The 68,455-nt window shown below is 39.7% G+C and overlaps 2 long non-coding RNA genes across 2 annotated transcripts; both read right to left on the bottom strand.

The window, feature by feature from the left end:
* Window positions 1-8,355: 8,355 nt before the first annotated feature.
* On the bottom strand, window positions 8,356-24,933 carry LOC124274016. Its single transcript, XR_006897812.1, has 3 exons — window positions 24,919-24,933; window positions 17,065-17,070; window positions 8,356-8,735 (listed from the first exon to the last, which is right to left on the bottom strand). It is a non-coding gene; the product is annotated as an uncharacterized LOC124274016 (long non-coding RNA).
* Window positions 24,934-25,067: 134 nt separating this feature from the next.
* Window positions 25,068-39,898, bottom strand: LOC124274014. Its single transcript, XR_006897811.1, has 3 exons — window positions 39,886-39,898; window positions 33,301-33,311; window positions 25,068-25,168 (listed from the first exon to the last, which is right to left on the bottom strand). It is a non-coding gene; the product is annotated as an uncharacterized LOC124274014 (long non-coding RNA).
* Between the last annotated feature and the right edge of the window lie 28,557 nt (window positions 39,899-68,455).

Genomic DNA, 68,455 nt, shown 5'->3' with positions numbered 1-68,455 from the left:
ATACTATCTAACTCTTGGGTTTGCAGTAGTTTCATACATCTCTGTATCCTGAACGGCATCACTTCGAGCTCTCGAACCACTTATCAGTAACACCTGCTGATACTCTTTGGTATAACTGGAGTTATGGCTCACTCACTCACTCACTCATACAACTTACTGCTGATGAGGTGTGGTATTACTGGATTAATACCACAGTACAGAGGCCACTCACTCACTCACTCACTTACTGCTGATACTTTTTGGTATAACTGGAGTTATGGCTCACTCACTCACTCACTCATACAACTTACTGCTGATAAGCTGTGGTATTACTGAATTATTGTCACTCACTCACTCACTCACTTACTGCTGATAAGTTATGGTATAACTGGAGTACAGCTCACTCTAACTCACTCACACAAGTTGCATGTTTTGGAATAAGTGATTCGCAGTCTAAGTAAACTTAGGCTCAGTATTATTCGTTACACTGCTATACTGAACTTAGACTGTAGTGATTCGGATCTTTTGAACTATATTTGTGTTTAAACCGGAGAATACATACATGGTTTACGGTAATAACAATACGCCCCATTTCCAGTTAACCGATTTTAAATAATCCTTTAAAAAGAAGGACGGAAACGAAGATTCTGTTCGTGTGGGGAGTAATACTTGCTGCAACAAATGGTGGAGCAAGTGTAAGATATGCGGGCATTGCGTGACAACGCCATTCTCCTTTGAAAAGAATTAAAATTGCTCTGAGTCATTAATAATGCAGTTCTAAGGCTTAACGGTACAGTGGATATTGTGAGCATCGAGAAAAAGAGCTATTTAAGCACAAGGGTTTATATAAATATAAAACAAAACGCTCAAACAATAAAGAGATGCCTATTTGATTAAATGAGTGAGTGAGTTTAGTTTTACGCTGCACTCAGCAATATTTCAGTTATATGGCGGAGGTCTGTAAATAATCGTGTTTGGACTAGACAATCCATTTATCAACAGCATGAGCATCGATCTACGCAACTGGGATACGATGACAATTGTCAACCAAGTCAGCCACTCAATCCCGTTTGTCGCTTGTTACGACAAGCATGGATTGCTGAAGATCAATTCTATCCCTGATCTTCACAGGTCACTTTATATAACCAAACCCCACCCCGCAAAACATGCGCGTGTACTTCGGATTGTGTGTGTTCTTGTAATAGTCGAAGCTAGTGCAGGTTCTACAGTGCCAACTCACTTAGATACCGTGACATATTACACTGACACCGAGCCGACCGGTCCTTGTTTAACTCCCGTAATGCAGGATAACAATTAGTACCATCCTTTAGCGCCAAAATTTGTACGCCGCTTCCGGGGATCAAAGCATCGACATCTCATAATACACGCGCCTAGTGTAATAGTAATTAATGTACTGCGACTGTTATAAATAGCACTGTGAAGCCTATTTCTGGTGTCCCCCGCTGGAATATTGCTAAAAGCGGCGTAAAAAAACCTCACTCACTATAAATGGCACCGAGTGAGTGAATAGGTTCAACGGCGCTTTGAGCAGTTGTCCAGTCATACTCACAGTGTGTCAGTATGATGTGAGGCGTGATGCAGATCACTACCATACCAGATGATTACCATTTCTGGAACGGGCTTGACAGCATGAGACGGGATTCGAACTAAGGGACGTAACTCTACATTGTGAACCGCGACGCCTGAGGCAATCGGGCCAGCCGTGCGTCTGTCAGATACATGTGCTGAAAAACAGTAGGTTGTCAAGACTGGACGCTATATGTGTGTACGTAAGCATGTTGTCATCATTCTACTCGCTTGTTTACAGCCGCATCCCAGTGGTGCGTTATTATTGATTTTTGAGCCAGACAGACAAATCCGGTATGAAGGTGTGCTATTGTAGCTTCCACTATGCCGGGTTCAAGTGGAGCTTTTATACGATTTTCCATAGGACTATTGCCCTAGTATTAGCAGAAGAATATGTCAATTACTCGTCGATTGCATTATTTATTTTGCCCAATGTACACGTTTTGAGTTTTTTTTACAACAGCTGTTCACTCATGAATCACGTGTGTTTGCTATTCTGTGTTTTGGCCGTAATGTATGGATGTACTTGTGCGTGAGTGAGTGAGGTTAGTTTTACGCCGCTTTTAGCAACATTCCAGAAACATCAAGGTACTCCAGGAATAGGCTTCACACAATGTACCCATGTGGGGAATCGAACACAGGTAACGACGAGTGGGTGGGTGAGTATTGTTTTAGTATTTTTCGACTTTTTAACCTAACCACCATTTTAATCCCTTATTACAACATGCGGTGCACTTCAAAGAAACTTTACTGAAATCACCCGAAATCTTCCTGGGAAGACACCGATTAAAACTCAAGTCAGCTGTACACTTTACCAGGTCATTCCATATATATCATTATACAAATATGCACATGATAATGTGATACTTGAAACAGCAGTGTTTTGGCTCAAGGTCGGTACAGAGCAGACTCTGTGGAATGGAGCAAGGGAACATGCTGTATGTAGGCCTCGTCATGTCGCAACTCTGTGAACAGTAGAGAAAAATGTTAAGCATAATATATGAACAACTTGAAAGACAATGAAAGAACTGGATTTAGAATTATAAAAATGATAGTTTTAACAAATTCAGTTACTTAAGATTCAATTGTCTTTGAATGTATTTTAGGAAAAATGTGCGCAATGATGAAGTACTCACTAATCTTTTCTTCTTGATAGATTGTTGGCACAGGTCTGTAGTTATTTTTCACTAGTTCCTTCAGGATAACAATGAACTTAAGCAATCTTCTCGTTGTTGGGCCGATGGCTGTGGCGATCTCTGTACGTCTCCTCCATATACTAAACACTTGCCCACCGCGACCACTGATCCATATGCCATCTTGCAATATATGACAGATGACACTGGTTCCATATGTATAGGTTGTGCATTGTGAAGAGTGAGTGAGTGAGTATGGTTTTACGTGGCTTTTAGTAATATTCCAGCAATATCTCGACGGGACACACCACAAATGGGCAGCACACATTGTACCCATGTGGAGAATCGAACCCGGGTCTTCAGCGTGACGAGCGGACGCTTTAACCATTAGGCTACCCCACCGCCCCCATGGTGAAGAGAGTTCACCTCTCAGTTCATCTAAGAAATTGATAATCTAAAGGGGTTATGCCCCTCCTTGGACGTTTTCAAGGACAGGGGCAGAACATTATCATTGTTAGCATAATTATTTTTGTTTAATAGTTTGTTTACGATTATTGTCTCGAAATTTCTGTTTTAAAATGAACTTGAATTACAGTAATTGAAATTAGGAGAAAGCGATCAAAAGTAGCGATAAGTAACTGAAGACTTCGACGTTTTGAAATAAACATGAAATAACGAGAAACTATTTTAAAAAGAAAATGTAATCAGAGTAATGAGACAAAATCGATAAATAACTGAAATAACGAGAAATATTTATTTACAACAATAAACTTATGCTAACAATAATTCGTTTCCGTCCTTGAAAACTGATCGGGAAGAGCCATGTATTTCTACCCCGCTATATTCGAAACACAGCGGTAGCCTAAAACAATGATGTATTGCAAAAGATCACCCACAGTGAACCGTGATTGGACCAGGCTGTGTGAAGCTTAAATATATAATTTCATATTCAATATATTTTTAATTTTTAAACAGCATTCATGTGTAATAGTAATAAACAAAGATAAACAATAGTATGTGTGTACAAGTTCCCATTCATAATGCCTTTATTCATAAACTAAGTTGAGGTGAGGTGAGGTGAAATTGGATTTAACGTCGTACTTGAGAATATTTCGCTAATATGACGACGTGCATGCGTGTGTATGTGTATGTGCGTGTCAAGATCAGTATTTTACTTCACTGGAAAAGTTGCTTATGAACATAAAACGGATCGCCCAAACGCAACCGGGTGGTTAGGTATATATTCGAGGGTCACGGAGTGCATGAGGGGGGTGGCCGTGTCCACTACCCAGAGTGAAAGCAGGGGGTGGCCGTGTCCACTCCCCAGGGTGAGGTAGCCGTGTCTACTCTAAAAACAAAACAAACAAAAGCAAACAAAAACAAACAAAAAAACAACAACACAAAAACGTATATATACTCACGCACACGTATATATACACCCATGCGTCCCAAAGAGGGACAACCATGCGACCCAATGAGGGTCAACACAAGGAGGGACAACAAGTCCAGCCTCAGGCATCCCAAGGAGGGATAACCAGGTCCAGCCCCATGCGTTCCAAAGAGGGAAATCCACGCCCAACCCATGAGTCCCAAGGAGGGACACTCCGGCCAAACCCAAGCGTCCCAAGGAGGGACACCCATGCACAACCCACGCGTCCCAAGGAGGGACACTCCGATCCAGCCCCATGCGTCCCAAGGTGGGACACCCTTATCCGGTCCAAGCGTCCCAAGGAGGGACACCCAGACGCAGCCCATGCGTCCCAAGGAGAGACGCTCCAACCCAACCCCATGCGTCCCAAGGAGGGACACCCCTATCCGGCCCAAGCGTCCCAAGGAGGGACACCACAGCCTCCCCCACGAGTCCCAAGGAGGGACAACCCATGCATCCCCAGGCCGAAATGCCAACAGGCGAAGGCGACCTCCAAAGCACCTAACCGAAGAAGAAGAAGAAGTGCAAGAGACAATACACGTGGTGTCGAGTGTAGACATGACGGGTGGAAGGAGTGAGCTGGAACACGTGAGTTATGCTTTAATATGTTCATAGGTAGAATTACTCATGTTTAAAGCAATGTTTAAATATATATGTGATCAAGCTTATGGATAATAGAATAATAAATGCCACACTAAGAATGTTTAAATAGGTTGTATAGTTTAAGTTGCCATGGATATAATTAATCATGTTTAAAGTCTTGATGTTGTGTATTCCGCACATTCATGTAATTTTGCCAAACGCAATCTGTGAAAAGTATTTGGTAGTTTGCGAACGCAGCCTGCGAAATGTATTTCGTAATTTTGTAACTGTGATACACAGTTCATGGTGTGGGTGTATAAACGTTAACTTTAAGATACACTTGCTACTTGTTCTCAGATGCACTTGTGAAATGTGGGTATGACCTTTCGAGGGTTTACAGTCGGAGGGACTGACGGTACAGGAGGGTGAACAGTCGTATGGACTGACGGTGGAGTGGAATGTACTGATACCACGAGGTTGAACAACCAGATGGACTAACATGACCGTGGTGGTCAGTTAGATGAACTGATTGAGCACATGTTCTAACCTGTGAATGAACTTTAATTAATTATAGTATATGAAATAGGTATTTAAAGGTCACATGCAACCAAAAAATCAAAAAATAATTAAAAAACAATTATCACTTATTCATGACATATATACATTGCTGGTTATGAAAAAAACATATAAACAAAACTATAAGCGTACAATCGCAAATCAAAAGTGCAATATTGTGTACTTCGGTTTACTTCCGAAGAAACGAAGCAGCCGGGATACCGAACCCAGTCAGAGCGGGTGGGTGTGCACTCAAGTGTAACGGCTGGTTCATTTGCAGATGCCCTCACGGGTCATCCGTGTGTGTGTATATATAGAGATGTTGGGTTTTGTAAATACATGCTCATTTTTTGTGCAAAACATTTTGCAATCAACAGACATCATAACATGTCATGTGTTCAAGTATCACACCTACCTGTCTGTGTAATTACATAATGTGACAGAGACCGAACTCGGGCCATAAATCAATGCATTTTGTTTATGGTGTATAGCCTGATTGGTGTTAAGTTCAAATTGCATGTGGTAAGTGATAGCAGCTGTGCTTTGAATATTGTCATTAGCAGACAGGCAGACAGACACACAGGTGTCAATAAAACAAGACATTGAGTTTTGTCTGTGACAACGACATATCTATATCACAGTTAGAAATTCTGTCAACGCTAAATAATGACATTGCTTTTAAGTATCGAACTGAGAAAGTGACTCGGTAAGAAGAACGTGTGGTGAAATAGACAAATGAAATTATATAAACAGTTAATTTACTGTCATAACATATAAAAAGCTCGCGCCTGTGAGATATCAACAAAACATTATGAAAATAGCTCACACCAAAGCCTTCACCGAGTATTCACCGGACAACCCATTTCCAAGCTGCGCGAACCTATTTCACTGCGCACATGCTATGAGCGCAGCCCAGCTGTTGAAACCCGTTTTCCCCAGAAAAGTCTGGGGAAATTTAGTGAAACGTTTGAACTCCGATTTCGCGCGTTTTTTTTCATCGCGTTATTTTTCATCTTTATAAGTTGAATTTGCATTTTTGACGATTTGTTTCGGTAAGTCCATACCGAAAGGTATCAGAATCTGCAAAGTTGTGTTTTACGTTGCATGTGACCTTCAAGTATTTAGAAAACCCATGAATCAATTAGTTATTAAGTAGATTAGTGTGTGTGGTGTGTGTATGTGCGTGTGCAGTGCGATTGAGAATTCATTTACTTAGTGGGATGTAAATAAAATTTGGTTCTTGTAATCCTTGTTCTGTTCTGGATTGTGACAGTGCGGCTGCTTGTACTAGCCCAGACTGAAGCTGGTTTTATAGTGTTAGCCCACTGAGATACCATGCCGTAGTGAATTCGAAGCATGAATACCCCACTCAGACACATTATACTGACTCCGAGCCGACCAGTCCTTGTTGTACCCATTAATGCCGAACGCCAGGCAGGGACCACCAAGTACCATATTTTAACGTCTTTTGGTATGACGCGGTCGGTGATCGAACCCGCGACCTTCCGCTCTCCGGGCGGACGCTCTAACCACTACACCACGGAGGCGGTCTAAACTAAGTTTAGGCCGAAATATAAATAGATTGCACACGAAGCTGTTTTCATGAACCAGCGACTGTTATACAATTTGCCTGCCAGAAAAAAATCTCGTGAACAAATATTGAAAATTCTTAACTTCGCTGCAGCAAAATAAATTACGTCATTGGGTACTGTGACATGTTCTTAGAGTTTGTGGTGATATATTGTTTCTGTTTGCTGTTTCTCCGTCGCAATAACGTTTCCCCGTGACTACACAACCCATTCCTTGTTCTTACAATTTCGCTCTCGTAAGTGAAGCGACCCTAAAATCAACAGCCCGAGCCCGACATCACTACACGATCCCTCTCTCAAAACACATGAAAACCTTTCTCAATATATACACTATTAACTTTTTAATTACTAACGGGAACGTGACTTCACACCCTTTACAAGCACTATTTCAATAAGGTAACACACTAACAATGTAGTTCGATTTGAAAACGCTCAACGACCAAGTTATAACCCGTGTTAATGGTTGCATGATATGAGCATATGTTAAACGTCATTCTTCGGTTGTCTCGAATTGTCCATGCCTGTTGAACGAGTGAGATACAGTACTTTGGTTAGCAGCCTCCCAAATGCGTATATTAAAGCATAGATTAATAGTCAAACATTGTTGAGTCGAAGGTGAAAGGATTGATTGATTGATTGGTGTTTAATGCCGCACTCACCAATATTCCAGCTATATGGCGGCGGCCTGTAAATAATCAAGTCTGGACCAAACAACCCAGTGATCAACAGCATTAGCATCGATCCACGCAACTGGGATACCATGGCTTGTGTCAACCAAGTCAGCGAGTCTGACCACCCGATCCCGTTAGTCGCCTCTTACGACAAGCATGGGTTACTGAAGACCAATTCTAATCCGGATCTTCCCGAGTCTTAGGTGAAAGAAAGAGACGTACATACTTCGAATTCTCCGTGGGTGACAACAAATGATGATTGAGTAAGGTAAAAACAGAGGAAAGCATTCACTTCGAGACAATCGTACGTTCGACACAGCAAACACCACACGTAGGAAGATTGTTTCCCAAATTTACTACAATTTATCCTAGTAAATGAACGTAGGAACATTGTTTCTCAAATTTACTACAATTTACCCTAGTAAATGAACGTAGGAACATTGTTTCCCAAATTTGCTACAATTTATCCTAGTAAATGAACGTAGGAACATTGTTTCCCAAATTTACTACAATTTACCCTAGTGAATGAACGTAGGAACATTGTTTCCCAAATTTACTACAATTTACTCTAGTAAATGAACGTTTCATCGGGAGGCCATTTGAACGTTTGAAATCTACGTATCATCTGACTCTCAGACTTGCACTCTGTGTATTTGAATATACTTATGGAAACAAATAAGGGAACACCATTTCATGGCAGTGTTCCTTTATTTATTCTCAGAGCTTCCTCACACCCTAGTAAATGAACGTTTCATCGGGAGGCCATGTGAACATTTGAAATCTACGTATCATCTAGGTCTCGGACTTGCACTCTGTGCATTTAAATATACGGAGGGAAACAAATAGGGGAACACCACTTCATGGCAGTGTTCCTTTATTTATTCTCAGATTTTCCTCACACAGCGCTCTTCAAAGCTGGTGATGAATACTGAAAAATATTAAAGGAACACTTTAATTTTCCTGTGTTCCTTTATTTGTCCTTTCAGTTATTTTAGCCAGCTACGTCCGGATTACAAAGGATTGTTCTCATAGCAAATTGATTGTCGGGTCTGTTATGTGAGTCCGTAATCCGTAATTGAGAGAGTCCGGATTATAAAGCAAGCTTTAGTGATAAATTAAGAAAAAATTTGCCGGGACTCAGAGAGTAGTCCGGATTAAGGAGAAAACCGGTTTACAAAGAGTCCGAATTTGACAGATTTCACTGTATATGCTTCATAGGTGTTAATCTGGCCATTGTTTTCGTGTGTTTTCTAACACGTGTAACAAACGTGAAGGCTGTGGATGTTGGACATGGATATCAATACCCTTGAAATCACGTATGACCAGTGTTAGGTCTGTCATATATTTTGTTAGAACAACTTATGTGACTTCCCATCCTCGCTACAAACCAATCAGACTTTACCAATCGCAATATAACTGAAGGAATTAACATCAAACGATACCGACTACTGATTAATAGAGATAAAGGCTACTTTATCCCCACTGCATACGATGAGCTCATCAATCAACCCTAGCCTCTTGTATAAACATTACTGGCTTCTACTGGCTTCTATATGTATCCCCGTTGTCCTCTGCTACCCTTTATTCACTATCATCACATTGTTAATCTTGTATACATTCTATGATCTGTGTATCATTGGCTTCCACTGGCCTCTATGTTTATCCCTGTAATCCTCTGTTATCCCTTTATTTGTTATCATCACATTATTATTCCGCCTTGCCTTGTTAATTAGTCTTGTTGTATATATATCACCTGTTCTCTCCCTGTACCATTCTCACTTGAAAACGATACAAGAACCTGTATCGAAACGTCGTTCTCTAGAATAAAAGAAGTTGTCATCCATATATACTTGTTCTATCTGACTTTCAACTTCTAAAAATGCCACTCAAAGAAGTCATATATTTCGTACACGCGTAAATGGTTGGTAATGGGAAAATGGAGTGTTACTTACATCTTAATTTAAATGGTTCCATAATATAATTGTAACATTGTCCATAATGTATTGAGATCATTAGAAGCACAATCGAAGTGATACCCATGACTGGGGACCACCATGATCGATTACGCTATCGCCACGAAATCGATCAACTTCCTACACGCAGCACTGAGCGCCACGTTAGCACTCTTGCGAGAGTAAATAAAAAGTGATTCGTTGTTTCACACAATCCTATTCCATTGTCTCTGGTTCCAGCGCAGGTCCCCTTGTGCCCATCGTACACATTTATTTACCTATATCACAATCGCCGGGCAGGAAAATGGGCAGCGCGCACGCGATTTCGTTATCCTCGTTGTGCTCCTAAAATCGTTGGTGTACAGAATGAACAATAAAAGGGAGAGGACACAACCTTGTGGGGCGCCAGTGCTGATAGGAGTGACCTCGGAATGCACGTTTTTGACTTTAACACATTGGGTTCTAGGGAAAGGTATCTCGAGATCCACCTGATGATAGAAGTGTTCACGGAGAGGTCGAGGAATTTCTGAACGAATAGATTCTGCTGTATTGTGTTGAATGCAGAGGAGAAGCCGACGAATAAGATGCGAGAGTAGGAGCGTGGTTTCTCAAGGTGTTCGTAGACTCTGTGTATGAGACTGATTGTGGCGTCCTCTACTCCACGCCGTGCCTGGTAGGCAAACTAGACACGCAGGTATATAGACAGGGTTGAATACAGACCTTACACTAATTCATTGCGCACGAACGCAACATTTGGTGAACTGTCGCCAAAAAACAGCACCTTGAAATAAACTTGGGAGAAATCGCAAGGAGAAAAAGCTGTGAGCATGTTGCACGTGTAAGTACGGGTACTAAAGCTTCATACCGCTGGGTATGAACGTCTGACAGTCCTGTTGCGAAATCACTCTAAGCTGTTCCGTATATGCGACCCTCAAGATGGCAAGACTGAATGAAGACGGTAGAAACAGAGCCATTGGACGTCTGGAAGCTGGAGAAAGTCAGTCATCAGTAGCCAGTAGTGAGGCAGAGTACCATCTCCCGTCTGTGGCAGCGCTACAGGCTCCACAACTCTACAAGAGATCGACCGAGAACTGGTAGACCAAGGGTCACAACTCCGACGCAGGACCGCTTCGTCCGGGTGTTGCATCTGCTCAACCGGACAATCAGTGCAGCATACACAGACACAGTTCCTGGTCTTCGTAGAGTATCAGCGCAACCCATCAGAAATCGCCTACGACAGCATGGGATACGACCAATGCGACCATATACAGCGCTTGCGCTGCGGCATCATCATCGTCGTGCACGTCTGTAATGGAGCAGAAACGTTCTACCATGGACCCCTGTACTGGAGGAGGATCTGGTTTAGTTATGAGTCGCGGTTCTTGCTTTATCGCCATGATGGTAGGATGCTGGTCTACAGACGGAGAAATGAACGCTACACTCGACACTGTATTCGTGAAGTCGATAGATACGACGGTGACGGTGTCATGATGTGGGCATGCATATCATTGAATGGTAGGACAGATCTGGTGCACGTGCAGAGAACTTTAACTGCTGTACGCTACCGTGATGAAATCCTCCAACGTCACCTTATTCCCGCCATTTACGCCAGGAGGAGATTTTCCAGCAAGACAACGCCAGAGCGCATACTGCACGTGTTACCGTGGATTATCTTGTCAACAACAATGTTAATGTGCTGCCATGGTCATCCAAATTGCCGGATCTCTACCCCATTGAACATTGCTAGATCTGGGATCTGGGATCTGCTAGACGCCGAAAGCCTCAACCACAGACGCTACAACAGCTGAGCCATGCATTGCAGGATGATTGGAGAAGGATTCCATAACTCCAGATTCGACGACTCATTCAGTCCATGCCCAGACGGTGCAGAGCAGTGATCGATGCTCGTGGTGGTCACACCAGGTACTGCTTTTGTCATAGTGCCGTCACAGACACAGAGCATTAAATGACTGTGTGTAGTGGTGGAAACATGTGCCTACAGTCCGTTTGAGTCAGAAACGGACCGATGAATTGCAAATGTTATCATTGTACAAATTTGCCACATAAATATTAATAGTACACATGTTTATCATTTACTAATACCCAACAGCTTTCTCATATTTGAAAATTTTCCGGATTCCACAAAAAAAGTTGTTTAAGAAACTATCATCATTTTGCCAAGTTTCAGTCGTGATTTTGTAAAGGGATTCCTTAACCAAAACCTCTATGTCACGTAATCTAAAAGTTGTGTTTGATCTGGCAACATCTCCTTTGACAATAACCCATATCATTTCAATGGGGTTAAGGTCACAGTGATAGGGTGGAAGTCGCAGAATATCGTGACCCTTACTTTTTATGAAACTGTCAACTTTGTAGAAAGGTTCACCTTTGTGGGTTTTTATGATATCATATAGCTGAGGCTTCGTTGCCTTTGAAGGCCGTGCGATCTGAAATTTGTCGAGCCATGATATCATATCACCTTTTCGACTGTTCGATGTCGGGGCTTTACTGTCGGGGTCCTGCACGCTGTAGTATGGGGCATTGTCCATTACGACAAAAGACTTCTCTGGTAGTGCTGGTACCAACTTGTTTTTAACCAAATCGAGGAAAACCGCACCATTCATCTCGGAATGGTAGTCTCTGTTATCTGTGGACTTTGCCCTGAATACCAAGTCGCAGCCTGGGAGAAAGCCTTTGCTGGAGCAACCAGCATGGAGAATGATTAGTCTTTCTTCTTTCCCTAGAGGCAGCTTTCTACGTGACCCCTTATCACCCCCATCGGGTACCCACTGACTGCTGGCAGTGTGCGAGGCATTGACACAGGTCTCGTCCAAGTACACTGGCTCAAACCCTTCCTCGCGCTTCTTCTTTATAACCCTGAGAAAATTATTTCTCAAGCGAACGATATCAGGGAGTTCACAGAGTACTGACCTATTCTCCCACGAAATTTTCTTATAACGAGTGTAAGAGTCGCCAGAGTGTGTACTTTGATACTCTGAGGTTGTGTTCTTGCTTCAAATGCCTTTTTAAAATTTTCAGCGACATGTATTTGTTTTCAGAATAGAGCTTGTTGATAGACTGCCTTACAAGGTTCTTTTGAAGGTTGTCCAAATGTTTTAATTTGTGTGATTTTGACACGACCCCTACCTGCTTCGCATCACCCTCACAATGTTTGTGTTCCAGAACATTTGTCAGTACCCTTGCTGCCCGCTTACGGAATTTATTAATGACATAAAATGGTTTGCCCCTTTCGGCTTCAGCACGGAAAAAATCGTACACTTTAATCATCGACTGTTTCACGTCAGCATTCAACTTCATTTTTCATCAGGCATGTGTATCCCGTGCACGACGAGATAGTGGCTGTTCCGTTTCTGCAGTTTCACCCCGCCGCGACAGATAACAACTTTTGCGTTTTCAATGATGATAGTTTCTTAAACAACTTTTTTGGAGGAGGAGAAAATTTTCAAATATAAGAAAGCTGTTGGGTATTAGTAAATGATAAACATGTGTACTATTTATATTTCTGTGGCAATTTTGTACAATGATAAAATTTGCAATTCATCGGTCCGTTTCTGACTCAAACGGACTGTAACCCTGTGTAAAATTTTGTTGTTGTACATTCTTTATTTATTGTGTAATCCGATTTTATAAAACACGTAACTGTTAAGTGATATTTTGGTTATGCGTTTCTTTTTTTGGCCAGTGTATATTATTGTTATGCATAAGAGTGAGTAAGTTAAGTTTTATGCCACTTTTAGCAATATTCCAGCAATATCACGGCGGGGACACCAGAAATGGGCTTTACACATTGTACCCATTCGGGGAATCGAACCCAAGTCTTCAGCGTGACGAGGGAACGCCTTAACCACTGGACTACCCTATCGCCCCGTTTTGCATAAGAATAGTAATTAGATGCAAATTGTTATTTAGACGCCTGGGTCAACAACTGTGCTTAACTAACGGCTTATATAATTATATAATATTCAGAGACACTTGCTTAATAAAGGGATTCTGCACTACAGTTGGCTTTGGTGTAACGGAACATTAAATGATTCAGGGACTTTAAAGGAGTGTAACAGAAGTGCATGAATCATATTCTCAATGGCCAGAATGGAAGATTTTTTTATTTTATTTTATCTTATTTATTTATTTATTTAATTCTTGGGGTCTTCGCAAGGTCTTCATTTTTGTCTTTGCTCTGGAGCATGCTGAAGCCATTCGTTCATTGTCCAGTAAAGTCTTATAGTGTAGCAGCTTCTCGCTTTCCCATGAAATTCCAACAGAGTGGACAAGAATACAGTCCTCTTCGTCAGACACCACAGGCGATGTCAATTCTGGGGTTAGGACTGCAGCCACCTTCTGTTTTCTTTTCTCAGTCCAGTTGATAGTACTAGATTCATCGGGCGCTGTTGGAGTTTCTGCAGGAAAAATACAATTTATGCATTCTGAAAGTTATGTCCAACATTTATTCTTAAGAGCAGCACTTGGTCTAATTAGATAATTTTAATACAGTTATGTTGTGGTGTGATAATATGTAGCGCATCATGTCAGTTAAATGACTAAGGTTGTTTCAAACTCTGGTGTCAGGAAGTGTATAAACCGGTACAAATGGTATTATATAGTCCAGTTTCAGGAACTTACAGATCGGATTGTTTTGTCTCTTTTAGCATCTCCAGTGTGATTTTCGTTCTTTCCTGTAATTTGCCATGTCGGTGGTCCCTCTTGCTCTTCCAGGTTCCCCTAAAGGCATCTATTAAGACAAGCAACTGCGTTCATTTTGATTTTTCCAATAATATATTATTACAATCCGACAACCCTTATTTTGATTATTATCATATTCACCATATATTAAACCAAGTAATAAGTAATTGTGTTATATGCATTACTGTGAGGGTATCAGAAGTTTTCTATTAACATGGTCAACATGATTAAGTAGAAATTATGCACTACACAAAGATTTGGTATGCTATGTCAATTCTACTAGATATTACTAATTGACAGAATGAAATAATTAAGATGCTAGATTAACCCAACTGTGAACAAAAAACGAGTTGATGACAATTTTAATTTTGGTTTGCATTTATGTGTAAAATGGCGGAGGCAATGACATTCGTAATCTTATAAAACCCAACATATATATTATTATCATGTCGAGCAATAATAAAAGTTGGAGAAAGTTATTTTAGCTGAAATAAGTCCGTTTTAATGGATTTTCAAGGGACTCCACGAACTTTTCCATGATTCTTCTCGCATCAGTTTAAAACATAAAGAGACACACATTTGGATTATGAACATATGTCGATTGATAATATTTTCCACCTAATTATCATGAACTACTTATTTCATCAATATTTGTTTCTTTGCTGCATATTACTATTTCAGACGCAACAAACAGGTATATTTTAATGGGGAACACGGAAAGCGTACTTGTCTTATGGTTATATCTTATGGTATCAACAATAATGTTGTTTTTTACAGATTTCACACCAAAATGCAATGTCCACATTAATAACCGTGAGGGAAATCGAAATGCGAGCGAACCGTTACTGTTAAATAACGTTGCTACCGAAAACGTTTAATTCGATGCAAACTGACTGCTATGATAATTTCATCTGAAACCAACCTGACAAGGGCGGGGTACTGCTAATTTCTCTGCCCTGGGTTTCCGTTGGGATCGCTCAAGTTTCCGGATCCTCAGTTCCAAAGCTTCGATTGTGAAGTATGTTGCCATGTCTCAAGAAGAATTGTATAGAGACTGCCATTTCTACTACCTTACTCTCATAGACCTTACTTCAAAACAACAATTACGAAGTTTTTCCAATCTCACGTACAAGCACGTTTGAACAAAGATGGCGGCATTTCAAACAAAGATTTATGGGTGCTCAATTATGTTTTTTAAATTCTATTGTAAACATGCCAATAGTCTGCTTACCCTTCACAGTTTTAGAAAAAACACTGATAACTGCAATATGTGTTTATGTAAATTGTTTGTTTTTACAATGACCATCACATCCCGCGGGCCTTATTCATTCCGAATCAAGCGCTTCCGGTTACGTGGTCTGGCTGCCAGGGGGGCAGCACCTGCTCCATCGACCCGGACGGACACAGGGACTGGGCAGCTGTCTACCTTGGGAGAATTTCTTCAACCTAATCAATGAAACAATAAGAACGGTGGATGTAGTTCTAGTCTGATTGTAATAAAGAATTGCAGCAGTGTAAGCTTTTTCAGATTTTCTGATGCGTCGATGGTATGATGACCGATCCAATTTGATCCTATTTCTGTGTTTTTTACCTCGATATTTAATCATGTCGTGAAACAACGTGATGTCTGATGACCTGTTGTATTAAAACGCATTTGATGTATTGGAATCCGTAAAGTAAACCATCCCCACTTTGCCATTGCAAGATTTACTTGCAATAAATAGGTATTTAGGTATACACACTTTTTAACTTTAGTACACAGCAAATGCTGTATTTCTTATGCAACAATGAAGTTCCGTTCATATCCTCAAAACAGCGTCGACCCCTAAGTGTTTTAGGCAATTAAAATTGAATGCAATACAGCGATCACTACTCCATTTCTGTAACCCTTGTTTGGTGATATAGACCTACACCTGTTTATTTGTCATCATTCAATTCATGGTCAAATTAATGAATTTATAACAGGTATAATTAGTGGTAACATCACTCAGATTACCCGACATAGATTCCCATTGAGCATTTCTCATGTCTACACTAAATATTCAACATTATAAATTAAGGTCTTATGTACCACATGTTATGTAATAAATGCATGGAGGTGCAGCAAAAGGAATTATCAACTGAGTTATAAAACTAAACACAGATGAAAGGATTAAACGATAGCACGCTAATGGATTTATTACGTTTATCTTGCCCAACGGATATGTCAAAAGGTAGGGTTTATGTTTGTAGAGTTACTAACCTATACTGAATACACCCACATTCTGTCGTGTAAACACAACGACCTTCCTTCAAGGATTAATCGACAATACGTTGATCGCTCATGGGTTTTTTTAAAAAGAATTCTGGACATTATGTAAATATTTGTCAAGTGTGTTATCTGAGGTGAACATACACCAATGTGAAAAAAACTGAAACAAAATCACGTGACACGAAACAGTTTTTTGTCAGCTGCAGATGAATGGCATATCGTTCCTTATGTGGATATTGATGGATACATTCCTCGAACAAGATAAGGGAGCAGGCCAAAAGGGCCAAAATTGGAAATGTCAAAAGGGCCAAAGGAAAGTCAAAAGGGCCAAAGGAAAGTCAAAAGGGCCATAGATTTAAGTCAAAAGGGCCAAACTTTTAGAAAAAAGTAAGATTACAAGAAATTCACTACATGTTGTTGCAGTAGTTCTAATCCTAAACATCCTAAACGTATCAGAGTGCCTCAGTGTTGTTTATTTTAAAAATCTCAGAGTGGTTAATTGTTTAGGCCTACCTTTAGAATACAGCACCACAAACTTTAAAAATACGTCATAATACCCTTTTACGTAATGTAATGTGATTTTGTTCGAAAGCACGTTCTCGATACAATGCCCTATGACGCCTGCATGGCAACACGGTTGTCTGGCTCAGCGAGTGCGTTTAAGCTCCGCTCACTGGTGTTTCATTTCTACGAGCTATGTCATTGCATAAGCCCAACGATGTTGAGAGTTTCCAGTAGTTGTATACCGGCGGATGCGCAATATTTTGCAAGCACCAGTTTGAAATATTTTTCTTTTTTCACTAATACGCTCATATTTATTTGTATTGCGGGCTGCTGAGGTGTTATGTTTTGTGTATTTTGTATTTTGTAATTTTTTAAATTTACATATATATTTTTGTCATTCAGTAATTTGCACCATTACATAGAAAAGTGTTTTATTAGTATTTTTTCGAAGCGGTAATAATGCATTACACTAGACACGTCAGTCGTGTTTGTGCCGGTTCGGTCAATGCATTCTATTTATTAGGATTAATTCAAGGGATTGGGGTTAGGGTTAGGGCTAGGCTTAGGGTTAGGGTCCTAATGCAATATAGTAGGTACATGTCCGGTGGTTCGGTCAATGCATTCTATTTATTAGGATTATTTCAAGGGGTTAGGGTTAGGGTTAGGGCTGAGGGAGGGTTTAGGGGTTAGGGTTAGGGACCTAATCCAATATAGCAGGTACATGTCCGGTGTAATACGTGAGTACCATTTGTTGTTTTTCTTTTTTGCATTTTAATACTTTTTTTCCACACAAAAACGGGAAACCAAAAACGTCGAAAGTACATTATGAAATGGGTTAATGTAGAAATTTTGGGCTAATGGCAATTGGCCTGGAATTTGCACTCAAGCCTATTTCACACGCAACATAAATTTTGTTCAGTAATGATTCGAAGGCTAACTCACCCTCGTGCCGTCACTGCACATGCTCATGTCTCCCTCGTTCCTTAGTGCGATCCACATTATCCTTACAGTGTTCCCTACATCACTTTTCTGTCACAAAATCACCGATTTATATAAAAGCGCGTCATTCATGCATGCACCGTGAAATCTACGTCTGACGCCTGACGTCAACAACCCTTTTCAGTTTGAGGCATATCGGCTCATTCCACGCCACACGTTAATTTGTAGATTACGGAATGGGACGAGGGACATCGGTGTGCGAAAATGGCATCGGACACCATTCGGCAATTGTCCGTGAAGAATCCGTTCAAATCACGCGATGACTCGATAAAAGTCTCACCCTGTAGCATTCGCGGTAATTGTCCGTGACCTACGGCAGAGATCGTCCTCACGAGACTCTTTCCGTTTCATTTCCTGTTTTGACGTCAGTCAGGAATGACAGCAAAAATAAAATTTTGCGGAAACCTAATGGATGCAACAATGTAGGACGTAGCTCAGTATCGGTGCTAGCATGTCGAAACTAACAAAATGTTTCCGTCAGGAAGGTCGCGAGTTTCCATTTAGCGTCCGAAACATTCATCACAAACTTGGTTGCGTTGTTCTAAATGACTGGGTAATGTAGGACCTACGAAACTGACAAGATGGGTTTCAGCTTAGATGAAATGGAAGTTGTGGTGCTGTTCCATTCTAAATTTATTGTTACACTTTGCTGGTTTTAGTGTACATTTGTGATATACTAGTTATTTTACTGTCTTTCGCAGACAGGTAAGTGTATAAGTTAGTTTTTTATATAATGCACACATTTACAAATTTAAATTTACGAGGTAAGTTTCAGCGACTGGAAACTACCGGAAATCAACAAAGTTAGTTCCAGAGATGGAAATTTACAGTAAAGTATCATTGGTAGTTTCCATTGCATAAAGCAGCTGGAAACCATCATTGATGGGAACGTGAATGAAACAAACGTAGAGGAAATTACTCCATATATACCAGTATATACAGTATATATTCAGAAACCTGCATTAACCTACGCTAAACTGTCTATGTATTCCATGTATATAAGTTCCAGTTTAGCGATCTCAGTGTTTCTGTACACCAGAATTCAAATAAAGATACTGTCACATGAAAGATTAATTTCAGGAGCAGTTAAACCTAATTATGGAAACATAAGATTCTACTTTGTCTCCTTTACGTTTTGTTAGGTACACTCACGGATGCCGTAAACTTATAAATTATTGAAGAACACCGGGTAAGGCTCCATAAGGTTTCGGTTACCCATTGGCTTTCCGTTTGTAATTTTTCTCAAAGTGATACATACTAATACAACTAACTGGGAATGTTATGCACATTACACATAACTGTACTGAAAAGGACAATAGTTTCGTAAATGTTCAATAAAGAACATAATACAGGCCACAACAAATTATACAGTAGACTTATAGACATAAAATATATTTAAGTTTAACTTCATCTGCCAGTGGTGAAAAATGTCAATGAACGTTTGTTTTGCCTTTTAATTATAGCATTATCATTATTGATCCATTATCATATTTTAAGCACTTTGGAACCTCATACATTTATAAAATGGCTTTCTAGATATGTCATAGAGTACCTAAAATGTAAGGGAATCATATTTCACACACATTTGCCCTAAGTGTGACTTAGTACATGTTGTTTGTGGAATGATTTTGTTGAATGCTACAAGAAAAATGAAAACAAAATACAGATATCAAACTTTAAAACAACTAACGGTATAAAAAAACTAATGGGCTATATTACCTTGTTCGAGAAAAGTATCCATCAGTATCCACATAATGGAACGATATGCCATTCATCGGCAGCTGCCCAAAAAATTGTTCTATGTCACGTGACCGGGTTTCATTAGACACCAAAGATTATACACCTGACAAGTTTTTACATAATGTCCACAATTCTTTAAAAAAATCAAATAGTGTCGGTTAATCCTCGAAGGAAGGTCGCTGTGTTTACACGACAGAATGTGGGTATATTCGGTGATGTCTTACTTGGAAGTAGACCTTTGTTATTACAGTGAAAATCCTTTGATATTGGAGGGCTGACGGTGCATGTTGTTTTAAGGGATTAACTTTCTGAACTACCTAGCGAAATAGGTGACACGAACTCACCCCTTGTTCACTTACATAATGAAAATCAATGAAATTGAACTCACTTAGCTTGTTTTGACAATCATTGATTGTCATTAATTGATATGAGTAAGCACCAACTCATCAATTTTGGTACATAATATGCTGGCCATACTTTCAAATTCATCACTTTTATTAAGGCAAAACAGCAGTTACATGTGTAAAGTAAAAGTTCATTCCGACTTCACGAGGTGGAAGATATCTATGTATGGATGGTACACTTTAGAGAAATGCTACACATTGGTTGTCCTGGGTATGTTGTAGAGTCTCAGCTGTTTCCACTGTCGATGATATAGTCACCAAACATCCTGACATACGTAACCACGAACGTGTCAACAAGATATAAAGGTGTGACAATATATCCGCTGTGACAATAAATACAACATATAACATAAATATATTTTATGCCACTGATGATTTGTCTGCAGGCGGAATAAGTGTACTTGCGTTCGCAGACGCAGTTTCATACTTAATGACACTGAAGTGTAGACCGTATGTGAACTATGTACATGTATTATGAATTTTTTTTATCATTATGATGATTAAAATAATTTGTGCTAAGATGTCCCTTTAATGAATTTTATTGTTGACATATGATGAATAAGTAAAATATTCTTTAAAATCTGGTATTTTCTACGAATATCACTTCGTTGTACAATTTATTTTGTTTTCAACTTGGGAATTTAGTGTTACCTGCATGCCTGTCATCCATTGTCCTCCAAATGCGTTCAACCTGACAATCCCCGTGTGCCTTATGGTTGTTAGAAACATCACAAATGTCTACTTCGCGGTAATAAACCTCTTCAGTATACGTTAGTAACTCTACAAACATAAACCCTACCTTTTGACGGGCCCTTTTGACAAAGACGTCGTGCAAGATAAAGGTAATAAATCCAGCGTTTTATCGGTTAATCCTTTCATCTGTGTTTGGTTTTTTAACTCAGCTGATAATTCCTTTTGCTGCACCTCCATACATATATTACATAACATGTGGTACATAAGACCTTAATTTATAATGTTGAATATTTAGTGTAGACATGAGAAATGCTAAATGGGAATCTCTGTCGGGTAATCTGATTGATGTTACCACTAATTATACCTGTTATAAATTCACTAAATGACCATCAAGTGAATGATGACAAAAGAACGGGTGTAGGTTTATATCACCAAACACGGTTACAGCAAGGGAGTAGTAATCGTTGTATTGCATGCAATTTTAATTGCCTACACAATCTTAGGAAACTAAGCTGTGTGGTTTTAAAATAATAAGTCATCAAACATCACATTGTTTCTTGATATGATTAAATATCGAGGTAAAAAACACAGAAATAGGATCAAATTGTATCGGTCATATACGATCAACGCATCGGAAAATCTGAAGAAAGCTTACACTGCTGGAGTACTTTAATACAGGAAATACATCCACCATTCTTATCGTTTCATTGTTTAGGTTGAAGAAATTCTGCCAAGGTTGACAGCCGCCCAGTCCCTGGGTCCGTCCCGGTCGAGGTAGCAGGTGCTGCCCACCTGGCAGTCAGACCACGTACTAAAATTGTTGTCCCGAAACCGGAAGCGCTTGATTTGGAATGAATGAGGCAATGCGAGATGTGACGGACATTGTAAAAACAAAACAAATTACATAAACACATATTGCAGTTATCAGTGTTTTTCTAAACTTGTGAAGGGTGAGCAGACTATTGGCATGTTTACCATAGAATTCAAAAAAAATATAATTGAGTACCCATAAGTCGTTGTTTGAAATGCCGCCATCTTTGTTCAAACGTACACGCGCGAGATTGGAAAAAACTTCGTTGTTGTTTCGAAGTAAGTCTATGAGAGTAAGGTAGTGGAAATGGCAGTCTGTATAGTTGCTTTAGTTTTCTTGACACATGGCAACATACTTCACAATCGAAGCTTTGGAAACAAGGATCCGGGAACTTGAGCGATCTCAACGGAAACCCAGGACAGAGAAATTAGCAGTACCCCGCCCTTGTCAGGTTGGTTTCAGATGAAATGCATTATGTTCTTCTTATCAAAGCAGTCAGTTTGCATCGAATTAAACGTTTTCGGTAAGAACCTTTATCTTACAGTAACGATGCGCTCGCATTTCGATTTCACTCACGGTTATTCATGTGGACATTGCATTTTGGTGTGAAATCTGTTAGTGTTAAAAAACAACATTATTGTTGATACCAGCTGAACATTCCGTTAAAATATAACCATAAGACAAGTATATATACGGATGAATGGCAAGGTTGGGGAGCAAGCTCTGGGTATTTATAGACTTATACCAGAGCTACACCGAGAAGCTGCCCTCCTGCAGATCCAGACACGCCTAATCTTGGAGAGGAGACTCAGGTCTTACCTAAGGAAAGCTGCAACAGCACGTCAGGAAGAGATCTTTGCCGTCTGGAGAATGTACAAACGAACAGACCTGACACTCAGCCAGCTGCTCTCCAGGTGTGCCATGATCCACGGACCAGTCATCCAATGAAAACGTGATGCAGAACGTGATGAACTGTTATTGATGCGATAAACTGATCGTGTTAAATAAAAAACAAACAAAACTAGTAGTGTTTTGGTGTTTTTTTAATAATGTGGTTCCGTTTTCGCCAGAGAAAATTGGTTCCGTTTTCGACAGAGTGATTCCGTTTTCGCCAATTGGTTTTTTGGTACCGTTTTGACGCGGTTCCGTTTTAGCCTGCACCCGTTTATATAAGCCACTTGGCTTGTTCGCCTTTTCAGGTTATTGGCGGAATAAAAATATATTGAAAAAAATTGTTATATGCAGCAAGGCAACAGATATAGATGAAACAAGTAGTTCATGATATTTCGGTGGAAAATATTACCAATCGACAGATGTTCATAATCCAAATGTGTGCATTTTTTTGTTTTAGGCTATTGTGAGAAGAACATGGAAAAGTTCGTGGAGTCCCTTGAAAATCCATTAAAAGTTACTTATTTATAAGGTAAAATAACTTACCCCAAGTTTTATTATTGCTCGGCATCATAATCAATATATATGATGGGTTTTATAACATTAGAGACCTCATTAATGCAAACTAAAATTAAAATTGCCATCAACTCGTTTCTTGTTCACAATTGGGTAAATCTAGCATTAATAGAATTGACATAGCATACCATTATGTAGTGCATAATTGCTGTATAATCATGTCGATCATGTTAATAGAAAACTTCTCACACCCTCGCAGTAATGCATATACCACTATTACTTGGTTTGATACGTGGTGAATATGATAATAATCAAAATAATGAATGTTTGTCGGATTGTAATAATCTATTATTGGACGAATGAAACTCATTTGCTTTTCTTAATAGAAACCTTTTGGATAATCTGGAGGATCAAGATGGACGATCGACGTCGGCAGATTCGAGGAAAGGAAGAAAAACACAGGGAAGATGCTAAAAGAAACAAAAGAATCCGATCTGTAAGCTCCTGAAACTGGATTATATAATATCATTTGTACCGGTTTATAGACTTCCTGACACCAGTTTTAAACATCCTAAGTCGCTTAACTGACATGATGTGCTTCATATTATCACATCGCTATATACCTGTAATAGAATAACTTTCCTTCTCTCATGTCATTACCCATCACCGTAATGTGCCATGTGTATTGCTGCAGATGTGAGTTTTACATCCACTGCATTTATTCTCATTTAAAGAGGGAATCCACAGTTTTACCCTTATTTACACATTGCATCCCATAAATGCTTATTACAATGTACACAAAGAGTCGAAGCCATTATTTTCTATATCATTCCCCCACGGATAATGGGGAACTTTCTCATTTTTCTAACTTTATCAATAATTGTTTTGCTTTCATCCTTCAACAGTTTGTTGAAATTACCTGAATCTCAAGATGCCTACTATTAAGTTCATGCGACAAACATATTCTCAAAGGTATCCAATGTAACAAAAAGTAAGATTATAGTTTTCTCTATTCATGTAAACATACCATTGCATGTTCATAAATGCATCCAGGTGATAATGATGAATTAACCCCAATTTTCTGTTTCAGTTTTACTTGTGAAAATATTTGATGAGTGTTGACATAGACTTGTATCGTCAGAGAATTGGGGTGTTTCATGGTAAAATCTATAGTTCTTCAAAGGGCAAGATTGATCTTAATACATATTACGTTGTATTATTTTTCTTTACCCTGGGTCTCAGGGGTATACAGTTGTTTCTTATGTTGTTGATTTGCTGTGGGGATGTCCATCCAAACCCTGGACCCATTATACCAAACAATAGATCTAATTTAAATATAGTCCATATACATGTGCGTAGCTTAAGGGATAAAATTGACATCATTAATTTTGAACTTAAAGATTATGATATCATCTGCATAACAGAAACATGGCTACATCCTGATATCTTAGATACTGATATTATGATAACTGGATTTCATAAACCTTTCAGACAAGATAGCTGGTGTCCCCCAAGGATCTGTGCTTGTTATTTCTTGTGTATATAAATGATCTTGTTGAAAATATAGATTGCCATATAAGACTCTTTGCTGATGACACTTCACTTAATGTTATAATAGAAGATCCTACCGATGATGCTATATAATAATAAAGATTTAGAAAGGATTTCTCAATGGGCAGTGCGGTGGCAAGTTAAATTCAATCCTTCTAAGACTGAAAGTATACAGTTTAGTAAAAGACGTTCCATAGTGATTAGTCCGAGATTATGTATGCAAAATATTCCTATAAACGAAGTTTCCGAGCACAAACATCTAGGCCTCTGGTTTCAAAAAGACGCAAATTGGACTGCACAGATAAATTCTCTATTTGATAAAGTTTCACCAATGATAAATTGTTTAAGGAGTTACAAATATCGATTATCAATAAAAACACTATATGTTATGTATAAATCCTTTATTCTGCCATTATTTGATAATTGTAGTTGTGTATGGGATAACTGTACAGTTAGCCAGGCATCAATGCTTGAAAAATTGCAGCTTGATGCACTAAGATGTGGGGCTACAAGGGGAACAAGTCATAATAAATTATATTCAGAAACTGATCTTTTACCTCTAGCAGAAAGAAGGCGCATTGAGAAACTGACCCTATTCCATAAAATGATACATAACAAAACACCAGATTACTTAAATAGAACTCAGACTTATACAGTCACCAAGTGAATTTAAAAACAAGATTACACCATATTGTAATACTTCATTCGGATTTGATATCAACATTGGAAACAGGTTCTGTCAAATAATCCACTGTAGACTCCGATTAGAATGCAGCGATTTAAATGCCCATAAAGTAAGTAGATTTATATCCGATAACCCATCATGTATTTGTGGTGCCGCCTTCGAGGTCACCCTTCATTATCTTTTTATATGTCCCAATTATGATGCCATAAGAAACGATTTATTTTATTTCAAACATGGATATAACATAAATGACGCTCTGTATGGTAACTTAGAATTACCTACATCTATAAATCATGATATTATCAATTCTGTACATACCTTTATTACCAGTTCAAAAAGATTTAATCTGTCTTAAGTTTTCATCTGTCCCTTTGCAGAACTAAAAGTATTTGTGGCTGTGGATGTTCATATTCATGTATATTGTATGCTTATTGTTATTTATGATACCATGTATTTTTGAAATATTGTTATGAAATGTAAGTCGCATAAATGTTGTTTTGTCTGGAGAGGCATTAATATAAGCGTTTTGCTTGTTTGCCGATCCAGTTTCTGAACAATGTATCAGAAATAAATATGTTTAAACCATGTGCCATTATCTAATTAGAACAAGTGCGGCTCTCAAGAATAAATGTTGGACATAACTTTCGCAATGCAAGAATTTCATTTTTCCTCCCAGAAACGCCAACAGCGCCTAAAGAATCTAGCTACTATTAACTGGACAGAGAAAAGAACACAGAAGGTGGCTGCAGTCCTACCCCCAGAATTGACATCGCCAGTGGTGTCTGGCGCTCCAGAGGCAAACATGAAGAACTTGCGACACCATCCAACAATATGCTTTCCAACCACCTAAAGGTGTTCCACCCTGGTCATTGAGAATATGATTCATGTTAGTTAGGGATAGGATGGAATGTCTAAATGTACATTCAATTATCTCCTGTATTCACCCTGTTTAGGAAAAAACAACTAAATTTGTTGTTTCTAAGACTAAGATTAAAATGAAATTAATGTCCCTCATATTAAAAAAATGCCAACCCCTCCATAATATTTATTCTCTCTCTCTCTCATTCTCTCACTCTGTCTCTCTCTCTCTCAAATGACATATATATTGTCTATGCCGGATGGCGCAGTGTGTTATTGATTTCAGAAACCTTCTCTCCAGGTAGGAACCCCAGATGTACACCTGGTCGTCTAGGTAACACACATGGTAAGCAGCTGGACAGTTCAATAACAGATGGGACCTAATAGAAAATATTTTTTCTTTCAAAATTCAATCTCTCTCTCTCTATCTCTCGCTCTCTCTCTCGCTCTCGCTCTCGCTCTCGCCTCGCTCTCTCTCTCTCTCTCTCTCTCTCTCTCTCTCTCTCTCTCTCTCTCTCTCTCTCTCTCCTCTCTCTCTCTCTCTCTCTCTCTCTCGCTCTCTCTCGCTCTCCTTCTCTCTCTCTCTCTGACACACAAGTGGTTTGTGTGTGTTTTTAGTGTGCATTCCTCTCTGAATAAGGAGAATCAACTGATGGGATTTTGTGATTTGTGACAATGTTTAATTGTAACATTGAAACATAGACATGATATGTTTATGATGAATAAAGAGAAATTAACTGATTTACTGATTTTGTATTTATTTATTTCTATGTCCAAGTGGTGTTGAGGTGACTGTAGTTGAAATGAGTTTATTTTATATTTGAATGTATTATGAATATAATATATGACATAATACATTCAAATATATAATACACTCATTTCAACTACAGTTAATATAGTTGAATAACCATAATTTAATATGGTAATCACTGAAAACTAATAATTGAAGACAATGAAGCCATACAGATTCTGATTTACTGAAACTTATGGAACATGGTTAATGTGATTAATAGAAACGAAAATCAAAGGGAAACATAATTGAACTATGTAAATAAATGAAACCATCTGAAAGTAGAGGATAAGTGAAACCCAATGGAACGTCATAGGAATCTGCGTAACGGAAACGCACTGGAACCAGAATAGTAGTGGTTATAAACGTGTTTATGTTATGAGTATAGTCAACCATACAACTGTTTGTGTAATGATTACATAAATATTTAATCAAATATCAACTGTCGAGTGTATGACGGTCACATTATAAATTATTACTTTTGTTACTATTTACATATTGATACAAATAATAACAAATATTAATATAATAAAATATATATTAGTTTGCATGTTCCCTTTTTACCTATGGCCCTTTTGACTTGCAATTACTACTGTCTTTATATCCTTTATATCTTTTCTAAAAAAAATGTTTGTTGGCAAGATATGGTGTAAAAGTCTGTATTGGAACCATTGTAATCTAGTATCTTTCGTACATCTAAAGGGAGTAGTATTGTAAAGTGGCCAATCATGAGATATAATGTCGTAATATAAAATGTTTAGTTCCCATTTCGATCCATGTTGATTTTTTTAACATAGACCTGAAATTAGAGTTTTGTACAAGTATTGCGTCCCTTTTACATTCTTACAGAGATGTTGCATATATATCTTGGCTAAAGTTTATCATAGATATTCTAGATAACTGTGGGTAAACACCGCCGTCTTCAATTACCATGTAATCTCATTCGCAACTACCAAATTTGCAGACATATGACTTGCTGTGAAATAGCCAAGGTAACAGATGTTTGCGAAAACGCGAACAAAATCTGTCTCACCACAGGTATCGGTGACAAACTAATCAAACGAATAAAATCGAAAACCAAAAGGGAAACCATGGTACACTGAAAATAGGCCAAATCACCCGCTACTTTTGTGGTCGTTGCAAACTATATTTGATTTACACTTCTTAAATAGCTTTTACATGTACCATCAAATCTCTTATAAATTTAAGTTTTTCCTTAAGTTTACCAAACAAAACGTAAAGAATCTTCAGTTTCCATATTCTTTCAATTAGGTTTCCGTTTTCCTGAAATTAATTTTATTTCATGTGACAACATCTTTTATTTGAATTCTGATGTACAGAAACACTGACATCACGAAACTGAAACCTATATAATACATAGGCAGTTTAACGTAGGTTAATGTAGGTTTCTGGATATATGCATGTGGAGTCAAATTTATTTTTCTACGATCATTTCATTCAAGTTCTCACTAATAGAAACCATCAATGATGGTTTCCAGTTACTTTATGCAATGGAAACTAACAATGGTACTTTACTGTCAGTTTCCATTTCTGGAAACTAACCTTGTTTGTTTCCGACAGTTTTCAGTCGCTGAAACTAACCGTGTTAGTTTCAGCAACAGGAAACTGCCGGAAACAAACAATCATAGTTTCCGTGAGCGGAAACCTACATGATTCTGGTGTTACCCAGTTTCATGTAGGTTTCCGGAAATCTGGAAACCTTGTTATTTTTGCTGTGCAAACGGGCTCTGTGAGGACTTAAACATTACTACTCCTGTGGTGAGGCACACTTTGCTTGCGTTTTCACAAACATATGTTACCAAGTCATATGTCAGCAAAACTTTAGTAGTTGCCAATGAAATTGCATATGGTCATTGAAGACATTATTTCGCACTGCCTAACACAACATAAATCAAATCTTGTATCACGGATACACTGCAAAAAGACATTACGTGGAATTATAACATATTTAAGTTTGTTCTGTATAAATTCAACACAACTTTTTCTAAGGAGTGGCAGATTGATTATTGTTTAACGGCGCATCAGCAGTCGTGCAGCTATTGCGGGTTGTTGTTCCGCAGAAATAATGGTTTCCACATTTAATGAGTAAAATTAAGACGGGTATCCTACAAATTGCTCTTGTTATTGGTGAAATGTCAAACACCTACATCCTATTCACTTCATTTAACCATGGTTAAAATAGTATTATGTTTGCGATGTAAGCTAATTAACAAGTATTTACGATATTTAATAACTGTTTGATTATATTGAATGCGGAAAGGGTACGATAATGCGTTACTATAACACATGTGTGAGCATACGTGTGCTTTCACTGTACATTGTGTGTACGATGTGCTTGTGTAAGCTTAAATGGCATTCCTTTACCCAGTTATCCACGGGGTAGGGGAGTGAATGAATGAGTTAAAATTTATCGTCACATCGGCAATATGTCAGCCATATCGTGACGAGAACAATTAATTTGTTACATAGTAATTAATGGTAGCCTGTAAAAACCTGTCTACGAAGGACAGTAAAATAACTAGATTATCACAGATGTGAATTTAAGACTAGTAATTAAATCAAAAACAGTTGAACTATAGATGACAATAAAAACAGGCTATAGATTGCCAACAACTGAAGGTAGATCACCATACTAGGGACCATGGGGACTAACAGTACATTTGCTTCCTGCATGGACCTTAGCTGGATTTACACCATCCCTTCAGCTATTAGCAATGATAGATAATCTAGCCACAAATTAAACTAACATATATTCTACGATTAAAATGGTAGTAGGTTTAAATTTACTTTGAATGTTTTGGGACTTACGTACCCTCTCAGGAGGACAATAATGAAACAGTTGAACTATAGATGACAATACAAGGTAAAAACAGGCTATAGATTGCCAACAACTGAAGGTAGATCACCATACTAGGGACCATGGGGACTTACAGTACATTTGCTTCCTGCATGGACCCTAGCTGGATTTACACCATCCCTTCAGCTATTAGCAATGTTAGATAATCTAGCCACAAATTAAACTAACATATATTCTACGATTAAAATGGTAGTAGGTTTAAATTTACTTTGAATGTTTTGGGACTTACGTACCCTCTCAGGAGGACAATAATGAAACAGTACTTTCACCCCCTTCGGGGGTACAGCTACTGACAATCTAAGTTACTAATCTAAACTACTAATCATAAAAATACATCTATCTACAGAACATATTAATAAAAATTCATTAATAAAATCAATTTCTTTTAAAAAAACCAAGAATTAAATGAAAATGAACAGTATTAAAAAGATCCTTAACAGTGTTTACATTGAAATATTTATCCGTTATGATGGAGAATTCAACACGGGGTACTGGAAATAGAGAAAGGAGAGGAGGTGTCTGCACAAGGTGTGAATGCAGACCCCGGGATAAGGGGCGTATTTGCTTAAAATAGAAAACTTAAAATAGAATTCATAGGATATATACCGTTTTAAAAGGGATCAAACATTAATTTAACTTTACCAAAGCTTCTATGCTGCTTTATATTTCTTTTTCTAATTACAATTAATAATCATCTTAATACTCACATTGCTCAGGATATATAGTTTTGAAAGAGATCAAACATTAATTGTATTGTTATACTGAACACAAATAGATAATTTGCTATTTAGAGTGCAATTTACACATGACAAATGAACTAAAACTGTTAAAGTGCTTATTACTCTTTAAATGTGCTATATTACATGCTGTTTTTTTGTGCAGTTCAAAACAGTAATACATACTTATTTCATATAATGTTGCATTATTATGGTGGGAAAACATTATTATTGTGGGAAACATTCCTCCCCTATAAAAATTGTGGTGGGTAAAGTTGATATGGGCAAAGCTCCATACACCTTCGAATCCCGCAACTATCCCCACCGCATGATAGTATTAAGCATTGTGGATAATCTCTGAGGCAGGTATTTGATGTAAGGCCGGGTGGGACAACTTAGGAATGGCCAGCAAGTCCCAACTTGACACACAGAAGGAAGCGAGCTACAAAGACATATTTTATATCATTGTAACGATCTCAAGGAGATGAACCCAAACAGTTCAGGTGCAAGTGTGTTCACAAGTTCATAAGCTCACAAATTGGCCTTGAAAATTCATTTCAGAAAATTCTGGCGGAAATGTTTTCCTCCAAAAAAATTTCTAGCAGAATTTTTTATTTTACTATCAGAATTATCTTGATGCAATAAAAGAATAAAATTAGGCTTCACCTTTGAATGATTTAACATGGATTTTATTTAAATGATGGTTATCTCCTGAAAACAACAAGTTAGGGGGGGGGGGGGTAGTTCCCAGAAGTAGATCGCTGCACAAATCTTACAAGAACACCTCACAATTTCATTATGGACACTCAAAAGTCCAGAAACTCTCCGCACTGTGGCCACTTTCTAACAAGGTATTTGACAAAATTAAACATACAGTTGTCATGAATATATCCAAAGCATGAAAAAATGAAAAATATTTATTTTTCGAAAGCTCAAAATTTAAAGTCGCTCGCCTATGTTTCAAGTTTTTGAGGTTATAAATGAATGAATATATGTTTATAAGTATCATGACACAAAACGTCAAATCATTTGAACTTAATTTCACTAATTTAGAGTGTTATTAAAGATTATTTACTTTTGCTCAAAATTCACGTTATGCAATGTTTTGGAGGGTTGTAAAGGAATGAAAATACGTTTATAAGTACCATGACCAAAAAATCATTTGGACTTATATCAAGTAATTTAGAGCTTTATCAAAGTAATCTCGCCCTTGGGCATAAAAACATTTGACCCATGAGCGAGAATATTTTCTTTTGCTCAAAATACACGTTTTTTCAATGTTTTTGAGGTCTGAAATGTATCATAAATCATTTGACTTAATTCGGCTAATTAAGAGCTATGTAAAAATATCTCGTCCAAGGGCGATAATATTTATTTTTACTCAAAAGCCAGTCAGTCCACAATGGGCGAAACAATTTGACCGACTGGCAAGTTAAACTTAATTTCAAAATTCATTTGTTTTTGTTTGCAAAAAACATATATCTATGTAATAACTATCCTGATTCTTGACAAAATTCCCTCTACGTTTCATGAAAACATTCACCTGAAGAGTGATTCTCTCCGAGCTGAATATCAAGCAATAGCAACGAAAACATCTCTGCGTCATGTTGCCATGTTGCGCCATGTCATGCCATCATCACCGGAAGCAAGTAACCGGGAAATTTCAGTAATTTCAAAGGAAAGGGAGTAATCATTAAATATTTTGAAAATACAAAAGCCGTTGAATCTATTCAAAACAATGCGCTAGTATGACTACATCCCAGATTGACTACTGTAGAAATACACATCCTTATTATGTACCCTATGCCCTAATGGACTCGCCCAAAAAGTGACTTTATGACTTAATGAGTTATTGTTTAGTGCTTTGCTTATGGCATTAAACATATTAGAAGATAAATAGAGCTTCAGATGATTACTTGTTTTTTGCACCAGGCATAGTCATAATGGAACAGGTGTAATTAACTGGCTACGAAACAAATATCTCCCTGCATATTATTGTAAACATCCCACTGTTGATAAATACATTGCTCTTATACTATCACATACAAACCAATACTTGTTAAACTTGCTCTTTTTGTGAAATGGGGCAAGTTTATATGTATGTTTCATTGTTGTTTTTAATGTATATTTGTTTTACTCTATGTCATGTATATGACTCATGAGAATAAACTTGCTTTGACTTGATTTAATTAGACCGGGTCTGTACAACCCCAATATGTAAAATCAAGACAATATGTAAAAACTAACGAAGTATGTAAAAAATTAAAGCTAAATTTTAAAAAATGTCTTTAACGCAATGTGTAAACACCCAACGCAAAATGTAAACAAAAAATAATGCAATTTGTAAAAGATTAACGGAATCTGTAAAATACAGCTTTATTGTTGTACATTGTATATTGTTTTGTCGACTGAAATTCATTTTTTTAGAAACTTTACTTGATTGTTTTTTAAAATAACTAAGCTATTGCAATATTTCTGACAAAATTAACCTCATTTCTAACTTAATAGATATCTGATCGTTCGGGCCGTTTAACATCAAAGTAAAACCGATAATTGTGTAATGTACATGTATAGCGATATTTGATATCATAAGGTGGGTTCTATTCATTATGTCCTATTCAAGGAGGTTTTACCCTTGTATCCCCCAACGCACATGTAGCGCAAAGTTGGGGACATAAAATTACCCTCCGCATTGGGCACGGTAACCAAGGTTCAACTTGGAATTATGCAGATACATGTATAAGTTTTTTGTATTTTTTTCTTTCTCTTTTCATTGTTTGTGTTGAGAAACCAGTTTTGCTTTCAAATTTGTCCTATTTAGTGGTGAATTAATACCAAAACAGTTTCTTTTATGGAATTAATGTATTAGTTACTTTTCCTGGTAGTGTGTTTTTTAATCTCACCTCAAAATACACAAATGAAATGCAACAAATCCTGATAAAAGGTTTGAGCCATCTCATAGGAATTACGGGAGACTTGGGAATTGTTTTTCAGAAACACTTTTAATGAATTTTAGAGAAAATATCATATTTATGATGATGTATTTACAAATATTATATTACTCCAAAAAAAGAAAATTACTGTTTAAGTATAAATGTGTCGCTGGACACAAATATCTTTGATTTAGAAATGGTAAATCCATCTTGCATTTTTATGTATAATGGACATGCAAGATATATCGCAGTGATGCGGGTATTTCCATTCCAATCATATCTGATTACCTTCAATCAAGTCACAGGTAATATTGCTGTCAATGAAATCGAGAGAGAGAGAGAGAGTCATTTAATAAATGTACACATTTGAATAGCTTCTTTCATATTCTCAGTTGCTTTACTTGAAGTTATGGCGGTTCAAGACGCCCGCATCTAGGAACTATTCTAGTGTTCCCTTAAACCGCCCATCGTTGTTTCATGTACATAGTCAAATCAGAACTATTGGCGCTCTCTCCTAGGTCAGTTGCTAGGTCCGAAGTCCAATGGTCAGAGCTACCATCTCGATGCCAAGTACCAATTGCAATTTATTCCAACCCCCATACACAATGAATTAAAATTGGAGACATTACTACAACATGCATGTTATTTCAAACCAAATTAAGAAGGATCAATAAGTGGTTTTCTAAACCCAATTCGGTAATCACAGATTATCAACAACGGAATGGACAGTTTGAAGGAAAGGTCAAACCTTCTTGTATAAGACATAATGAATATAACCCAAAATACCATTTATGAAAACAAGTTTGAAGAATAAACCTTTTCCTTTAAAACTTTCGAAAATAGACTATAAGATCCATTAAAATATTTCTATAAACAAGTAAATTATATGTTTATCGACTATACTTATATGTATACTGAACGAGGTAAAATTTTGTAAAAAAAAATGTAATATGCAGTTTATTTTTTAAGAAACATTGCGATATCTTAGTTTTTGTAAATAAAGTCAATTTTTGCCAAATTTGTGAAAAAAAAGGATTCGATTGCCACCCCTAATATTCAAACCTAAAACTGGATTTTAAAGACATCTTTTACATATTGCGTTAATATTTTACATATTGCGTTATTTTTTACGTTTTGCGTTGTTTTTACATATTGCGTTAGTTTTTACATATTGTCTTGATTTTACATATTGGAGTTGTACAGGGCCAAGTCAGGCTGAACACAGAGCTTTACTTACAGCAACATGCGCACTTATAATACTACGCTTTGAGACTCTGTAGGGGGGTATTTAGGTATTCTATTAATACTAACAAGACAGATCTCTGAAGTTGAAGTTATTTTTTGAAAGCCCTGGCCAAGAGTGACCGAACACTTGTGAAATAAAGACTAGGCTGGGAATGTGGAAAGAGAACTTTACTTTAAGCAAAGAAATCGCTTTGAGACTCTTTAAAGTGATGTTTAGGTATAACACAACTTAGGCTAGATATGTGATTTTTACGTTTACGCAATGTCATGTTTAATATCACTCTAAATTAGCCGAATTAAGTCAAAGTTAGTAGAAGTTTGTGTCATGATACTTATAAACATACTTTGATTTATTTACAACCTCCAAAACATGAATTCTGAGCGAAACTAAATATTCTCGCCCATAGGCCACTGTTCGAGCGAATATAAATATGGAGTTTTCGGAAACATTTTTATAAACATACATTCATTCATTTATAACCTCAAAAACATGAAACATGGACAAGCGAGTTTACATTTTGAATTTTCGAAAAGGAAATATTTTTCCTTTTTTCATCCTTATCACATATTCATGACAACTGCATGTTTAATTTTGTCAAATCCCTTGTCAGAAAGTGGCCACAGTGCGGAGAGTTTCTGGACTTTTGGGTGTCCAGAATTAGATTGTGACGTGTTCATTAGATAACGACAAAGGGCATTTAGCAACATACATCACCAACACTATACGACCTCTGTTGTTCTTTCCCAGCTAAGAAACACCTTTTCACGTCAAGTGATCACGTCCAACAAGCCGTCGATTCACGTCACGTTCATTTTTTGTTACTAACGGAAAAAGTAACTGTCATAACATAAAATTGCATAAATAAAAGTTATTTTGAAAAGTTAAAATAACCCTAAATAAACATGTAGCAAAGAATTTTGCATGAAATTTGATGTCATGTATCGCGTGCATTTTATGCACACTGAACTTACTCACTTTTTGCATGCTTTTCGAAACCTGAAGTTAACACACCTGATATATAAAATTGAAGAACGATTGATTATTCTCTAGCCCCTGAATGTCGTGGACAACACGTTAATTTCAACCTAAACTGCGGGTACGTCATGCGTCAGAAAATCAGCGTCTCCGCGCCGTGGGTATGCAGGAGACTGAAATGGCCCTAATGAAGTGGCCAGCCATTTTGGTGTCCATCGAAACACGATCTCGTCTCTGTGGCGACGTTTTCAACATAATTGGAACACGAGAGGTTTGCCTCTGACCGGCCGCCCACGCGCAAGACAACCACTTTCGGCTAACCCCTCAAAGGAATCGATTCTAGACTGCCATGTTGACTGCTCGGACCATTGCTGCCTTACGTCCAATCAGTTCCAGAACTGTACGGAACCGACTGAGGGGAAGGTTTTGCTCCAACGTCACTGACAGGCACGTCTTGCCTGGTGCGGACAGCATCTACGGTACAGGAGAAAAGATTGGGATGGTGTTATATTCACCGAGGAGTCGAGACTGGGCATAGACGGCGAGGTGAACGGTGTGCTGACGTGTGCGTTATTCAAAACGTCGACAGTTTGGTGGCGAAGCGTTATGGTATTGGGGAGGCATCACATCTCATGCTTGGACACAACTTGTCATTGTCAATGGCAGTCTGGCAGATCTGTGATACATGGATGAAAGTATTTGCTCCTCATGTGCAGCTGTTCTTTCAAGAACAGAGAAGTAATTTCACGCTTCAGCAAGATAATACCCGTCCGCATATCGCTCGTGCTGTGACAGATTTCCTGAGACAACAGAACGTTACGGTACTTCCCTGGCCAGCTGTTTCTTTGGACCTGTCCCTTAACGAGCACGCTTGGGATGGAATGAAGAGGTGTTTACGTCAAACCCAGAATGAACCATTTGCATTAACTGAAATGGGACAAGAATTGGTTCAGACGTGGAACAACATTCCTCAAGCTTTCTTCAACCCTTTAGTGTCGTCTAAGCGTTGTCACTGTCAAGCCTGCATCAACGCCAGTGGTAGACACACACACGATAGTGAATTTGTGAACTGACTTTGACACCACATCCCTTCAAGGGTGTGTCACGATGCCTCGTGTCAAATCATACAGATTTCGATCTTATCCTGTCAACAGTAAAACAATGATTAGAAAACACCACAAATTATGCCATTATCCTTTTGATTAAAAAATGGCATAATATCAAATAATGCACAGTTACTTTATTTCAGTAGTATATTTTGATGTCAGTATGAATAGAATGTATATCGTACAAACGTATATCAACGTAGGGATGCAGACAATGTTTTAAGGAACAGCATGACAGCTTGCCCTGTATCAATTTTCATGTTGTAGGTTGACTTTATTACACAAGGTTAATCTTAGAATCAGGATTATAGGAAAGACATAAACTTTGATCTGCCCAATGTTCTGTGTAATACTGTATTGCTTTCACGGGCTTAAGACCAGTCAATATTCATTATAGCTTTACCCGTGACAATCAGGGTTAGAATTGGTCTTCAGTATCCCATGCTTGTCGTAAGAGGCGACAAACGGGATCGGGTGGTCAGGTTCGCTGACTTGGTTGACACATGCCATCGTATCCCAATGCTCATGCTGTTGATCACTGGATTGTCTGGTCCAGACTCGATTATTCACATACCGCCGCAACCATACAGCTGGAATATTGCTGAATACGGTGTTAAAAAACACCAACAAACTAAGTGAACCAAATCATTATAGCTATAGTGCTCTTTCTTGATGTCATATGTGTGTCGTCAAATTTCTTTGTTCCTGTTTTTATGCCATGTCCACTGTTGACTTAAGCTTCCATCACATGCCTGCCGGACAAGGACGTGCCCTTCTATTGCAATACAGTCCCCAAATTCTGTGTGGATGGACCGTCCGTCATATTTCCAGGCCTGATGGCCACCTTCCCCGTGACATCGAGCCAGTTGGACCTCCTTCGAATATCCAGAATCCATGCAGTGGATGCTGTGCCGTATCTCTCCCAGCTCACTCATGTCCCAGACCTGGCCTTCTCCGTTGTCATGACAAGGCAGCATCTCCAGCGCCACATCATAAGAATAGTCTCTGGCATCCACACACATTGACGGTTGTAAGGCGGAACGTATGTCGCCGTTGTACACTCCATCGCCCACGATGTACAGTTCTGGATGGACGTTGTTCAAGTACCATCGAAATGACTTGCAATCCAAATCCTCCCGAAGTCTCTTTCTTTCAGAAACGTCTCCTATATCAACCAACTGACCGTCGGAGTTCATGGTGAATTTCCTATAATCGTCCAGCCATACATTACCAACTCGCCCTGTGTTACGGTGATAAGAGTAGTAACTCTTCACATTCCCATAATGATAATTTGAATGAGTACGAAACACATGCCCGACATGGGAACAAGGTATCAGTTCAATACGACCTCCACACATCCATACTTTCAAGCTCAGCTCTGTGTTCTCCCCACCCCATATCAAAAGTTCCGGGTCGTACTTTCCAAGTCTTTCAAACCACGATTTGCTTATCGTAAACATCCCACCCGCCATTGCAGGTGTGTGAATTGGATCAATCAGTGACTTAACTCGCTGTTTTTCTCTCTTAGGAACGTATGCCCAGTCCATACGATAACAACGGGAAAGTCAGTATGGTTACGTGTATAGGATTTGAGTTTTCAATTCCGAAATTTTCACTGTTTATTGTCTCTGTGACCGGAACAGCCACTATCTTGGGATCGGTGGCAACCCTTGCCAGAAGAGGTTCCAGCCATCTCTGGAAACATTCACAATGACTATCTAGAAACGTCACAGTAGACGAAGCCGCAGCATCAAATCCAATTACCCTTGCCTTCATGAGCCCGATTCTAGTTTTGCTCCTTATAAGTCTGACTTTAGGAAAGCCAGCCAAGTATTCCTCCAGGGGGCTTTTGAGGTGTTCCCTCTCTGAAGCATCATCGACGAGGAGCACCTCCTTCAATAGACTTGGAGGTGTGTTGTCAAGGACGCTGTGAACAGTCCTGAGCAACGTTGACCACGTCTCGTTCATGAATATGATAACAACGCTTGTCTGAGGTAGTGCTGGAATATTATACATTTTATTTTGGCACTCGTCGGGTTTAGGAAAAGGCGTTCGTCTCCGGAGAGGAATGAGATTACTCACGTATTCCCGGAAGCCATTCTCTTTTTCGCTCAAGTCATATTTCAGTCTTTCCTCTGCGGGTAACTTCTGTTTGTCTATGAGAACAGGTTGTCCCTTGTCCCCTGGACGAGTCAAGTTGAACAGGGTTTTCACGAGTGTCACGTCGGGCATGTCAGGTACAGATAACAACCTTGACGACACTGCATCTCCACGAAGGTTAGCCATGGTGTCATGTTTTCTAAAAACACTTGATGTTTGTCCACGGTAATTAAAAAACAGCATCAATGATATGACAGAAAGGAACACGCTCCATGCTAGTTTCCTCCTTCTTGTCCTCAGCTTCAGATACAACATATCTCTCTCAAATAAAGCCAGCCAAATGGCGTTGTGCTTGTATTTATGACACGTATTTGGAACCATAAAAGAGTGCACGTGTCACGCATCTTATTGCTCCGTAATAACTAAGCAATGAAAGCAATAAAATCATCAAATCTATACGCGCCTGTTATTGATGGATAAGAAACCACGAAAGATGATCATTATGTTTTATTGATCTTGTACAATATGTCGGTTTATGGGTTTAGGCACCATGACGTACAACAAAGGCCCCACGTGGCACTGAGGCGGAAAGATATCTCACAGTACCTTTGTGCTGTAACAAGTAGTCTGTCCCGCAAACATATGATAAGTTATTTAATCACACACAGACACACACATACACACACACACATACACACACATATATATTCTATCATTTTATTCCTGTAGACATAATACATAATCTTTTTCTTACCATTACATTATCATATGTCCTACAGGACATAAATACATAAATAAATAAATAATCATTCTTTCACACTTTCATACCCATGCATTCCAGCCTACACCTAAAGGTAAACAAGTCCACATATAAAATAATAATAATATTAACTCGGTGCCCTTCTGACACTCTGGGTAATACAGAAGGCTGCAGTGTTTCTCCCGAAAGGTCTTGGTGGGTTCGACTGGGCAGCGTTTCCTGGGAGGTCAGGTTCGCTGTCTGGGCAGCGTGTAGAGGGGACAAGGGCCCTGAGCTGATGATGAGCCTTACCAGCCTGACTGTGCCAGAATCTCCCGTACCCTCGCTGCTGCATTTTCACATTTAATCTTTAAAACATTATAAAGGCATTTATGATGCGCTAAACTCCATTCACTTTGTGAATCTGAAATCACAATCTGATTATCACTACCCCGGATAACCCAAACTGCCTGTGAGGCGCTAGAAGTTTAATAGTCACATGACTTATCCCAGCGGGTACCCATTTTCTGCTGGGTGAACCGAGGCAACTTTGAACAAACTCACTTGCCTAAGGTGAGACCACATGTATCACATGTGCTTCGTTGTGGGGCAGTACTGAAGTTTTATAAACTCCCAGGAGTCAAGCTGCCGAACACGGAATCACAACCCAAGGAATCTCCGCGTTCAACGTTGCTTAACTTCAACTGATTTGTGACCTAAGCACTACGCACAGGACCACACATAACCACAATTTGCTTGAATATTAATTCGTTTTCAAGAGTGGGACAATATTTTATATAAGCCTACTTTTTGTAAAGTTCTGAATTCGAAAGCCGTGGTTTACGGCCTTTCGGCATGCAACTCTTCCTGGCTTTGACAACAGAGCGTTAATGGGGAGAGGATGGGAATGATAAAGGCACTATTCCTTAACGCTTAAAGCGTCCTCTTGTCACGCTGAAGACCCGTGTTCTATTCCCCACAAAGGGTACAATGTGTGGAGCCCATTTCTGGTGTCCCCCACCGTGGTATTGCTGGAATATAGCTAAAGCGGCGTAAAACATACTCACTCGCTCGCTTTTTACATAAGTTCCATATAGCTCTTTCACTATATGCGCCATTCATGACATCTATTACAGCTGACGATCGTGCTGCGAAGACTCTTTAGCCTGTCTGTAATTTGTTCTGCGATCTCCCACCCGAATTGCCATTTCCATGTGAAATGTATGCCCTGGAGTGATACAGAAGTACTTTTGCATACTCCTAAACCAGGTCAACCGTGAAGATGCGAGTTAGAACTGATCTTCAGTAACCCATGCTTGTCGTAAGAGGGCGACTAACGGGATCGGGTGGTCAGGCTCGCTGACTTGGTTGACACATGTCATCGTATCCCAATTGCGTAGATCGATGCTTATGCTGTTGATCTCTGGATTATCTGGCCCAGACTTGATTATTTACAGACCACCGATATGGCTGGAATATTGCTGAGAGCGGCGTAAAACCAAACTCACTCACTCATAATCCAGATCAGCTTGATGTGGAGGTCGAGCTGGCTAAGGCGCCAGGCTAGTGGCCCAGCGAGTTTGAGGTGACAGGATCGATCCCACCTGTGACCGGGTGTAAAACCTTGGAGTCAACATTGTGTGCAGACTCTTTAAATGTTGTCACAACCCCTAGTGTACAGTACACAACCCTGTGCTCTTAAATAAACCACGAATTCCTTGGTATATGACCAGATGGTGGCCACATGAACACGTGCAAACACCTAGTTGCGGGTACGGCAACGTGCAGTGAACTTGGACGAAGTACTGTGCCTATGTGTCCCAGTCCACCCACCTGTGAATGGGTACCACGTATGTATGTATGTATGTATGTATGTATGTATGTATGTATGTATGTATGTATGTATGTATGTATGTATGTATGTATGTATGTATGTATGTATGGATCATGTATGTATGTATGGATGTATGTATGTATGTATGTATGTATGTATGTATGTAAACGTATGTATGTATGGATGTTTACAAGTATGTAACGTATGTATGTATTTACGAGCAAATATGTATGTATGTATGATACCAGTATGTATGTATGTATGTTGGATGTATGTATTTCCTTCATCTGCAGTTATTCAAGAAACCCGGTTCTCACATGGTAATATTGCTGTTTTATTGCTAATATTGCTAAAAGCGACGTAAAACTACACTCACTCACTATTGTAAAATTGGCATTACAATGTTCTATAAAGCAGTGGAGGACGGTGATGTTCGATATATATTTAGACGCGAGTCAAATATCTGAAATCGTCAAGAACAATGAGTTTAATCCGGCAAGGTATGAAAATTCCTTGACGATTTAAGTCCATGTTAGGGGGCAGGTGCCTGACCCCAGTATCAGACATTACGGCGTAAGCTATAATCCGATATAGGCCTGGACGTTGGACTGTTGCTCCTGCATGGTAAACATTATTACCACTGACGTCATTGATATTACCACTGGTGTTTTGTTTCATATTGTCATTGTAATACTTCCGTCAGTAGCTTTGTACTGGCGAAATTATCTGATTGATATTGAAGACTTAGTGTGCTTTGAAAGCGGTCTTACTGGCGAAATGCTTCAGCTCGAAACCCGTGAAGATCCGGGTTAGAATTGATCTTCAGTAGCCCATGCTTGTCGTAAGAGGCGACTAACGGGATAGGGTGGTCGGGCTCGCTGACTTGGTTGACATCGTCATCGTATCAGAATTGCGTAGATCGGTGCCCATGCTGTTGATCACTGGATTGTCTGGTCCAGACTCGATTATTTACAGACCGCCGCCATATAGCTTGAATATTGCTGCCTGCGGCGTAAAACTAAACTCACTCACACTCACTCAACTTGAGAGTGAACATTTATGGATGAAATACTGAGTATACTCTTAATCCTTAATCAGGTAACAATACACTCCAAAACATAGTCTTGCTATTACAGACGTTGACATCCATTCAAATGCCATTTTACATGCCATTCAAAGACCTTTCCTTCAACTTGTGTCTGAAGGAACACGAAAACCTCTGGGACATATCCGTCGATGCTAAGGTAAAGGTACTTGCTTTGGAAATCATGCAATCAACTATATAGTAACTTCTGTTCTGTATGTCTACCCCTGTGTGTATATATCGATTTCATTACACGTGCGTGTGTGTACATATATGTATGGGGCTTGACTTACTAACGCTTAAGACTCGTGACGGTCCGTGTTAGAATTGGTCTTCAGTATCCCATGCTCGTCTCCCGGTGAAGATCCGGGTTAGAATTGGTCTTCAGTAACCCATGCTCATCTCCCCGTGAAGATCCGGGTTAGAAGTCGTCTTCAGTAACCCATGCTCGTCTCCCGGTGAATATCCGGGTTAGAATTGGTCTTCAGTAACCCATAATCGTCTCCCGGTGAAGATCCGGGTTAGAATTGGTCTTCAGTATCCCATGCTCATCTCCCCGTGAATATCCGGGTTAGAATTGGTCTTCAGTAACCCATGCTCGTCTCCCGGTGATGATCCGGTTTAGAATTGGTCTTCAGTAACCCATGCTCGTCTCCACCTGAAGATCCGGCTTAGAATTGGTCTTCAGTATCCCTCAGAAGTCATTAACAACTGACAATATATTTATCTTTTTTATAATTGACAATTTTTATTTCCTGTTTCCCCTTTTACAATAAAAGGCAATAGAGTCAAGGGACTCTCGGGTCTTTTGCAAGTAAAACAAAGCACAAAACAACAACAACAACACAAGACCCCACGACACATTCACTCACCAATCACACTTACAAGTTTAAAACAATTACAGTAAGTTTGTTCAAGTTCAAGTTCATTCAGCCAATATCTTTTCTTCATTAGGGAACAAGTGCAAAGAAGAAAGAATTCAGAAGGTCATTTAAAATTTGCAAAATCATAATATAACATCCATTTTTATAAAACTTATCTTGTTGACTTTTACTGAAGGATATATTCTTTTCAATAAAAAAACTTTCTTGTAAATAATTTCTAAAATGTTTAAAACTAAGAGTAGTTTTTAATACCTTACATGTATATATGAAGAATTTAACTAACAACAATATTAGATAAAACACATCATCAATATATACATTTTTTTCTCATTCCAAACACAGTAAGTTGCAGGTCCAATTTCATGTTGTGAACATGTTGACATTTATCCTTCGATATTGACGATATTGATATGTTACTAAGTAGAAAATGTATGTGACACAATCAGGTGGGATATTGTTAATTGCATATTGATTGGACGCCAGATGTCGTGTATCAAAGCTGGGAACTAGTGATTCTGTTTGCACAATTAAGCTGTCCGTGGCAGCCTAAACTCGGAATCAAGATAATGTATTGGTTTAAGGTGGAAACTCAATGTTAATTGTCAATAATAGCCCAACAGGTGTCGTCATATACATAAAGAAGGTACCATGTTATAAACATGGGATTTAATGTTCGCACATTACTGAATGCGGTGTTTAACAACTGCCAAAACAGAAAATGCTGCATACAACGTGAAATATGTAATCCTAAACTACCCGGGCCCATATTTTCATGTTAGTTCCAATGTTATAACACATGTCGTTGTCCTTTTTTGAGAGAAAGGAGCCAAGTTGGGCCAATCATGAAAAATATTTACTTTTTCGCTATGGCTACAGTTTTGTTTGGATAAGCCAAGAGGTTGGGGATCCAGATTTTGTTTATGTCTTTGGTCCAAACCTGTTTTAATAAAGAACACTTTCTTGTGCTCGATAGTTCATGTCCGACTGAAGTACCTGTCATTCAGAGAGATGTAGTTATACCGTTGCCAATGGTAACGTGGGATGCTTCCGGATCAATAGATATCGACCTGCCACGATTGACAGCCTTGACTATCAACGCATAGAGAAAGCGCCTCGGGTATGTATGTTATCGTAGCTATTCTACACCTATGCCTAGCTGGTACCACACATCCTTTGCCATGTAACGTATAACGACGGCAGTGCGGGTCGTTTGCGTGTATATTTGTTGCAACAGCTATAGAATTATCATTGCGGCGTTTATTAACGTAGGGTGGACCTGCCACTGTAGTGGTCTCGACACGCTATATGGTCAATCAAATTAAAACGAGTTGTACATAAACAAATGCTCGAGAAATGGAACCATATTGCAACGTGGGGCTATTGTCTGTGAATTCTATACAAAACATAGAAAAATATGTTGGTGGGTTGTGATTCAAATCTATGTTAAAATTATTGACTATTTTACACAGATGCGCGATGGTATAAACTCATACAAATTGTACAGATAGTTTTGTCCAAAATCCCATGCAAAGAACGTGATGTGACTGTCGGAATATCTGCGATGAAGCTGATAGTTATTATCATACTCATTCCGATACAATATAATCCAGACCTGCTTGGAATATCCAATATATAGAACGGCACAAACTTCATCAGCAGCCACTACAAACAGGTCGCGGTCTCCCTGGAGCTATAAGGTTGGTAAACAGTACATGTTGATCTTAAGCTTAGGAGCCTAGGTGTCCTTGGTTTTACCCTGTAACTGTAACATAGAGGGAGAGTGGAATAGTGGAAAACTGTAACATATATTGAGCGTAGTATAGAGGAGAACAGTAACACATAGCATGTGTGGCAAAGCGGAGAACTGTAACATAGAGGGAGAGCGGCATATGGAGAACTGTAACATAGAGGGAGAGCATCATAGGGAGAACTGTAACATAGAGGAAGTGTAACATGTGGAGAACTGTAACATAGAGGAAGTGTAACATGTGGAGAACTGTAACATAGAGGGAGAGTGGCATAGGGAGAGCTGTAACATAGAGGGAGAGCGGCATAGTGGAGAACTGTAACATAGAAGGAGAGCGGCTTAAGGAGAACTGTAACACAGAGGGAGAGCGGCATAGGGAGAACTGCAACATAGAGGGAGAGTGCAGAAGATGAGAACTGTAACATAGAGGGAGAGCGGCATATGGAGAACTGTAACATAGATTGAGCGGGCAAGAGAGGAGAACTGTAACATAGAGGAAGTGTAGCATGTGGAGAACTGTAACATAGAGGGAGAGCGGCATAGGGAGAACTGCAACATAGAGGGAGAGTGCAGAAGATGAGAACTGTGACATAGAGGGAGAGCGGCATAATGGAGAACTGTAACATAGAGGAAGTGTAACATGTGGAGAACTGTAACATAGAGGGAGAGTGGCATAGGGAGAACTGTAACATAGAGGGAGAGCGGCATAGTGGAGAACTGTAACATAGAAGGAGAGCGGCTTAAGGAGAACTGTAACAGAGGGAGAGCGGCATAGGGAGAACTGCAACATAGAGGGAGAGTGCAGAAGATGAGAACTGTAACATAGAGGGAGAGTGGCATATGGAGAACTGTAACATAGAGGAAGTGTAATATGTGGAGAACTGTAACATAGAGGGAGAGTGGCATATGGAGAACTGTAACATAGAGGGAGAGCGGCATAGTGGAGAACTGTAACATAGAAGGAGAGCGGCTTAAGGAGAACTGTAACAGAGGGAGAGCGGCATAGGGAGAACTGCAACATAGAGGGAGAGTGCAGAAGATGAGAACTGTAACATAGAGGGAGAGCGGCATATGGAGAACTGTAACATAGAGGGAGAGCGGCATATGGAGAACTGTAACAGAGAGGGAGAGTGGCATATGGAGAACTGTAACATAGAGGGAGAGTGACATATGGAGAACAGTAAAATAGAGGGAGAGCGGCATAGTGGAGAACTGTAACATAGAGGGAGAGTGGCATAATGGAGAACTGTAACATAGAGGGAGAGTGGCATAATGGAGAACTGTAACATAGAGGGAGAGTGGCATAATGGAGAACTGTAACATAGAGGGAGAGTGGCATAATGGAGAACTGTAACATAGAGGGAGAGTGGCATAATGGAGAACTGTAACATAGAGGGAGAGTGGCATAATGGAGAACTGTAACATAGAGGGAGAGCGGTATGATGGTTAACTGTAACACAGAGGGAGAGCGGCATGGTGGAGAACTGTAACATAGAGGGAGAGCGGCATATGGAGAACTGTAACATAGAGGGAGAGAGTGACATAGCGGAGAACTGTAACATAGATTGAGAGTGGCATAGCGGAGAATTGTAACATAGAATTAGTGTAGCATGTTGAGCATTATAAAATAGAGGGAGTGTGGCATAGTGGAGAACTGTAATATAGAGGAAGTGTAGCATGTGGAGAACTGTAACATAGATGGAGAGCGGCATAATGGAGAACTGTAACATATAGGGAGTGTGACAGATGGAGAAAAGTAACATAGAGGGAGAGAGTCATAGCGGAGAATTGTAACATAGAATTAGTGTAGCATGTGGAGAATTATAAAATAGAGGGAGTGTGGCATAGTGGAGAACTGTAACATAGAGGGAGCGTGCCGTAGTGGAGAACTGTAATATAGAGGGCAGGGAACATACTTGCCTAGCGCTTGTGACTGATCAATATGTGAAAGGTATATTCACCTGGAGTATATCGATTACCAACGATACGCAGATATATTACACAAATATTCTCACTTGACCGTGAAATGAGCAGGACGGGTCAAAATCATTTTGATGAATCTGTATTCATTCAAAGTGACCGATCCACAATGCGACAATGAGATCGATACTACTCCCGATTTACCGTTCTTGTAATTACCAACTTTTACATTCTATGAAAATGCGTCTCCTTTAGATCAATTAAGCGTTTCCTTTAGATCATAAACCCATTAACAGCACCAGTGGCACCACAGACACTTTGTAGTGGTTGCTAAGCTTATAAGTATACGACTGGCGTTCAAAAAGTAGTCCGTCTCACCTAGAAAATGATACAAATGCAGCTGTTTTTATGTTTTATTTTTCTACATATTATCTGTCAAATTCAAGCAAATTGGTTTTGCTATGCTAGATTTTATGTATTTGAGATAGGCAGATGTCCGCTAGGATCAAACGTAGATATTAAAGTGCATAAAAAGCAATTTGAAACTACAATTGCTTGTTATGTGTTCTATTTCTTGAAGTTTCAGGCCATTGGACCTCAGAACATAGGTTAATGACAGTAATGTGTACACATTGAATGGAAACGATTCTTGAAAAAGGGTGATACGAGGACATCAGGTTTGTGATGAATGCTGTTTCAATGCAAAAAATACCAATTTTGATAATGATAAAAGTGCGCATTTATATTCCGAGGACAACAGTTCAATAAATTTACTGTATGTAGTATTAGAATGATATATAGGCTTTAGGTTTTTACTTCTCAGATGTTTATAGGCACCACATACAAGCACAAAGTGATATTGGTGTTCAATTTCATAAGTTCCAGAACGTAAACAGTAGGCACATAGTCGGTCTTCTTGTTCTATGTTGAGATATCGTCCTTTCTCAATCATGAGGGTGTGGCAGGAGCATATGAATCTTTGTCTGAACATAAGTTTATCCACATGAAGGAGAGATGACTTGAAAATCGAGTAAGCATAAAGTTTAGACTTTGAGTTCATTGAAGTGTGCCATTGCAGAGTCTCTCACTCTCTGTTTGAATTCTGATAGGAAGGTATCGACATGTCCGGCGTTCTGACACATCCATACATATCCAAATCCATATTGGAAAAGTGCGTTTTTAACGTTGGTAACCCATGAAGTTCTGCCGACATCATAGAGTTTTTGTAACATCTTGTAAGTCTGTTTAGGGAGTCTTCCGTTGTCCATATGTAAGATTTTAGTGGGAGAGCCATTGTTAGGCGCTTCTTCTGTGATAAATATCCTTCTGCACTGAAAGTTGTTAAGTTGTGCTTGAAAAAGTTGTTTAACAAACTATCATTAAAATATTGACACAGTTCACTATTTCTTACGAGGGAGGAGTGCAGAGAAAGGGACAACCAGGTGTGCGAGAAAGGTTGGAGACGGCACAGCAACGGGTTAATGAATCAATAACTTTGTCGGCACTTGTGCACGTGCTTCTTTAACACCTGGCTGTCCCTTTCTCTGCACTCCTCCCTCGTAACAAATAGTAAACTGTGTTAAAATTTTAATGATAGTTTGTTAAACAACTTTTTCAATTTTAGGACATAAATTCTGCAAATAAATGACAGAGTTGGTCTGATGTTTTGATTATGATCAGCATTTCATTGAGTATTATAGGTTGATTAGTTTTCCAGTTAGATTGCAATTCATCGATCCGCTTTTGAGCCAAACGGACTATAAAGAAACTGATTTATTTCACTGCTCAGGTAATCTGTCTATACAGCTGTCACAATGTGTAGTATGTACGGAAATATCGTCGTCTACTTCATTCTGCATAGTTGTCGGCAATGTGACTGTGTTCAGCAATGTTTCGAAATAATCCTTCCATTCTGTTGCTTTTATTTTATTTGTAGTTTTTTTCCTCTTTTGTGATTTTATTTAAACGGACTATAAAGAAACTGATTTATTTCACTGCTCAGGTAATCTGTCTATACAGCTGTCACAATGTGTAGTATGTACGGAAATATCGTCGTCTACTTCATTCTGCATAGTTGTCGGCAATGTGACTGTGTTCAGCAATGTTTCGAAATAATCCTTCCATTCTGTTGCTTTTATTTTATTTGTAGTTTTTTTCCTCTTTTGTGATTTTATTTCCTTCCATAATAAGTTTATGTCATGTTTCACTGATTCCACTTTCTCACGCAATGATTTCTGATAACTTTCTTTCTTCTTATTAAAGTTTGTCTTGAATTGAGCACTCAACGATTTGTAATTTCTCAAACTGATTTCTGTACTGTTAGTTCTGAACACATCCAATGCTACATATTTCTCTGTTTTTAACGCTTGTAACTCACTGTCCCGCCGGTGTACTCTCATTCTGCCTACATCTCATTCTGCCTACATATACGCAGTGAATTTAGCTTAGCTGACTAACATTTGAACGCCTATTCTATTCATGGACCTAGTTTCCCCAACACCCACCTGAACAACTTTCAACCTTCATGCAGCCTATGGAAAATCAAATTAATCCACGCTCACCGCAGGGAGTATTTAATTCTATTTCCTTCGTTATATAGTCACACCTGTAGTGCCGCTGCTGGAATATTGTCTATGTGGACAACTTTCTTCATTGCGTCACCTGCTTTGCAGTTGAAACCGGGGATTTTGGTGTTGTGTTACAGGATGTGCAAGAGCTCAGCGCTGGGTGGAGACTGTTACAGTTGATGAAAGTACAGAGGCTTAGACCAACCTTGCCACGCAATACATTGCTGTCTACGGCCGTTTACATCGGTGATTAATTTGAGATGAGGAGTGGACGGACTGCATGGTGAAAGTTTTACGATATCACAGGCACCTGAAAAGACCGGTCAACGGAATGGTTATGGCACGAAGGACCCATAACTGAATGTGTTCCTGTAAAAAATTGTCAGTAGATACCCGAGCTCTGAGTCCTTTATGTCACGAGATGAAGGGTTAATCACTGACTTATATAAATTCACAAATCAGATGTTTGAAGTATTGGCTTAAGATTCTGGAAATGCATGAACAACGAATACCTAAAATAGCTTATAATATGCTTGTTCATCTTGATAGCATGGGCAAGACAACTTGGGCTTCACATATTAGAAATCTTTTATTTTCTCATGGCCTTGGATTTGCATGGTTAAATCAGACAGTGGGTAATGTAACTCTGTTTCTTAAACGTTTCCGAGAACAGTCAATTAATATGTTCCATCAAGAATGGCATTCGACTCTCGAATATAGTTCAAGGTATGATCTATATAGGTCCTTTAAGAGCCTTATCCAACCAGAAATATATTTATCTGTATTGACATCAAGAAATATCAGACGCACATTTGTTCAGCTCCGACTAGGTTTATTAGATTTAAGTATTAATAAAGGTAGAAGATTGTCTATAGACAGAAATATGAGAATTTGTCCATTATGCACTTCATCTATTGAAGATGAAATTCATTTTATATTTGTATGTCCATATTATGATGATCTTAGAAGAAAATATATTTCAAGTAATTATCTATCAAAATATCCAACAATAGCCTTTGTCTCGGTTCTCACTTCCAGAAATGAAACTGTTATCCGTAACCTTTCTCTATTTGTAAGACATTCTGTTGTTTTGAGAAATGATAGGATATCTAATCAATAACCATTATAATTGCCATTGTATTATGTACTGTAGTTATGTATATGTATGTAACTCCTTGTATATGGGCCGGAGGCCTTGAATACAATAAACTTGACTTGACTTGACTCTGTTCCTGTACAGGATTATCGGTACTGACGCCTTTAGTGCCACGTGTCTCAATATGAAGGGCCCTTCAATGATTGTGATTCAGTAACGGATTATCAGAGGTAAGTTACTGAACCAATATCTGCTAAAGTTGAACCTTGCAGTAGTTGGTTGGCTTCTTTTTAGAAGACAAAGACAAGCGTATCCACCTTTATTGAGTGGTTGGAATGACGTAGCAATCACAATGACTAATACTACCGTACTGAAAGTAACAACAATGTATTTTATATAAAGCTCAACTTTAGCAAGCGTAATTTATTAAAATAATCCTGTTTAATGTTTAATGGACATCGATGTGATGTTAAGTAATTCTAGACTAACGCTTAGTCTCTGAATATAACTTGTGGGTAATAAATAAACCCATTGAAATAAACAAGGAGCCCAATTGACTTTGGAAATTCAGAATCTGAGCCTGAGGAAATCTAGACTTGCTTCACTTAGAGGTTTAACATTTGAGGGAGGGCAAGCAGGTAGGAAAAATAATGTTGTTGAGGGACTGTTAGACGGACGAGACTAATTCATACATCCATACAAACATAGGAGTATACAAGCTGGATTCGTTTGGGATTAGCTATATTGAGAACTGACTTCAACAACTGTTCAGTTTATGGAACGAAAAATGTATACTTTAAATCTCCAGTGTACATTGTGTAATTCTTTTATCCCTTTAATGCTGAGCGCCCGGCATGATAAAAACAGGTAATTCCTCTGGATGTGGAGAGTGCTTTGTTGCTTCTATTTGCAGGCGTTGATCAATGTGTTTCTATTGAATTACCGTTCTGAAAGTACTATGGAGATTACCATCAGTATTAGGGACTGGCTACTTGTCATTGAGGGAGACCCCTCAACATGAAATATTGCAAAGCGTTGCTGGTTTTACCAAACATTCCGAATGAATAAATATTTGCTGTTTTCATTACAACAGGGCGGTGACCTGCATCGAGAAAGTAAGAAAAAGAGGTACCAAAGAAGGTGTTTAACAAGCACAAGTAGAGAAATAGGGCCCCCAGTTGTCACATTCTCTGGTCAACCAAGCCCACATAGATTCTCCCATTTACATATTCAAGTTGAAAATGGGTATTCTCCGAGTGATTCTGAAAACTAAAGTGACAAGGGTAGCAGTTGCTGTCATCTGTGCACAGATCATCTTCCTCCTGATCCTTCTGCTCCGGACGACCAGTACATCGTTCAGAACGTCTTTGAAAGTTCCTGTCAATGGTACAAACAACGCTCCATTGTTAACATATAATGTGAACTCGTTGAACAAAAACATACGATTGGGTACGTCAAAATCGATGTCGACCAGTGCATCTTTGAAAGTTACTGGCAATGATACAAGCGTTGCTTCATTGTTAAGACATCATGTGAACTCGATGAAAACAAATGTACCATTTGGTACTTCAAAATCGATGTCATCTACAAGCCTTAATAGAACCCTTGATTACACATTATATCCATACCGAGATTCTGGAACGTATTGTCATTTGAATGCTTCAAGCAGATGGGTTCCATTTAAATCTGAAGAATTACGCCTTCTCAATCAATGGTATTCCTCAATAGATGATTTCTTTTCAATCAATAACACACAGCCACTGAATCTCCCAGAAGACGATGGTCCCAATTTGTATAAAGATTATGACTTGAAGAAGCCATGGAACTTTACTCTTCCAGACCTGAGTAACGAAGACTTCACATACATAAAAGGAAAGCTTAAATGTTATAAACCAGGCACGTCCAAAGAGCTTAATGTGGGGTCTAACGTGACATGTGTTTGTAGCTCAAGTTATGCAGGGAAACATTGTTCTGTGCCAAACATCGTTAAGACTGCCTTGTCCAAATTGTCTCGCAGTTATATCATCACCCCAAGAGAAAAGCCACGACGGATTATTCTGGTCATGACATTCAATATGGAGCACCATGTTCTCATGCTTAAGATGCTACAAGTGCATTCAGCCGTGGATCTGTTTGTGATACTGGAATCCAACTATACTGGACATGGAGATCCACGGCCGTTAAGGTTATTACACAATTTGAGAAGAGGATACATGAAGCGATTCCACCACAAGATAATGCACGTCTATCTTGACACCTTTCCAGCTGGTGGACGAGCTAATGGTTGGATTGTTGAAACCTACATCCGTCAGAAACTTGCACCTGCTGTAGAGGCTAGAGTCTCAGGGCTCAGAAAAGATGATTTATTCGTATTTATTGACACTGATGAAACACCATCAGTGAACCTCCTGCACTTCCTCAAACTTCACAATGGCTACCCTTTCCCTGTAGGATTTGTTCTTCAAACTTTTATGTTTGGATTCTTTTGGTCAAGCAAAATGCCGACAACGGTTACAGCTGTGAGTAGTATTCAGATGCTAAGAGACGTCTATAAAGGAAGGAGTGATGCAATTCGTGGAAGTAAAGGAGTGATACGACAGCTCCAGAAAGGAAGTCACCCCTGGGGTATGTTTGAAATCTGGCTGATCGGATCACCTGACAACTATGCTGGATGGCATGCATCATGGTTCTCCTCGCCAAGGGAGGTAATCACGAAGCTGACTTCCGCTATTAATGCTGACTTTCCCCGATGGGGAGACTACCCAGACAAATGCACATTTGACTATGTTGCTACTCTGTTTAGAAAGGGGGAATACTTTGATGGAAAGAAGCAATTCAATCAAAGTTGTTTCAACGACATATATGTATTGAAGGAGATTTCTTATCTGTTCAAGTATAAAGGATACTTCAATTTTATGCTACAAAATCCAACAGTCGTGCAGTAACTTACGACTGTATCTTATGTCCCCAGAACGTACATATGTCAGTACAAAAGTGCCTCATATATGTATTATAATGGATTTTACCTTTCGTTAATTGTATACAATTGTTTGTGTGCAATACCTTGTTTGTAAATTGCCATCAAGCGGGAATTAAAAAACAGAAATATTATGTTATTACCCTATCTTTTACTGTGTGCTCTGTGTGTAAAAGAATGACAGAATGTTTGGAATAGCTGTTCTGTCATATCTGTGATGATGGCAGCCAGCGTCAGGTGAGGGAGCACTCTTTCTGAATGGACTTCTCAATTTATTATTCTCTGGTAACACTGCCATAAGATACAATGATCAAAACTAAGTAATCTAAGGTAGTGTTAGGCAAACTAAGCTTAGGCAATTAAACCAATGTATACATTTGATACAAAGATTTACAAAGGTGGCTATACCCTGAAACGCCTCACAATTTTTAAGGTGGTTGTCCTCTGAAACTTCTTCCCTAAGATGTTATGGTCAACAATAAATAACCAAACAAGTAGGCGATAACACGAATTGTTACTTTCAGTAGAACTTTTGAGGAGGTGATTGCCCTTTGGACTCACTACCCCAAAATGCAAACCTTGTCATCTGAGATCATTTGACAAAAAATGAACTATTTTGAAAGGTATTTTCATTGCGACTCACAAGTCACAAACATTGTGTAACTCTTGTCAAAACACAATAAGTGCTCTGCTGCGATGTTGCCTGTGCGTCACGTTCCTGGCCCCATGAAGCCTGTTTAGTCGATGTTGATGGGTTATAATGCCACGCCCCGAAATGGTTGACAGAACAGGATGCCCACTGTAACAGCAGACGCAATCAAATGTCAATTCCTCTCTATGCTTTTAATGTTCATTGTTGCTTTCTTTCGTACTAGATATTGCTACATATTCTTTCTTTGCGACAGACGATTGACCGTAACAAACTAAACAGAGTAAATTACTGCAGCGGTCTACAGTACTGTTCTATCAAAATGTTAGCATGTTCTTTCAAATGTTATTCAGTCTGTTGATTGTTTCTATAAGTTCTCAGGTTAGTGCCGCGATCTCATCAATTTCTTTTCACTTGACCTCGTTTGGTGATAAATCGCCGGACAGCATCAATAAAGGAATCAATATCCGGTGAGCAGGCTACTTCATATTGCAAGGCATCTAGATATCACCCCTTACCTTTTCACGACCCGATACCCGCGCTCGGTCGAAATAGGTCCGAACTAGTTCATTACAACTCGGGAAAATGGCGGCTGGTCTGGAGTGAGCCCTCAGCTTTTGGCTTGCTGCAAGTCACTGATATTTTTCGCACCCCACATGCTAGTTCTGTAGGTAAAGTATGTGTGGCTCCTCTGCAGTCTGCAGTGTACCCTAAGATGGCTGAAGATTTAGAGCTTTTCTGTTGTGTAACTTCTCTTCTGTACTTCCTCTTTCAGTTTCTCTATGGCCAAGAGATTCCAGGCTACAGACCTTTTCACTTTGATCCAATCAGAGCAACGATTCAATACTCTGTCCATTATTGTATCTGGTGGCTGTATAATTGCAGTATTTGAAGTCTTTTTCACCTCCTGGTGATTCTCAGGTATTGCATTTGAATTAGTAACCGTCCCCACAAGTGGCCACTTCTTTATTGTTTCTATAGCAATTCTGGGCCCATAAACCAGGATTCTTTATTACTCGGCCATGGACGATACTGTAGTGTAATATTTTTAAGGCAATATTACACTAGTTTATTACCCTTAAGATAAATTTGCCGAATTCTGATTGGTCAATAGCCAAAGCATACCAAACCATGTAGGCGGATTTGCCAGGGTGTACGAACCGTACACCCAGTCAAATCTGTCATGTGACACAGTACACGGAAGGTCGTTTAGTATCCTTTATGTACGTAACAGTTTGTCTATTCCCATCCCCTTGGGTGCAGCATCAGCAGCATTAAAATGACTGCTAACATATTTCTACAGTGGGACACTGGAAAATGGGCTTCATATATTATACCCGTGTGGGAATCGAACCCGGGTCTTCAGCGTAACAAGCGAACGCTTTAGCCAATGTGCTCACCTCCCCTGCGCAGATGGGGAATCCGCAGGTGATGGTCACCATGCCAGATTGTCACCCTGTCTTCCAGCTCTGGGAATGTCAGAGTGAGTGAGTGAGCTAAGTTTTACGCCAGTCTCAGCAATATTCCAGCTGTATGGCGGCGGTCTGTAAATAATCCAGTCTGGACCCGACAGTGCAGTGAGCATCAGTCTACACAAAGATGACATGTGTCAGCAAAGTTAGCGAGTCTGACCACCCGATCCCGTTAGTCGCCTCTTACGACAAGCATGGGCTACTGAAGATCAATTATAACCCGGATCTTCACGGGTGGGAATGTCGGATGTCTGGCTATTCTGGATGATGTCTACCTTGTACAGCCGAACGTTCTGGCAACATGTCGATATGAAACCCCATCTGCGGCGTCCCGATGGCTAGCATTCGCTCAGCTGATTATGTTTGCATTTTGTTATTTGTACCTTTAACAGATATACCACTAACAGTCTCAATCGACTGTATTTTTAACTGTTGCACGTAAAACGGCAACTGAGATTGAAAAAATTATGATTTTCGTGATATTAATCGCACAGCAATGTATAGGATACCTGTAGTGTTTTGGCAACACGTACAGAATGTTTTATGACTTGTAATTTCACAGTGAACAAACCTTTAAAATATTTACGGTGAAACAGTAATCCCCATATATCAGCTTTGTACTTTTTCTGCGTAAGTTAAGTAGAAAGAGGGTATACAAAGTTTTAGCTTTGAGCCCTGTGGTTTTGTACCTTCCGTAAACATTGAAGTTTTGAATATTTACTCTAAAAAACACACACGATATAATGCATTTTAAATAAATACCTTTCATGCCAAATGTCCTTGCAAAGCCCTGTCCACCACAAAGATCGGTGTCTGCGTTACCACAGATACTGTGACCTCAGGTAACACATATACATCTATGATGTGGACAGAGTCTTCAAGGACATTTGGATACAAGTGCTATCTGAAGAGGCCGTTTCATGTTCAAATTTGAAATATCATAACGCCAGCCTCGAAATTTCAAAAAGCATATCAAAAGATCATTGTTGTTGGTCGAGGGTATGAAAGCGGAAATCTTTCACAACTGAAAAGGAATGTTAACATCAACCATAGCAAGGCACTTTGTATTGTATAAATTGTTTTCGTCACGATATGGCTGCGATATTGCCGATGTGACGTTAAATACTAACTCACTCACTCACTCAACCATAGCAAGGAAGGACGCAAATCTACTGGTAGCAGTATGGAAGCATGAGTTCTGTTACACAGTCGTTTGTAATCATCTATTTGTCCTATCCACAGTGTATTAAAATATATAATACTGAAGTGCTAAAATCGTGTCAGTATGTTCAATCAACCTATTGATGCAAAACACAATCCTACATAGTAATAGTAATAGTAATATTCCGCTTATATGGCGCTCATATCCAGGCACATTGCCTGCTCTTAGCGCTACGTATATTACTATGCACGGTAATAGGACACTTTCGTACGTTCCGATGGTTTTTCAACTCCCTGGGGATCATACAGCCATGCTGGCTATTAGGCGCAATGAACTAAACACTCATATTGCAAGCACACCCTCAGGGGTACCCATTTTACAGCTGGGTGTACTGAGATAATGTGAATTTAAGTATCTTGCCCAAGGATACTACGCAAATGTGCCCACCTCGGGACCCGAACCTAGGTGCCTCCACCGGGAATCGAACCCGGGCCTTCGGCGTGATAGGCAGGCGCCTTACCACTGTACTATTGCGCTCCAAAATATATTCCTTATGTTATTTCAATAATGCGAATACAGTCAATCTCTGTAGTCAAACTACGACGTGTTATATGGATGACTGGAAATCAAATGTGATATATTAGCCTGGACTTTTGCATTGACGTATGTTAGGCAGTAATTTGTTTCCAGTTTTACCTCCACATACCGTCGACTTGGCAGGTTTATATACTACCCATCAAAAGTTTAGACTCACTTAAAGCACTCACTATATGTTATGTATGAATACATAGTTATATCGAAGATGAATTTCACCACTAACTTGGGGGAACCAACTGCAAACCTTATGCAGATGAATTGCACGAGGATCATGCATCAAATTGCTGAAAACATCGGGCATGTGAACAGCTGCGTTTTGTTGAGACTTCGCCAAATCTTTTCAACGTTACGACTTTGGTTTACAATACATCAGTTCATGTGTAAGCAGTAGCTTTAAACAGTATTGAATACTTTGCAAAATCTAGTTTACAACAGTTGCTCATTAGTAAGTCTTAACTTTTGATGGGTAATATATAGAATGGCAGCGGGACCCCCTTTGCTCCTTCATTGGCGCACTTCAGCAGCATAGCAGCCATATCAGCAGCAGCATCCGCGTTGTTGAGGAAGTGACCCTTGTTTTGAGATGTGTCCTTTCACATTCTGGCTATAAGGTGGACACGCTGGACATATATATACTCGGCGTCATTAATGAGGGGTCAACCCAATGGTTACACTATTTCTTAAAATTTGTAAAGTCTTCATTTTTGTTTGAAATACATACAACTGAATGTTTTACAAACTCTCTTAACACTTTCGTTCACTGTTCAGGCGCCTGTTTGAAATCGCAGCATAAATCCAGACGTTTTTGACACTTGCTGAAAGGGGTCAGGTTATAGACCTTTTAGAATCTGGTCAAACTCAGCGGCAAGTCGCTGTCCGCTTTAACGTGAGTCAGAGAGCTAGGATTGTATTGTATACTCAGCAGCAAAAAAAAACCGTCAGTACAAATTCAAAATTAGATAGGCACTCTAATCAAATCATTACAGAAATGGACATAATAAGCTGATCAAAAACATTTTTTTGTGTACAATATCTTGACACATCAATGAATAACTCAGCACAATTTCAAGACATTACGTGAACGTTTGGGTTCACACCCATAACCCCTACATGCCACTACCCCTACACTCCAGTACCCCTACAGCTAGTTAAAACAACACCTAGCATTTACCTGTCTGATATAATAGACTAATCCTAAAGAGGGATTAGTGCATGGAGCATAGATGAGATCAAGGGATGCATAAATGTGATTAGTCTTTTGTGGCAAGGAAATTAGTGGTCTCATGATGAAAACAAACCTCAACCCTGAGTAGAAGAAACATACAATTGGAAAAGTGTTGTGATTGCTAAATGTTGTTAAGAAAAGTTGTTATAGTGCACTTTAATGTTACATATATTACAATGTTGAGAAGTTGAGAGAAATAAAACGTGGAGATGATACAGGAAATTGAGATTGTTCCATACAGTATATAAGTGCTGACATGAAACAAACATGGCATCAACATGGCTGGTCTTCGCAATGTTGAGTTTGTTATGCCACGGAGAGGTAGCCGTCAAGTTCTGTTGGATGGATATCTTCACACTAAGAATGTTGAGCGACAGACCTGTGTACACTGGAAGTGTGTGCAGTCAACATGCAAAGGAAGAGTCACAACTGTTGGCGATGTGGTAAGAAATACGACTGAACACAATCACCCACCAGAGGATAGCCAGAAGGAAAACCCCGAAGTCACCAAATGGATCAGGAGAGCAGCTGGACTACCTCTACTTCCTCAAGCCGCGGTCCAAGACACTTGGATTGAAGCCATGGATGACACTCCTGACGTCCCAAGAGCTGGCGACTTCAACGACTACATCGTGACAACATGGGTCGACGACACTGCCAGATTTTTTCTTCACCTGTGGAACCACAACTTGACAGCTGGGCCGAGGACAAACAACAACCTGGAAGGATTCCACAACCGTTTGAATCGAGAAATTCCACACAGGCACCCGAACATCTACAGATTTGTAGAAGTCATCAGGAGAGTCGAACACGCCGAGAGAGTGAGGATTGCTCAGATTGACTTTGGTGCTGCGCCAACAAACAGAAAACGAGTGTACAGAGAGATCGACAACCGTCTGTGCAGACTCAAGGAACAGCTTCAGCGTGGACAGAAATCCCCTCTTCAGTTTCTTGACGCCGTCGGCTACCTGCTCAAGCTTGGATAGACTGTAACACTGACACTTGAACACTTGTGATAATGTAATAATGTGGTCTTTCTCTCATCCTGATATGTTGATATGAAACACTTGTGATAATGTGATCTTTTGTTCATCCTTATATGATGATATGAAAACACTGAATGTAAATAGACTGAAAAACTTGACAATTATTGATCTCAATGTGTGATGTATTAAGGTCACACTTTTGATAATGTAATAATTTGGTTTTTCTCTTATCCTGATGTGATATGAGATGAGATGATTAAAACACTGAATGTAAATAGACTGAAAAACTTGACAATTGATCTCAATGATGTGGTACTTTGTGATAACACATGTATTAAAGTCACTTTTAAAATCTGTCTTGTGTCATGTTGTGCATCTTAAGTGGACCAGTCCACTGTATGGAATAGGTAACAGGCAGGAGATTAGTTATGCAACAGACCATCAACTATGTTGTTATAAGCTGTAGGGGTAGTGGCATGTAGGGGTAATGGGAGGTTACCAACGTTTGCAGTCCATTCAGACTCTTGACTTCAGTATCTAGTGTGACCACCACGAGCGGCAATAACTGCAGCACAGCGTCTATTCATGGAGTGCACCAATCCATTGATGAAAGCCATTGGCACCTTGAACCACACTCTGAGAAAGGCCTGGCGCAATAAATCGGCTGTGTTCGGCCTTGCTATGACATTATTCAGCCTCCTCTGAATTTCATCCCAAAGATGTTCAACTGGGTTTAAATCAGGACTAAGGTCTGACCACTGCATAATGTTGAAACCGTTATGCTGTAGGAAGTCCCGTGTAGCTCTGGCAGTATGGGCCCGGGCGTTATCATGCTGGAAAATGTTGTTCCGGTGACGTGCGAACTGTGGTATGACGTGGGGTCTGAGAGCATTGTCGATGTAGCGCACCGCTGTGATGCCGGCAAGGTTCTGGAACACAACAGGACCCACTCTCTGGTTCAGGCTTATTCCACCCCATACCATGATGCTTGCACCTCCCCATGAGTCTCTTTTCATAACACATTGGTCTGCGTAACGCTGGCCACATCGTCGCCATATTCTTGTTCTTCCATCTGCAGTTGATACGCATCATTTGTGGTGTTGGTGGCCCAGAAACGTTGCTGCAGCCTGTAGATAGTCCGAAACGTGACCGGGAAATGCTTGGCAACAGCTTGTGCAGTGTGGCCATCTTTAAGTCTTCCTAGCGCCTGGTTCCTCTGAGCTGTCGTGAGAAGGGGCATCCTGCGGACGGTGTAATGTGAATGTTTCAACCAGGTTTGGGGGTGCATTTTATAGGGCTGGTCCTTGTGAACAGCACGTGCAGCATGAGTTGTATGAAAAACATAGAGAACACCGTACCATCTCCGAGATCAGGTTGGGTTTTGAGGCCATTTCCTGGGGTCCATTCTGAGTTTGGGAAGGATTGTCTTTGCTCAAGTAAAGTTGGAGATGTTGTCAAAAATATACAATCAAAACATTAAATGAGTTTACAGTTATCCGTTTCTGCGAAGAAAAATTCCAAACTGACGTTTCTTTTGCTTCTTAGTATATATTGGAGTGTGCCAACGTGAGACTTTTGTACTTCTAAATAAAACTCAAATGTGTTGTATGTTGTACATCTGAGATTGCTCACGTGATGCTGAGGTCATCTTTGTCCCCTGACTGATTTGTACATTGACGTTGACGTCAACTTCAGAATGCTGTACGTTGAGGTATGTTTAGTCTATGTTAGTATGACTCAAAAAGCGTGTGTGCAGACATATGTACAGACACAGACTGACTGACTGACTGCGTTGTGTTTTACGCCGCTTTTAGCAATATTCCAGCAACATCACGGCGGGGGACACCAGAAATGGGCTTCACACATTGTGCCCATGTGGGGATTCGAACCCGGGTCTTCGGCGTGACGAGCCAACGCTTTAACCATTAGGCTACCCCACCGCCCCTACAGACATAGAAACTAGCGTTCCTTCGGATACCTGCTATTAGACATTGGTTACAATTTCAACCACTATTTACTACGTATTACCCACATGGTTAAACATAGCCAGTGTCATATATATCTTATGTGCACATGTGCATATATCACGTTTACCTAGCAGCCATTGTTTCAGTATTTCGTCGTCTGTGACGTCATTAAACAATTGAACGTGACGTCAATGGAGAGTGTTTTACTGCACAAATGTACATGAGTAAAATGAATAATAAAGACATTATTACATTCAAGCAAGTGTGTCAATTAATAATCACTTTATATTATGCTCCGCATATAGGCCCCACAGACATCAAGTACAGGCACGTATAAAACATGATTTCCCACACCTTAGACATAATCACAAAATCTTATGAGGAACCGCACGATATATTGAATTTTAGAATGTCCCCACTCTTCAGAAATAAGAAGTGATATTGGTCTATTCTGGATGTATGTATCAGGACATGTGCTGAAATATCCTTCCCTTACAATTATTGTAGCTGTAAAACAGAAACGCTGTCTTCATTAGCTTTATGAACAAGAATAATGATTCTCACCGTCAAGACTACCTATGATAGAACAGTAAACCAAGATAGTTAAAAAAGATAGATATTTTTACCAGTTCTTTCCGAAACAACCAATTTTCATCTTCTTGGAGACCTTAATGTTGTGTTCTTACCAATTCGTCGAGACAACCCTTACAAGTACACAAAAGTGTAACCAGGTTAAACATTTGTCATATTTTCACATAGGTTGAATAAGAGTAATCTCATATACAGATGTCTCTTTCTCATGCACAAATGTCATGTCGACCTACCATAATAGCTGCCAGATAAATCTAGACCTGAATGCACTCCACACCTAATACACAGCACGACTGCCTCACTCCTTGAAACATGTGGCTCCCAACTAGCGGTATGTCGCTATGTGTGACAGTTTTAGTGTATATGCTATGCCTTGTCAATGGTCAGTATCAAGTGACCATTGCCGGACTTCGTTATCAAAGGGGGAAGGAAGATGTTTGATCCTGATCGCTGGAATGGCCATATGGGGTTTGATAAACCCAGTATCATCCCGTACGTGAAGAAAACCGGTGCCAGGTGTGGCCGCTGGAACAAGGACGATGAAGATTCCTTTGAGATGGTACTTGGTGGGTTCATATTAATTCCTTCAGATTCAAATACTCCTTGTATTGACCCGTGAAGATCCTGGTTAGAATTGATCTTCAGTAGCGCATCCTTGTCGTAAGATGCGACTAACGGTATCGGGTGGTCAGGGTCGCTGACTTGGTCGTTTCTCAAATGCGTAGGTTGATGCTCATGCTAATGATAACTGCATTGTCTGGTCCACAATCACGTTAGCTCTACCCGATGTACAGCACACTCAAGTTAGCATATTCCGATGTACAACACACTCGCGTTGGCATAATCCGATGTACAACACACTCACGTTAGCCCTACCCGATGTACAACACACTCGCGTTGGCATAATCCGATGTACAACACACTCACGTTAGCATAATCCGATGTACAGCACACTCACGTTAGCCCTACCCGATGTACAACACACTCACGTTAGCACTACCCGATGTACAGCACACTCACGTTTGCATAATCAGATGTACAACACACTCGCGTTAGCACTACCCGATGTACAACACACTCACGTTAGCACTACCCGATGTACAGCACACTCACGTTAGCCCTTTCAGATGTACAGCACACTCACGTTAGCACTGCCCGATGTACAGCACACTCACGTCAGCATAATCATATGAGTATGATGTATACTAGGCACATAAAGAAACTGTGCATACAAAAATTTAAAATCTAAATTTATCAAACCTTTGTAGACACATAGGGATTTAAACTCAGAGATTAGTGACATGTATCCAACATGCATGCACGTGCCACGTTCCGTGACGTCAGTGGGTTCGTCCTTGAGACGTGCAATACGTTGTTGCACGTGCATTCCGGGAAAGAGAAACAGAGCAAATGAATGCCACACAATACTGTCACTTTGGAAAGCTCAACGCCTGCCCTTGCGATCGTTCAAAAAATTAAACGGCTAATGAAACGCATAGCATGCCAAGGCTCACGTCTGCACAACGTAACGAGGCCATTGGGATGGTCCGATGGGGAATGTCTCCACGACAAGTGGCTGCACATTTCCACTGCCACCGGAACACCATTTCTGCACTGGTGAGAACACACATGACGTCATCGATCGGCAACGTTCTGGACGTCCACGTGTAACAACGCCAAGACAGGACATATGGATAAGGGTGACCTATCTTCGCCACAGGTTTCAGACTGCAGTGATGACTGCCCGAACCATCCCAGGACTTCGCCGTATCCACCCCAACACAGTTCGACAACGTTTACGTCATCACGGGATCAGACCACGACGTCCCGCCATACGGCCTATCCTGACACAACGTCATTGACAAGCTCGCCGAATGTGGTGCCGAAATCATATCCGCAGACCCTTGTTTTGGTGGAGAAATGTTGTTTTTACAGATGAGTCCAGGTTTAACAGTTCCCTTAGTGATGGACGTCAACGTGCCTATAGACGCGTGGGAGAACGTTATGCACAGGCCTGTGTCTTGGAGAGGAATCGCTTTGGTGGAGGTTCCATGATGATTTGGGGTGGAATAACAGTACGCCAAAGAACTCCTTTGGTGATTGTTCAGGGCAACTTAACTGGTGTGGGCTACAGGGATCAGATTCTTCGACCTGTGGCAATTCCTTTTCTGCAAAAGTCATGGCCCTGGGTCAACAACACAACAATGCCCGCCCTCATACGGCAAGGGTTGCTATGGATTTCTTGCAACACCACAACGTTGACTTACCGCCTTGGCTTGCAAATTCAGATTCAAAATTTAGATTCCCACATGGGTATAATGTGTGAATCCCATCTCTGGTGTCTCCCGCCGTGATATTGATGGAATATTGCTAAAAGCTCTCACTCACTCACTCACTTAATCGCTCACTTGCTCACTCACTCACTCGCTAACTCAATTTACAACACATTTGCTCCTGGCGTCAGCACACTTCGATGTAAAGCACGCTATTTTTTGCATACCTCTGATGAGCAAGACGTTACAATTACGTCGTTGTGTACAGGCACCAGAGGACCCTCACCGGAAGGGCTATGCCGATCCAGCTTACTTCCGGAATGCGCAGGTCCAACAGAATATAGTTTCCGTGTATACTGACAACAGAGCTGGATACGGACGTGCCCCTGGGAGGGAAATGATGCTGGATCTTAATGGTAAGATCAGTGTACATGTTTATGTCATTTTGAAAGAGTGGGTCAGCTTTTAACAATACAAAATCAACCTTTATTCCAAAACATGAAATGAAAGTATTAGGCAGAGCAATGTGGCACGAGCCCTTAACGTTTCACCATCATTAATTAGCAGATTATAATCACGATATATATCGACAGAAAAGTAAAGTTAATTACAGATGTCGATCTTTGACACACAAACGACTGTTTTACCAAACTGTTGCAAAAGTTCATCTCAAATTGGAGGTGAGCTTCACATGAGCTCTACGTGGGAAGTCGATTCGCAATCATTATTACCTCAGATAACCCAAGCTGCCTGTGAGGCGTAAGAAGGTTATAGTCACAAGACTTATCCCACCGGGTACCCATTTCCCGCTGGGTGAACAGAGATATGTTTGAACGAAGTCACATGCCTAAGGTGAGACCACATGTATCACATGTGTTTCTATATGGATCAGGACTGAAGTCCTAGAAACTGTCAGGAGTCAAGCTGCCGAACACGGTAACCCATCCAAGCACTCTCCGCGCCCAAAGTTGCCTCACTGCAACTGGTTTGTGACCTAAGCACTGTGCAAAGCGTCACATGCCACCACCAACTCATCTAATTTTCGTCTAATTCATATCTGACTATGGAGCTATTTATCTCACCACAGATAAAGAACACCAATAGCTGTGGCACCTTTTTTAACTATCCCCTACTTTTCAAATAGTATATTTCTGAGACTAACTTTTAATCGTAAGTGGTCAAAGTGGGACAGTATTCCTCAAACATGATATATTTTGCTCATTTTTACCTTTTAATCATGGTCATTGGCCTGAACACGAGATAGAACTCCAACACAGCCACAGATATGTGGAAAAATAGTATTTACAAATGGGACACAGGTATCTCAGCAATATGAAATGTGTTTATGTACTACCAGATACAAAATTCTGAAACTGTTTCAACACTACAGTTAATTATATGCATCACTGTTTTACAATCAGAACCTGGCCGCATTGGATGGACACATCTCAACACAAAGGCCACTTCCCTAACAACTTGGATGCTGCTGCTGATATGGCTGCCATGCTGCTCAAGGTCGTCCATGATGGAATCAAGGGGGACGAGCCACGATATTATGAACCTATCAACGAAGTCGACGGTATGTGGGAGTACAACGTTAACTGGACACAAATTACTGCCTACCACAAGTTAGTCAATGCAAAAGTCAAGGCTACTTTCCCGCATGTGAAAGTTGGAGGTCTGACATATTCTGGGCCAATTGCGGGTTTAGACAAACACGACTTCAAGGTCTGGGTAGATCACACGGAGTTCATGGACATGGCTGTCAAGCACCTTGACTTTATATCATTCCATCCTTTCAGTCATATGCAAATAACAGGAGAATCGCATTACTTCCAGGGTTCCACTAAAGGCCGCTTTGTGGGGATAATAGATCTAATTGAAAGTTATGCCCATTTGAAAACTGGCAAGGATATTCCCATCATCTGTTCAGCCTATGGTTTGGGCGGAATATCAGGAGTAGACATGCAGAAAGCTAACCCACTGATCGATTATGGATATGTCTACCTGCAGAATGCAGAGCTCTTTACCATGCTGAATCATCGTGGAGTTGTCGACAGAGCTGTGGTCTTCGTGACCGGATATAGAGACATTTTCGGACAAAGCAGCATTGTATCACAACCACGAGAGGACCCCAGCTGAGGCGTTCCACTTCTGGCAGGTGCTTTCAAAACGAATGACGTATCTCAGAACAGATAGTCAGTACCATGGAGCTGAGAGAGTCGTGGCATCTCACGCTTTAGTGGATCAAACTTCTATCATGTGGTACTTCTCCTGCATAACTTTGACAAGAAGCAGACAAAGGTCAAGGTCCAGTTTGGTAATAGATGGATGAATCCGTCCACAGCAATCATGTCTTGTGTCTACTTGAACGCCCAAAAGGTTACCGTACGAGATAAAGAATCAACGGTTCATCTCAACAACGGTGTTGTCACGCTCCCCACTGAGGCAAGCTGCTATCTCAAGTTCCACTCTGCCTTCAACTTTGCTCACAGCAAGACCATCACAGAAACTTTTCACTATGGGCCAGATATTGCTAAACCAATACAGCAAAACGTTGTCACCACAAGCATCAATGTTGGCCATGTGAGCAATGTCCAGTACGCGTATCTACGTGTCTGCATCAGCCTCAGTGACAAGAACGGTAATCCTAAACCAACATCGGTGCAGCTGAACGGCAAATCTCTCACCCCGTATTAATCCCTTCATCAGCAAAACGAGAGTAATTACGAAACAACATGGATGACGGTGCAATATCTAGTTCCAGGCTCATACCTCAAGCAGAACCAAAATGAAGTTAAGCTCCATTTTGCCAAAACAGGAGGACGAGTGATAAGTGTCGTTGCTGTTGTGGGGAGTTTCTAAACAAGAAATTCTTACTTGTACATTTGCCTACATAAAGACTCCAATGCACTGTACAGTGTCTGTTTCAGTTTGTTTTTGTGGCGCAGCAATAACCGGCGCAACATATCTCCCAGGCTTACAACGGCCCTATGAATTGGGTTTCGAATTTCACATTAAACCTGAAGTTGTAAACTGAGGTTGAAAGGATGTAAAACACTGAAATAGTGTCGAAGCACTTTGCTTTATGATAACTATAGATCATGTTATGCCAATTACGCTTTACTGAAAAATGGGTAATTAGATTGTTGGGCATCACACAATGGCTTCTTTTCAAGAATACGTTTATTCTTACATCTAAGTGTGCAATAATGATGTCAGCTATGGAATCAAATTTTAGTGAGTAGTTTAACCTACCGTAATTGCTTAACTGTACCCAATCATGACGTTTTTATATTTCTTGCTTGGGATTTTCAGGTCGGGGCCAGTCAAAATTGTCTATGGCGTAGTTTCACTTCCCTTAATTGCTTGCCTTTACCTAACCTTGATCTTTTAATATTTCTTGCTTGGGATTTTCAATCTTGTGTCAATACCTTTTGCACAGATTTGTACCAAATTATCTTCAACCATGCACTTCGGTTGAAAGAGCTAAGGATGCGTCCCTTACCCAACTCTCTGCACTGAATAATGACAAGAAGATTTGGTGTTGCCTAAAACATAAACTTTACTTTTGGGGATGGTGAGGTAGTGTAAAAGTTAATGCGTTCGCTTGTCAGGTTAAATACCCGGATTTGATTCCCCACATGGGTACAATATGAGAAGCTCACTTCTGGTGTCCCCCGCCGTGATATTGATGGAATCTTCCTAAAACTGGAGTAAAAAGAAACTAACTCGCTGCAAGTCGTTTCCCAATCTCAAACTTACAGTTAACTGAAAATGTGTTTTTGAAAGGACCCGGTGTGAAACGACCATCAGCAAAGAGACGTGATATAATCAACAACTCCATGGCTAAATTAACT

Source organism: Haliotis rubra, unplaced genomic scaffold (assembly GCF_003918875.1).
Source record: "Haliotis rubra isolate DU_JTF1 unplaced genomic scaffold, ASM391887v1 Scf187, whole genome shotgun sequence".
Classification (NCBI taxonomy): domain Eukaryota; kingdom Metazoa; phylum Mollusca; class Gastropoda; order Lepetellida; family Haliotidae; genus Haliotis; species Haliotis rubra.
Note: the sequence above shows the minus strand (reverse complement) of the source record. Positions and strands in the feature narration are given on the sequence as shown.